The sequence below is a fragment of the Cydia amplana genome, chromosome 7 (assembly GCF_948474715.1).
Source record: "Cydia amplana chromosome 7, ilCydAmpl1.1, whole genome shotgun sequence".
Lineage (NCBI taxonomy): Eukaryota > Metazoa > Arthropoda > Insecta > Lepidoptera > Tortricidae > Cydia > Cydia amplana.
This window is the reverse complement of record NC_086075.1, coordinates 17,651,176-17,723,264: the sequence shown is the minus strand read 5'-3', so window position 1 is coordinate 17,723,264 and position 72,089 is coordinate 17,651,176. Positions and strand designations below refer to the sequence as shown.

The following is a 72,089-nucleotide window of genomic DNA, read 5'->3' as shown; positions in this document are numbered from 1 at the left end:
CTACCCCCATCATGTATCTATTCTATTTCTATAATTTATATATGTATAGGTATAGCTGGTCAAGCAAATCTTGTCAGTAAAAAAAGGCGCGATATCAATTTTTTTATGGGACGATATCCCTTCGCGCCTACATTTTTCAAATTTTCCGCCTTTTTCTGCTGACAAGATCTGCTTGACCAAGTATATATTATATGTAACTTAAAATTGTCATGGATTTCAAGTTAAAATTACAATGGTTTGCAAAATACCTCAATTCCCCGCGTTCGCTAAAGTTTGATAATACTTGGCCCCTTACTTATTAAGTACTTGATAATTTGCCGGTTACACATTGAAATAGATAAGGGCCGAATAATTGGAAAACTTACCGCTATGGCAGATGCGACTGTTGTTCTAGTGAGATAATACAGTTTCTTACTAAGTATGACAAAAACTGATTGTCGTAGGTTCCCAAAATATATATAGACGTTATTCATAATACAGATTTTGACAAAGTAGTATAATAATATCCGGCATAGAAAATACCTAAACTTAAAATTCAAAGGATAAAAAATATATTCGCAACAGATGAAGCATTCAACGGGCTGTCCCTACCCCATTTTTTATTTTTCCTAGTAGGTCGAACTTTCTTTCGTAGAAGTTTTCCGAGTAGAACTTTTTTTCGGCGTTTAAAGCCGATTATTATTTTTCTGGGAATAGTTTTGACCATTTGACACAGAAAATTCGCGTTGATAATGTTTATAATATTATTGATCGAAGTTGATAATATTAGTGAAGACATCGGAATCTTTAATAAACACTCATCTCACGCAAATATTGTTGTAGTGTCAAAGTAAACCTTCATTTGGGACGTCTAAATGTCAATGTCATTTGTCTAATTGCTACTAGCAGGTTCCTATCGCAAGTCCCCGAATTTAAAAAGAAAACAAATGGTTGCCATTAATGAAATTTACATAATGTCCAACTTGAATGGATGGTGGGCGTTAGCTCTGTGAAAATCTCTAATAAAATCGGACAAGTGTAAGAGTATTGTCCGATCCGATCCCATATCGGACTCCGGATGACGTTTAGAGAAAAACAGGTGCTAGAAAATGCTCTATGGCATCATGCCCTTATTGTGCGTAGTAGGGCTTTTTCTAAAATAAATATCGAAAACCCGATTCTTTCAAATCTGGACGTTCTTGGGCTCATTCTACTCAGAATCGACAGCACTCTCCATCCTACATTAAAAAAAGATGTCCCAAAATGTCCATTCCATTACGTCACGTTTTTAGTATGAGAAAATTTTTCTCTTGTATGTAACGTGACGTAGTGGAATGTACAATTTTCATACAAAATTTTGGGACATCTTTTTTTAATGGTAGGATGGAGAGTGCTGTCGATTCTGAGTAGAATGAGCCCAAGAACGTCCAGATTTGAAAGAATCGGGTTTTCGATATTTATTTTAGAAAAAGCCCAGTAAATAATTATTGTGCGCCATACAGTCAAAATACACAGAAAATGAAATACAGTTAAAAGCTTGGTAACAACAGGCGGTCTTATCGCTAAGAAGCGATCTCTTCCAGACAACCTTTCGGTAGCAAGAAACTAAGGACTCATAATCATCATCACGCCCTTGTATTTTTGGATTAAAAGCTTTCTTCCGAACAACAAACAATAAAATTAGTAAAAAATATGTATAAATTTTTATTTTTTGCTTCTTTGCAGACGTTTCCGATATCCAATATCGGATCGGACACTGTAAAAACGCTCTACGTAGGATTTGTGCACGGAGGGTTTCGTACAATCACACAATTTGCGACTTTATTGAAAGTTGAAGTAGTTGAAACCGAGCTAACTCGGTAGACTCTAAAGCAGTGGTTCCTAACTTTTTCAGTCCGGTCACCCCTGTGACTAACTAGGGAACCTGAGTTTACCCCCCCCCCCAAATGGTAATAAAAAATAAAACGTGTACGTTTGTTGTATTGTTATATTAGGTTAGCTTATTACCCCCGTAAAATACCAGTTTTACCCCCACGGGGGTAATTACCCCCAGGTTAGGAACCACTGCTCTAAGGTCTGTGCGGAAAGAGAAGAGTCGTATAATGCATTGGATCCCATACATTCTACGACTCTTCTCTTTCCGCACAGACTCCAAGCGCAAATTTTGAGTTGTTTTCTCCTGTTTACTGGTAGAATTAACTTATTAGGTCCGCCATTTATACATTGTTGTGTATATTCTGTGATTTCTGTGCAATCAAGTTAAAAATAATTAACTCTGCGACGAATCCGTGCGCAATTAATACCGACGTGAATGAAAATCATGGAATAAAAGTCCGCGGCGCTCGAATGACAAGAGCTATTGTGGAGCGGAGGACGTTGTTGTGATAAAACATTGAGGTAAAATCGCGCAGCCTAATTGTATACCTACCTATTACAATTTATGACAGTCACTTTCAAATTAGACACAGTAGGTACCTACAATCATTATACCACTTGACAATAGTGTATTTTCCTATTGAAACTGATTTGACTAATCATTTTCTTTTTTAGAACTGTTAAAACGATTTGCTAATAAGGAATTTATATGAAACATTACATCGTGACGTAACGGTCAACTCACCTACTTATTATATTTCTATCCGATTTATTAAATAAGACTTGTGCTTAAAAATGACTGCTATATATGTTAATTATCTGGTGATTTATTTCATGCATGGTGTGAATTAATTTATTTTAAATACAGGAAAATACCCTATTGACACTCACAATTTCCTGTGAATTTCTGGGCATTGGTAAGAACACAAGTGGCAGGGGCTGGCGTAAAATACGTGAGAAATCGTATTAAGCGAGTTTCGCTATAAGTACCTACCTGTTCCGTAAATTGTTAAAAGGTGACGTTTAAGATAGATTTAACGCCTTTTGATTCACAAGGACATCGCTTTTTGTTCCACGATCAATTAAGCTGATCGTTAAGTTAACATTACACGTTCACGAGATCAGTGAGACACGTTTTTGCGTATTTGATCTAAAGCGAATATGACAGGCTAAGGTCGGGCGGCATTAACAAGTGTTTTCCTCGTGCGTTCGTGGAAAACTACGCGTTTCCATGTTCCACTTCGTATACTACGTACTTGCGTGTTTCCAAACGCCCTATCTTATAAGACACGCCTGTAATTCGTATATCTACGTGAAGGTCTAGTCCAGTGACAATCGTTGGTAGAAAATGCGAATCGATAGTGAAATAATGTATGATCACGTGACTTTTCCTTGCATCTATCATCCCGATACATTAAGAATTAGAATTAGAATCGTTTATAGCGACCCATGGTACATATGGCTAGGTAGGGCATGGCAAGTAAAGTTTACATCTATTTTTATTCTTTTTGATCGGCGTTTGTCTATGTACGATTGTACCTAGTCATGGCTAGAATTAATGGTAGTTGTGTGCAATTACCATTAATTTTCCTGTCGTTAAGCCAATCCTCGATAAGTAACTTTATTGGTCCCGTTAACCAATGGATACTGTGTTCTTGACACCTGTTATGTTGAATTGTGTTTACGCTAAGTTAGCAACTTAGGATAACTTTGAACGCTAAGTTAAGCCAGCTTTGAACAAACATAAATAGCTCTTAGGTACGAAATACTTGCCTAAGGACGAGCGATTGTACCCGCAATTTGATATCTGCAATAAATTCCATTTATTTCCACTTATGGTTACCATTTAAAATATAAGATATTGTTCCTTGAGTTATAGTCTAAAATTGGCATTGTTATTAGACCAGTCAACGGGTCATTCAATCAAGACCAAACCACATCCAAAACCTACGGCTGTTGATTGAAACGCTCATGCATTTATGGTTTTAATGCGATAGAATAAGATTGATAAGAAAATTGACAAATAGCAAGAATGTTAGTTTTTTAAATGCTGTTCGCAATGTTCTCCGGTAAGTATGCGAGCTCGATCAAGCCGAGATCGAATGAAAACATCGCGGAGCCGCGCATGATAATGAACTCACGAGAGCGTTCCATTCGAAAGCCCAACCACGAAACAGTTTACTTTTAATTATTTCGTGAAATCTATGTACGTTACGTGGATCCTCGAGAGGGTAGTTGCGCAAATTCGCTAAGGCTCCGCTGGCCGCCGGTCCCAATTACGGTTCAGACCGCGCAACAAGTGCAACGGCGGTAAACAAAGCAAAGCAAAGCGGAATACTCAAGACGGAGGCAGCGATCGTGAAAACTGGGCCGAACATGTGTGCCGCGGCCGTGGCCGGCTTCCACTCACTTTTCAATTAATAAACAACCAAACTGCAGAACTGACACAGCACGGGGTCGTCGCTCTGGCAGCACTTAGCAGGTACACTTGTTTCGTTTCGAGCGACGAGCGGACCGCGCGGCTCTCGGCGCGAGACTGCCGCCTCTCCTCACCGCGGCGAACGGCAAATTCGCAACCACAGATACACAGATAGGCACGTAACGTAACTTAACTCCATATTTTATAGTTTCGTAACCGTGTTACTCGATTACTGTGCCCGTTCGAGTCTAATCGATGCGGTGGTGTCACGACTTAGGGAGCCTCGGAAAGCTTGACAGCTGCTGAGCCGGCCGTATCGCAGGTTATGAATATTCAGTTCTGGCGAAACGAAAAGTCGATACTTTGGCGCGGACCCTTGGTTTTGAAACGCGTTATCACTCCGCCTATCACTTGGCTGTTAGGTAAGGTATTTAAGTGAGTTGATGGACGGCTGGACTTGCTGTAATGTTGGAAACTGCATCGGTACAGTCGGTGGCCTATATCGCAGCATTCGCGGCTAATGTACGTGAAGCGTTGGAGTACTAAGTGATTTCTTAACACGAACTGCTAAAGCCTGGAAAGCGTAGGTATTTACCTACTCATCTGTCAATCTGTCTAATTTAAAAAACAGGATCTATTAATCTATTTTTCCTGAAAAACTAGATTTATCGACCTACTTAAACAGTGCGCCAAATATTGGCCCTATGTCGTCAATTAAGAATAGTGATAATTGTTGGTCAGTTAATGTTAACAAAAGTGTGAACGACTCACGCAGTGAGCGTTTCATGACTAATAATCCTCAAATTTTAGGGCTTACAATATGGTAGGTGCTACTTTACTCGTAATATAGTGCAATAAAAACTTTTTATGTACATGTAGGCGATCTCTTCCAGACAATGTGGGTAGCGAAGATGAGACTTCATCACCAGACATGATAATTAATTATGATAACGTTATTTTCAGTTTTTCAGCCCATTCAAACATTGAAAGGTTATTAAAATACAAATGTAGGTCCTACGTACATACAGGCAGACACAACAAAAGAAAGTAAATAAAACTGTCTGTTTTCATGGGTCACTTGGGTTTTCAGAAATTTCTAGTATTTTCTCTTCTTAAGTTCTATTCTTCTGCTATTAGACACAATTAAGAATTCTGCACCAATTTGCCAATAAGAAAAATTATATGTATGTGCTATGAATAAAACAAGTCGAATCGGCCCCCTCGGCCTTACAAAACAACCATAAAATATGTAAGTAACAGTCTCCTGCTTTAATATGTATTACCTAATCGTATTAAAACAATTTACATTGGGTAAAAACTTTCCACGTAAAGTTATAAGTTATTATTAATTTAGTAGGTATGTATAAAATGTTTTCTAATTTACTTCTGTATATAAAACTTCAACGCGCTCAATGCCTCATTAAACATTTAAAACACACAGTAAGTAAAACGTTTGAAAACCTTTAAAACGACTAATATTTTTTTTGTATTTGAACTACATTATTTATGGAAATCTTCTAAAATATAGTCCAGTCACCCGGCCAATAATAACGAACCAATTGACACCTCATCAACGGACTTCTCGTAGACTAGAATAACTATAGAAGCCTGACTCGAGCCCATCATAATGAATGAATGAATGAATGAATGAATGAATGAATGAATGAATGAATGAATGAATGAATGAATGAATGAATGAATGAATGAATGAATTTATTTCAGGACAAGTCCCATAATGCAATACTTACTTTATTTTTTCTTGTTTCTGGAATTCTGATAATTGACATATTTGTATCTCCTTACTTTAAAATATTTGTAATTTAGTTAAGTTTAGTTTAAGCAAACCTTTTTTGTATGCTTTGTTAAGCAGAATGTATTGGACATTTTTATATTGTAAGAACTTGTTTTGTGTACTACATTCTTGCAAATGAATAAATGATTTAATGATTTACCCCACGTGTGTTGACTGGAACAGAAGACACAAATAATGTCCACCTACCATACAGTATAGATAGAGTTATAAAAACTGGTCTCAGTATAGAAAATTGCATACAAAGAGACCCATTCGCATTGCTTTTTTGTATACCTACATACGAGTATACTGGTAATTCTAATTCTAACCGATACGTAACTTTTAATGACATTACAATTTACTTGGAATTTTCGTAGGTACGTATTATAGATATCTGAGGAAATACCTCGAAAATCGACATTTCGTTATCTTTCTCTATTACTCAAATATGCAAGAGCAATAGAGACAGATATCGAAGATTCTATTTTCGATGTTCAAGTCCTATGTACTTATGTATGGCATATGTACATGTCACTGGATTACATACAAAAAATATATAGGTAGGTACTGAAAGTCAACTTTTCCGCACGAAGCGTTTTCAGGGCAAACTCTTTATTTCCTCATTCAACGGAAGAAGTGTGACACGTGTAGAATTGTATCACGCACAACGCACAACCCTTTAAGTACCTATATCAGGAAACACATTGAAATGTATACCTTATATTAGTCGAACCATAAAGTCCATTTTCGCACTAGTTTTCTAATTGAACCCTTAATAAGGGTAAGATGTCGGTAATTGCGCAATATAGAACTTGAATCTGGCATTGTCCATGAACGTTTGTCAAATCTAACAAACCGTTCATAATCGTTTGTCCCTATTCGTCATTTGTTTGATAGACAGAGACAAATTTTAACAGAGATTTGTAACAGGTTGCCAAGTGTTATGACTAGGGTTTGCAATCCGGATCTGCAATGTATGAAATTATCCGGATCTGGATCCGGATCCGCGGGTCTTCCCATACATTTCGGATCCGTCGTGCAAACCCTAGTTATGACAAAGCTAAGGGCGGTAAACCTTATTAAGGTGGTCAACATAAGATTGTCAATGTCATGCTTGTTGAATGAGAACTGGGTGCGAAGATGTAACGCGATTGTTAGTCGTGTCAAAACAAGTTTAATACCTTAACTAAAATTTTCAATCACAATCGGCCTCTTAAATATGTTTCATGTTCGTATACGTATCATATATGTATATCCAATCTGAATGTGACTCCAAGGCCCCACGTGTAGGGATATTCGTTCCTTGAGAAACATAGTGTCACTATACAAAATGATTAGTCCTTGAAAATTCGACTAGAAAAATGGAACAACGTCACTATTCGAATGGTTCCTAATTTTGTATAGTAACACTATGTTTCTCAAGGAACGAATTATGTTGCAAACTTTGTCTAGAATAAGTGTGTGATTTTTCTATAAACAAGGCCGTTGTTGGGACTATTGGGACCTATTACCCATATGCACATTACCTACCCTTGGCCCTTGACCTTTTATCGTTCATGCCTCATTTCCCATTTCACAGCCCATGTTACAACCAGTAACAAAAGAGCTATTACGACTCATCGCAACGTCTATAAAAACGCCATTTTAAGCCGTGCTAGCAAAAGGGACTATAGGCAAGTTTCGGATTTTCCTCTAAACATATTGCTGGAAAACTGGACTTACAAGGTTAGAAAAAATACCCTATCACGTTGCTTTAAAATCATTTTTTGCATGACATTGGACGGTTCGTCTAAGTTCGTTTATGTACAAAGTTATCTGTTTTATATCAAAAGGGCTTATATCTCATAGCAACGTCTTTAAACAGCGCCATTTTAACTTAACCTGTCGAATCCCACGATATGACGTCACCATAAGCGTTCTGGCTCATATATGAGCCGTGGGAGCTGACAGAGTCATCAAAGGTAATAAGTTCCGCATTTTTCCTCTAAACATAATACCGTTTTCTGCAAAACTGGACTTCACATGCAGCTCATATATTAGAAAAAATACCTTTACAGTACATATGGTGCTACTTTCCCGCACTAGTGCGTAAATAAGCACTTTTCGTTGCTATGTCAAATATTTAAAGGGGCATATGTACTGTAAAACGTTGTACGATACGCGTGCGAATAGGTAATTCGCAACTCGTGTCGATTTAAAACACTCCCTTCGGTCGTGTTTTAATTTATCGCCACTCGTTTCGAATTTCCTCTTTTCCGCACTTGTATCGTAAATAACTATATCGCAATGCGTTACGGTTACTTTTTGAACCGTATAGCATTGTAAGGTGAGGATTCGGAACTGAGTACAAACAAGTGTTCAGCTAGAATGATGATTTATTACTGCACTAAATACATGAGTAAATGGTCCTTATATATATCCTATGAACTACGTACATAACTATATCTAGTATACACTACACCATCCATCGCATGTTTAAAAAAAATAAAAATAAACATTTATATTTTTTTTGTTTATAATATTACTAAGTAACTATACCTACGTACAATGTTAACAGGTTACTTACACTAATAATATTCAAAATTATAGAAAATAAAAAAACTCCAATAACAAAACTACGAATATAAAATATTTACAAAATACAAGGTTTGGTGCGATTTTTATGCACCACGTCTTCTTTTCCATTTTTAAGTATTTTTACATTACATCCTAAATCCTCTAAAACTAAATAAGGTCCTACATAAATGCTTTGCATCTTATTATCCGATACATTTCTTAACCATAAGTAACTATTGTTGCTATAGCTAACAGGCTTTGAATGGGAGTCATATTTCTCCTTCCTTTTAAGTTTGCTGTTTATTAAATTAGTACGAGCATCTGCCTGCGCCAGCTCTAATCTATACTTTAATTCTAAAGGATAACTACCGTGATTATATAAGGGATTAACGTTACCATCTCTTAAGTTACTAGGAAGCATGCATAACTTACCGAAAACTAATTCATGAGGCGTGTACTTCGTCTCCGTGTGCACGGTGTTGTTATACGTAAAGCACCAGTAAGGCAACCAGTCGCTCCAAGAATTCGGTTTATTTTCGCATTGTATCCTTAAATAAGCTCCCATAGTTTTATGCGAATTCTCTAGAGCGCCGATTGATTCATGGTGATACGCTGTAGAGGGCAAATGAGTAATTTTTAGTAAATCACATACCTCTTTCATAGTGCTACTGATGAACTCGGTTCCTCGATCGGTTGCTATTTCTAATGGAATTCCATACCGTAGTACAAAGTTCTCTATGAATGATCGAGCTACAGTAACTGTATCTTTGGATCGTAAAGGATACGCTTCTACGAACTTTGACAGTTCGCACTGTATGGTCAGCACGTAACAATAACCATGTTCATCTTTTGGTAAAGGTCCCACTGTGTCTAAATAAACTTTTTCTAAAGCGCTATTAGCAGTAGTTGTTATTTCCATTGGTTGTTTAGTCGGTACACAATATTTTTGTTTTTGGCATTGAGTACATTTTGACACAAAATCTCGTATGTCCTTTTCCATACTAGGCCAATAATAGTGCTTTTTAATGTTATTAGACATTCTCCTAATCCCCGCGTGGCCACTTGTGGGAAGTAGGTGAAAGTCATTAATTATTACGCGTCTATCATGTAAATTATTTATTCTTTGTACATTACTTAACACACATATTCGCGGTCCGGACCAAACGTCATAGCTATTTATTTCTTGTATTAAGCCCGCAATAAAATCTTTATTTAATTCGTTTCTTATTATGCATAACTCTTTTACATTTATTTTCTTGCAAATTGCATCCAAATCTCTCGCTAATTCGGCTCGCGACAGTAGCGATTGAGATGTTGAATTGAAATAAACACACGATTTGCTGGGCACGTAATTAAAATATTTAGACGTCTCTTTCACGAAATTCTCTCTCATAGCTTTTTTGTAATCACTACATGACATAACACATAACTCAGTAAAATTTTCCGGTTTTTTAATGATATCCACAATTCTTGGGTGATCAGGCCTCGAATTAGTGGGTATATTAACAACCGAAGAACTTGTACTGTCTGTACCTTGCATACTCTCGATCTTTCGTCTTTGCGCTCGTGTCATCACATTTATAACTTGCTCATTCATTTGTTTCAAATCCTCTGACGTAATATTTATGCGAGACAGAGCGTCTGCCACGGAATTCTTAGAACCTTTCAAGTACTCAACCGTAAAATTATACTCCTCTAATTGTAATCGGAACTTTAGTAATCTACTGGTAGGGTCTTTCATAGTAAACAAATACACTAGTGGTCGGTGGTCTGTTTGCACTTTAAACTTTCTGCCGTATAGATAGGGTCTAAAATAGCGAATGCTCCACACTAGCGCTAATAACTCTTTTTCAACTGTAGGGTAATTTAATTCTGCCTTATTAAGACTTCGACTAGCGTAAGCTACAGGTCGACCATCATCGTTGCATAAAACTGATCCTAAAGCTTTTCCTGACGCATCACATTGTAAAAGAAATTGGTTTTCCTCCGAAAAATTTGGATATTGAAGTACTGGTGGTTTAACTAAAGCAGACTTTAATATTTGAAAAGACTGTTCACACTCTTGGGTCCATATAAATGGTACATCTTTACAGCACAACTTATTGAGCGGATATGCTTTATCTGCGAAATTGACAATGAATTTACGATAGTAACTAGCAAATGCCACGAAACGTTTAACTTCGTCGGCGTTCTGAGGAGTCGGATAATTATATAGAACTTTCGTTTTTTCGGGATCTGGTAAAATGCCCTTTTCTGAAACTACATGACCCAGATATAATATTTCTTTTTGTAAAAATTGGCATTTGGCAGGATTGAGCTTTAAATTTACTTTTCTTAATCTGCTGAAAACGTCTAATAAGTTTTGATTGTGTATAGCTAAACTTCTTCCGAAAACAACTAAGTCATCCTGATATACCAGACACTGTTCATAATTTAGACCGGACATGGCCACGGTCATCATCCGTGAAAAAGCGTTAGGGGAGGTTTTACAGCCTTGGGGGAGTCTAGTCATTTGATATTGATTTTTACTAGTTTGAAAAGCTGTAAGGGGGCGGCTTGATTTATCTAAATTTATTTGATAAAATCCCTGATACAAGTCTAGATGCGAAAAATAGATAGATCCTGATAAGGAGTCTAAAACTTCAGTTATATTAGGGAGTGGGAATTTATCGTCTTTTATCTGATTATTTAACTTTCTATAGTCGATGACCACGCGCCATTTCTTCTGTTTCGAGGAATCTAATTTTTTGGGAACTAACAATAACGGACTCGACCACGCGCTTCTTGCCTCTTCAATTATTCCATCATCTAACATTCCTTTAATCTGCCTATCAATTTCAGCCTTTTGCGAGTAAGGTAATCTGTAAGGTTTTACATAAACTGGTGAACTACCCGGTTTTAATTCTATCGTCTGGTTATAAAGCTTTGTGGTGGTTAATTTATCACCCGGTAGGAAAAAGACATCCGGATATTTTGCGCATATATTCTCAATGGATTTCTGTTCCTCTTCGTTTAATTTACTCAAATCTAAAGCAGAAAACAACAACTTCACCCTTTCGGCATTCATAGTTGGCTTACTAAATTCACAAATAAAGAAATCGCTCAATCTGCTCTTATTAACTGTAAATCGGCTTAAATTTACGTCGCTATCCCTTGTATTTAATATTTTAATTGGTATTTTACCCTGAATTGGTTTAACTATAGCACTTGCAACATATATTCCCTCGCATAATTCCTGACTATTTACTACAAAATCCTCCGTAATACTAGTATCCATGTAATGAATGATTTCACTACGAGCGGGTATAGTTAAATAACTATTTGCCGGTTCTGATGAGCTTCTAAACCCTATCTTAGCTAACTGTCCGTGTCGCGATAGTAATCGTACAGTGTTTGTTTCAAAATCAATATTGGCTTTATGCTTCGCAAAGAAATCTTGTCCTAAAATACCGTCCGCGCTACATGATAAATTCTCAAAAACAAAAAATGAATGCTCGAACTCACAGCCATTGTAATTTAATTTTAACATAACATATCCGTTAGATGTTACTTGTCCGCCTATACCTGTGACACATAATCTCTTATTATGGAACGGAATGTCCCAATTTTGTATGATTTCATACTTTATCGCGCATAAAGATGCTCCCGTATCCAATAGCCAGTTGTAAGCGGTTTTCCCTATATTTAAGGTTACTCTATTTAAATCACTACACGTGTAAATAACATCAGTCTCGAAAAAAATGATTCAGCGATTCCGTATTTGGTGCACTCGGGTGTTGACCGGTCGAGCCATTCTCGGCGTGCCGTATCACGTGCAGGCTGCCACGAGCGGTGACCCCTCGGGCACGGGACCCGAAATACGAACCCCCTCGTGCCGGCCTGCCTCGTGACTTGTATCCACGGCCACCTCCTCGCGAGTTGCCTTGTTGGGGTTGAGGATATCGACCATAGGAGTACTGTCGCGGACCCCTTTGATTACGATGCCGATGACCTCTGTACGAGTTGTGAGCAAAGCCTCTGTGGTACCTGTTAAAAGAGTTTTGTGAGCGGTACATACCCATGACCTCCGATTGGCTGGACGTTGTCGGCCTCGATACATCTTCGTCCTGCGCAGCCTGGATCGCATCCTTCAAGCTGCTGAAGTTCCGCGCCGCAATGATGGTGCTGAGCCTTGGATCCTTCAAACCATCTATGAACTTTTTAATGCACATTTTTTCGTTCAGCGGCTTTAGCACATCATAACTCGCCGAATTACCTTCTGCCTGAGTTATAGTCAACTCAGAAAAAAGTTTCTCTATTTCGGATCCATACTGATCTATACTACGCCAACCCTGACTTATATTTTGAAGTCGGGAATGGATTGCTGTAAAGGACTTTTTAGGTAAAAGTGAGTTACGTAAATCCCTTATAAGTTGCTCTACGGTCGTATAAGTAGCTGACATACGTAATTTCGCACTTTCAGACAACCTTCCTTTTAACACAAATGTAATTAGCGACTTTTTACCTGTCTCGTTTAACATACCCGAATACATATCAACAGCATCTATTAATCTCTTTGTTGTTTCCTCAGTACCATCCATAAGTGGTATAAGACTACACGCTGACTTTAAATCGAACTCCATGGTGTCGAATTCACTGTATTCGCTATCGCTACTTGTAATTTCCTCTACCTCAGACTTTGAACATAACTCTAATATTTCGTTATGCAAACTAGTAATATTAGCATACAATTTGTTGGTCTCCTCAATAACTCCTGATTTTACGTCCTTTAGTAGGGAAAATTGTGCGATAAAATTATTACACCTATCTATAATATCATTAACTTTTGACAGTTGATTTTTTGTTATGTTACCTTCAAACCTTGATTTCCCTTTTTTAACTAAATATTTTCTTATTACGATTAACTCTTCGTAACATTTCAATAATTCATCTGCCATCACAAAATTATAACTACCACTTTAATATACCTACGTGTTTTAACTTACATTGGCGTCTCATTACTGTCCTTAATTTGCTTCATATGAAACTTTGTTCACTATATCACTTAGCAACAGTTGTTTCTCGGTCCGTTGAATTGTATCATAAAACAAAATCCGATACACACACTACACGATATACGTTATCCGTTAACACTTGACTCAAACACTTATAGGAGCCGTACGAGCAGCACGCTGCAGCTCAGCTAGAGCGACCTCCTGGCGCATCCATTTCTTGTGGGTTTTCTTACACCTTCTGTACAGGGCGTAGCCTCCTCCAATGACGAATAAGACGAGCATTATACCCAGGATAATATTAGTGGTACTTGCGTGGAATCGAAGTTCGTCGGTGCCCGCAGAAGCCTTATTGTCACCTCCGGCCGCAGTTTGTGCGATGATAACCTCTTCTTTTGATTTTGTAGCCCCCATGATGAAACTTTGAATCAGCAACAGCGTAACCACTTAACCGTGAGAAACAGCATTACATTATTTAATTGTTCTATTAATCGTCCACTTGAGCATGTTTACATTGTAACTAATTGAGCTCTCAATATCACTCGGTGACTGACCGCACGCGCGACACCGTATATGGCAGGATCGCCATGTAAGGTGAGGATTCGGAACTGAGTACAAACAAGTGTTCAGCTAGAATGATGATTTATTACTGCACTAAATACATGAGTAAATGGTCCTTATATATATCCTATGAACTACGTACATAACTATATCTAGTATACACTACAGCATGGTGCACTTAGTTAGTTTTTGTACAGTTAGGTACATAGGTTGTTTTATCTGTGGAATATAGGAAATACGTTCAGAGGTCGTTAACCTTGCCAGCGTTAACGTTAAGTAAATGAAACACATTACATGGCTTAAGGATTGTACAGAGCTGGAAAACTGCTGTTACACAGTATAACAAGCTAGACAGTATCTTAATCCTTACTTATAGTCAAGCTAATATCTGTGCTGTGTTGACATAGTGAGGTCGCGCTGTTTATCGTACAAGGTGACCCAACCACACCACACCAACGATTATATATTCCAACTATTTAAAATAGCTTTATTTATCAGATTAAATAAATAGGGCACCGTCAAGTTTGGTAACATATCAGGGACAGAGGGGGAACTTAAACATTTTTTTCTTTTCTAAATCACAGAATAAATAATAGTACTAAGTACAGAAGACTCACTCTCTAACAAAACGCGTCTGTTACGATCAGCACAGATACGAGGGGCGTTCAAAATATTCTCGGTATTGATATCTTACAACCTCTTCTAAAATTTCTTTCGTTACTGGCCGCTAAGGTTTATTCATTGACATTAAAAAAAAGTATAATTCGAACCGAGATGTTCTTTTGTTTTTCTGCAATTGCTGAACAAACATGAACATCATGTGGGAATTGACAATGTTAACTAAATTAGAACATCGATGCGTGATAAAATTCTTGACAAAACAGGGTAAAAATCCAAAAACCATAAAAGAGGAAATGGATTGTGTTTACCGTGAGTCTGCTCCTTCTTTATCTACCATTCAAAAGTGGTCAAGCGAGTTTAAACGTGGAAGGGAGAGTGTTGAAGACGACCCTAGACCTGGCCGGCCTGTAGTAGCTACTTCACAAGAAAATATTGATAAAGTGGAAAAACTTATATTGGAAGATGGTCGAGTGAAGGTAAAATCTATAGCACAAGTAACCAATCTCTCTATTGGTACCGTACATGATATTATCCATGACCATCTTAATATGTCAAAAGTAAGTGCAAGATGGGTTCCGCGAATGCTGACTCGGCTTCAAAAAGACATGCGTGTAGCTTGTTGTTCCGATTTTATTGACCTGTGCGGTGAAAATCCTGATGAGGTGCTGCAAAGAATAGTTACTGGAGATGAAACCTGGGTTCATCATTATGACCCAGAGAGTAAACAAGAGTCCATGCAGTGGCACATTAAGGGTTCAGCTCATCCCAAGAAGTTCAAGGTCATCCCTTCAGCTGGCAAGGTCATGGCCACGATATTTTGGGATTGTGAAGGAGTATTACTGATCGATTATAAAAAAAAAGGTGTAAATATCACAGGACAGTACTACGCTAACATTCTACGTCAATTAAAGGATGCCATCAAAGAAAAGAGGCGAGGAAAGTTAACCAAAGGTGTTATGCTTCTGCATGACAACGCCCCCGTCCATACTGCTCATATTGCCAAGGCAGCTATTGTTGAATGTGGGTTTGAAACTGTTACTCACCCACCGTATAGTCCGGACTTAGCCCCCAGCGACTTCTTTTTGTTCCCCAATCTTAAAAAGGATCTGCGTGGAAATAAATTTTCCGATGATGAAGCATTGAAGGCGGCAGTGGAGGAGCATTTTTACACCAAAGATAAAAAATATTTTTATGCAGGATTAAAAAAAATAATTGATCGATCTTTTAAGTGTATGAACATAGGGGGGGAGTATATTGAAAAATAAAAATATCAAACTTTTCGTACTTGTTTGTTTTCATTCTCATACCGAGAATATTTTGAACACCCCTCGTATGGCCGCTAGGTGGCGACAGCGCCACGCGCGGCTTATGGTTTTCCCCAAAATTGGGGCCGAACGGATGTACTTTTAGCTACCTGTAGCAAAGCGACGAAATCGCGGAGTCAGACACGCCTGTCTAAATGAAAAAGGAAAAGAACCGTGAAAGGGATAAGTTCGCCTTTTGTACAAATGATGTGTGTTTTTTCATGTTTTATGTTTCTTTATGTACAATAAAGTGTTTTACTACTACTACTACTAAATCCTTATTCAAATATTGTAAAAACTACATTGCTGTTAGCCACGTTCGTATAATTAAGGAATATTTAATAAATAAATAATAATAAATAAATAAATATTATAGGACATTATTACACAAATTGACTAAGCCCCACGGTAAGCTCAAGAAAGCTTGTGTTGTGGGTACTCAGACAACAATATATATAATATACAAATACTTAAATACATAGAAAACAACCATGACTCAGGAACAAATATCTGTGCTCATCACACAAATAAATGCCCTTACTGGGATTCGAACCCAGGACCGCGGCTTCACAGGCAGGGTCACTACCCACTAGGCCAGACCGGTCGTCAAATATATATTTCCTTTGTCTAATAGTACCCCTCCTGTCCCCTGTTATCCCATTTGAATATAGTTTTGCAAATTGAATTTGTACTGCACGAGTTAACTTGTACTGTAACTTACACGTGTCGAGTAACTTCAGTAGTGAAATTAAGTTTTCAGTCACTAAGTTATAGCGAGATATACGACACTTATTCAACTTGTTTTAGCTGTATGTAATAGCACAGAATAAGTAATAGTATTATCATAGTAATAGGCTACATGACAAATTTAATAAGCGCTTAAATTGTAGATACCCACAGTAAAGTTGCTCTTAAGGCGCGCCCAGGCAAACTATAGGTATTATGTATGTACACCGAAAGAGAAATAAAGAGACAAGCTTATGTTCAACAACAAGTGCAACAAAGATGAATGGTGTACGAAAATTTACCAACAAGTTTTTGTGCTCCTTAATGTGTACCTATGCGTAGGGTCATTGTGCTAGTTTTCATCCAGCTCTAGTTTTCGTTCAATTGAATAAATTTGAATATATTTAAACCTAATACATTGATGCACAAATTTGGACTTATTGCAATCCTTAATGTCTAAACAATATAGGTAGCAAATTAAAAATGAAATATATTTTTAGGTAATCTGTCAAGTGGACGAAAACTAGAGCAATGACCCTCTATAACCTATCTATAGTTATATAATAAGTTTTTGTCAAAAATTTCATTTTTGGTACAAACTATTGTCGCTGACTGTACTTTTCTTACGACAGACAACTAATACTCATCGAGACAATTCTAAAAAAGCGGCCAAGTGCGAGTCGGACTCGCCCATGAAGGGTTCCGTATTTAGGCGATTTATGACGTATAAAAAAAAAACTACTTACTAGATCTCGTTCAAACCAATTTTCGGTGGAAGTTTACATGGTAATGTACATCATATATATTTTTTAGTTTTATCATTCTCTTATTTTAGAAGTTACAGGGGGGGGGACACATTTTACCACTTTGGAAGTGTCTCTCGCGCAAACTATTCAGTTTAGAAAAAAATGATATTAGAAACCTCAATATCATTTTTGAAGACCTATCCATAGATACCCCACACGTATGGGTTTAATGAAAAAAAATTTTTTGAGTTTCAGTTCGAAGTATGGGGAACCCCAAAAATTTATTGTTTTTTTTCTATTTTTGTGTGAAAATCTTAATGCGGTTCACAGAATACATCTACTTACCAAGTTTCAACTGTATAGTTCTTAAAGTTTCGGAGAAAAGTGGCTGTGACATACGGACGGACAGACAGACGGACAGACGGACAGACGGACAGACAGACAGACAGACAGACATGACGAATCTATAAGGGTTCCGTTTTTTGCCATTTGGCTACGGAACCCTAAAAACCCCAACACAATTAGGTTGCGTTGTTTCATCACAGAGTTCCTATGGCCACCTCCTGTCTCTATCATTAGATCAGCTCGATGGTACCATAATATTGCATTGTCACCCGACTGACATTTGTGTATGCAAAATTTCAGCTCAATCGGAAACCGGAATCGGAAACCGGGAAGTGATTTGATATTTACGGCTTAGTTGTATTTTATAATTATTGACGTGTTTTTTTTTGCTGTATGTAAATTCCATATTGACGTGTAAAAGTGCCCTTGTGGCCTATTTGCTGAATAAATGTTGATATTTGATATTTGATATTTGGATCAAATTTAACTTGCAAGATTCCATTACATAGTTACATACAGGCCGACCTAATAAAAGCTTGTTAATATCATTGGGCTTCCCCAAATATCTCTACAATGATGGATCGAACGATGCCCTTTTCCAATTTTTTATACTAATTATCATATATAAAAATATATTTGCAAGCTAAAGACATAAAAATACGAACCATGGTCGTCACATTCATTTTCAGTTCTCGCTATTTCGATGCAGATTTCGCCATTCAATAGCAAATCCAGTGAATGAGATCTGAGCAACTCCCGGTCTCCCATTCATTCAAAGGCTTGATAGTTTGAAATAGCCAATTTATTTATATCTCAGCTGTAGCTTTAACGAGTCTGATTTCAAGTTTTAGAGGTGTAAAGTACACATTTAATTTTTAGCTAGTACGTATCGACAGATTTGATAATCAGACAACCACACAGTAGGAAGTATTACTTACCCATGACCGACATATAAACGGGTCATTCTCTCATTTCGTGCAAATCGGTGAGATTCTCTCGATTTGTAATTTTTCTTTTAAATGGTAAACTTTTGGGTTTCGTCAATTTGTGGATTCATTTATTAACATTTTTCTGCTAAAGGCACCTTTGTAACCTTATTACTTTTCATTTAATAAGGCTACTGGTAATGAACTACGCGCTGGTAATGAAATCGGCCGAGATGGTAATTTTATCTGTGGACGGTAATGAAACAAACTTATGAAATCGAACATAAAAAAACTGTATTTCAAGAAAATTAACACCAATTAAAATCGACAATATTAAAAACATGTGTCTTAAGCACTGTGGAGATGATCAAACCGACTTAACATACACTTGGGGTTGACAATCTCAACTTATAATGTTCAAGCTAGATGGTACATTTACCATTTACTTATCATCATTATAAGTCGAGATTGTCAACCCCAAGTGTTTGTTAAGTCGGTTTGAACATCTGCGCACCATATCACATAAAACGTAGTTTTCAAATTTTCAAAAATTAGCATAGACAAAATATATTTAAATCATTCGCGTTTTGTACCTATGTAATTTATTTTTATCGTTTTAACCCTATAGTGTGGGGTGTCGTTGGATAGGTCTTTAAAAATAAATAGGAGTTTGCAAACAACATTTTTTGATAAAGTGAATCATTTCGGAAATAATAATTTAGAAAGAACAAAAAACGGTTATTCCTTCTAACTTTTAAAAAATCGATCCAAAAATATGAAAAAAGAAAATCATAAAAATAGTGCTTAATAAACTCATTCAAACAAAATTAAAGCAAACTTGATAAGTTAAGCCGTTTATGAGTTATCGCTAAAAGTCTTCCCTTCTTATTTTATTTAAAAGCCTGGCAACCCTTATTTGTGATCGGATTTTCGCAAGCAACCCTATAACCACATAATAGTGACCGGGAAAAGATAGGCAACCTAGTTGATTTATATTGTACAAGTTGTATACTTTCCATTGGAACTTATTTTGTTTGTCAGACATAGTGATGGGAAATTGCAGAGAATATTTCCGATCGAGAGAATATTCTCGGAAAGATTACGGTAATATTACCAAAAATGGCAATTTACTTAATAACTTTGTTTTTATATATGGGAATCGAATTTTTCGTAATAACGAAAGATGTACATATTCCAAAGTACTTTATCCTCGCGCCAAGAGCCATTACTTTAAACATGATTAAAACGTAAATTTCCATAAGTTACCGTAAATTACCGTAAGTTCTCTTAAATGGCATAGAAATTTCCTAGGGAATTTATGTTAAGTGTCTGAAACCTTTACAGTTACTGATGAAAATAAAAGATTTACGCATTATTATTACCCACATTACATGTTATTACACTGCACCACATTATGCATTATGCATTTTCGGCCAGGCGGCGTGTATTCCCGATTGAGTTTATTCAATGCTATTACCCAAAGAGGATGTTCTAGCATTGAGAGCGGCAAACCAGACACATATATCGCACGTGAAATAGCAGTGTCTATTTCTTCTTTTTCTGCGTGTTCATTTTCAATATGTAAGGCCACTGACTCAGGCTCTGCTTCAATTCGGTTTGCTGCTTTAAACAATGTTTTTACGTTGTCTGGGGCTTTTTTGCATGTTAATATGTGATTTTTCATCCTTGTAGCATTCACTGAACGGTATTTTAAATCACAAAATTTGCACTCGTGGACATCTTTTCCTAGTTCTTCTTTTTTCGGAAATATTGATGAATAACTGACTTTGGTTTCATGGTGAACCATTCGGTTACAAACTGACTCAAATCACACTATCGCGATTACTAATTTACTATTTGCTAAGATGTTTTTGCCATGGTGGTTAAAAAAGAACTGAAGTAACATTAAGTTTAACCCTTTTGTTTTATCCTTATCTATCCCTAGCGTGGGATTTTTGACTAGGTACCTGCGCATACCTGACGCCCGAGCGCTTGACCCGTGCCATGCATGACTCAAAATATTTAGGTACATAATACTATTATTACTTTTATGAAACTAGACTAGAACAAACACCTTTTTAATTCTCTTATAATTCTATATTATGTAGTAAATACCCAGTTTTATTTTAATTTGCATGGTGAATTGGTCGGTAATTTACGAGAATTTATGGTAATTTATTCGGAATCTTTTATTTAGTTCAGTAATGATATTTTCTTGTTGCGTTATAACTTTAGAAGTCATTTATATAATAATATGTACTTTGACCATCAAAAAACATAAATTTCCATATCTTTCCCATCACGAGAATATTACGGAAATATTCTCGGTAAATTACGTTACCGAAAGTTTCCCATAACGGAAACTTTCCGGTCGCCCATCACTAGTCAGACAGATCGGTAAAATTTGAAAAAAAAATTTTTTTTTCAAAAAATAATTAAAAATAGTCATATTTCTTTAAGCAACCCTATTTATTTATGTTCAGGAACATATTTTCTTTCATAATATGTAAGTTTCATCCGTCAGACATATCGGTGAAGGTCGACCATCTTAGACTACAAAGGCTCCCCTATTATCATATACAGTTTTAAATGTTTATAACAGCGTAGTATTTATAATTACTAAGCCTCTTTTCATTAAATGCACTGCCTCGAATATATTATCATTACCTTCTTAAGTCATTCATTACCTTCCCCAGTAAAATTGGAAGGAAAAGAAGTGAATGAAACCGATATGAATGAAGTTTTGGAAGTTTTTGTCGCCTACATCAGTTGGCATCAGACCTTAATTTTGCAGAATAAACCATCTGAAAGGCGACACTAAAACACTTCATTACGTATAATTATAATAATGTACACTTGCTACTTACTGTATAAATCACGCGATGGCGATGAAGACTATCGAGAACCACACTCCTTCCCGACCCGAGAGATCGTATATATTTTCGCTAACAGTGGCACACGGGCATCCGCTACGAGATCATGCGGCCAACTGACTGACGAACAATGTGTTGCATCGGCGGTAGGCGCTATATACCCTCGCTATGTAGCAAAATATAGCTAATCTATTTCTCGCGTCGGTAATGAAGAAATTACTTGAACCATACACTTATAAGGCTGTATAGTTTTTATTATTTATTTCTAGCTTCTAATATTATACGATTTAAAACATAACTAAATAAGTCATTTATTGCACAAACAACGAATTTTCTATTTGTAGTATCTTAAGGTTAAAATGTAGGTCAAAGTTATATCTTCACGCGTTACATATAGAGATGAATGAAAAAATTGGGTGTTAATTGTACATATAAAGAAAATACTAACTTTTTTAGAATTGTTCATTGGAGATACATATACTTTAGGCCCTATGTTACAACCTTGCATTAACAGATATTCGAAAACGCCACCACATTTTTGGTAAATTTCCGAAAACACCGATTTGCACGAAATGCGAGAACGACCCAAACCTTTTTTTGATAACCTAGAAATAAACTTTTTCAGTATTATTTTGAAGAGAGTACAGTCGCCATCAGATATATCGGAGCGGCCAAGGTGCTCAAAACTATCTGAACATGCACTCTCGCACCTTTACAATAGAGGCGTGTGCAGATATTTGTGAGCACCTTGGCTGCTCCGATATAACTGATGGCGACTGTACATACTATAGGATTACGTTACATCATATACTGCCGTATTCGAACTTCAAGATATTCACATTAAAATGTAGGTATATATGTACTAAAATAGATGTACCTACCATTATCAATTAATCAATTGTTCTTTTCTTTTGTATCTTTTTACTGAGGTGTGCCAATAAAGAGTACCTATTCTATCTATCTACCTATCTATTATTTAAAACCGCTATTACACGTTATCTTTTCATGCAATGTTAAAGCCATGTCTAAAACTGCCTCAAGCCATCTCATGTCTAAGATGAGTTGTGATAATAGTTTTCCACGCCATTAGATCGAACGGTATTCACTAACCGTTCCATCTATTTAACAAATAATGTATACAACTATTTACCTTATTCTGAGAACGTAAAAAATATAATTGTATACTTGTGGTGGTAGAAAAGTATAGTTGGACCACGCTAATTTTTCATGCCAAGTGGTACGTCAAACGTCAAGTATGGAGCTTATCGGGATATGAATTAGGGTCACTGCGCTAGTTTTCGTTCAGCTCTAGTTTTCGCCCACTTGACGAAATTTGAATATGAACCTACATTGCTGCACAAAATTGGAGTTATTGCAATCCTTAATACCTAAACAATTTATCTACCTACCTACATAAAAATTATATATTCATGCAAATTAAAAATGAAATATATTGTTTGCTAATCCGTCAAGTGGACGAAAACTAGAGCATGGACGGATCAACCTCAGCTCCGTCAATACATTTAGTATGGTTTGATGGAGTTTAGACTCTTTAGACGCAGGCAGTCGTTCACCTAGAAATGAGTGATTTTTGCTACGCTGCCTCAATAATCAGTTTTATCGTAACTAATTTAACCATCTTCCAAGGATCGTAGCGTCATGAAAATTGGCAGCTGTATGTAGTTCTGATGACAATACAATAATATGGTACTATCGAACTGATCTGATGATGGAGACAGGAGGTGGCCATAGGAACTCCGTGATGAAACAACGCAACCTTGTGTTAGGGGTTTTTAGAATTGTCTCGATGAGTAGGTATTAGTTGTCTGTCGTAAGAAAAGTACAGTCAGCGATAAAAGCTTGTACCAAAAATTATTTTTTTGCCAAAAACTTATTTATGATAATAATGCGGAATATAATTTCGATGGAGAAATTATGTCGTGTAGCGCAACAGGCTTCGGCCATATGCAAAATGGCTACCCGTTGCGATAAATACATCCCATTATGTATATTGATTTGATACCTACTGGTAAAGAAGGGTAAGAAAATATTTGGAAACTTAAATCTACGACATAAAGAGGAGTAGGTACCTAATACTTTACATAAGTAGGAATAAATATTTCTTAGACTTACTCGTATATCGACCGGGGTCTAAACCGTGATTACCTCTGCCTATTGTATTGTTTTCAAGCTCCCGATATCACAACGGTTCATTATGTTCACATAATAATATCCCGGTCGATATAAGTCTAGTGAAAGTAACCGTGAATCATTCAAAACTATTAAAATGTTTATTCAATAATGTACGTATTTACCTATTTTTAACTTAATTGCACAATTGCACATTACAAAAATTGCACATTACAAAAAGTAAGAAGTAAATGTAGCTTACCTACTTGTCTTAAGTTTTTGGCACGCTGTTAACAAAAAATAAGTTTAAAATGAATTTTTATTACTACCATCCTGCATATTCTTGCAAATTATTTCCCCATAAGAAAATCGTTTTATCGTTTCTTATAATTTGTAATTATGAAAGTTGCGCAAATCGCAAAAGGAGTCATCTTTAACTTGTCTTCAATAAAGAGCTGCAGGCCAATTCGAACGTACACTGGCATCAGAATGATATCTGAATTATGACGTTTAGTTATCGTGCGTGCGCTCGCACCAATAAATGTACAGACAAGTACGAGAGAAATGCAAGATATCTGAATGAGATCATTTAGATGTCATACTGATATCAGTGTCCGTTAGAATTGCACCGCTACATCCATTAAATTCCATCACGATTCAAACACAGCAAAAATGCCATAACGTATTTTATTGACGAGTTAACTCGGAGAAACGACCGATGTAACATCAATTGACGATGTTTTGTCGTAACTTGTAACCTAAAAGTAACATTCGGACTTTCGGAGTCTGACTGCCCCAGTATAAGGTATTTGACTACTAGGTACTTAGTCAAATCCATTTCTTTTTTCGAAACACTAGCATGTGACGTCACAATCAAATTACCTACTCTTTATAGTTTTATACGGGTTTTAAAATAAATATATGTAGTGACTAAAAAAATATTGCTGTCTACGTTTCTCTATTAATCATCTGGTGCTTTATTTCATACATGGTGTAAAATAATTTATTTTAAAAACAGTCAAATGATACCCTATTAAGTACAGTGCGACGTTTACTTACTGCTGAATCCATTGATGTCGCAAATGTCAAAAATCCGGGCAGCCCATAGAAGGTAGCATCCTATAGAAGTGGTCTACGCGTGCCTCCGTGAGGGACAAAACATACGCAATGCGACGCTATGATTGGTCGAATTTATTTGTTGCCCACCATAATCTATACTAATTTATGGTGGGGAATAAAAAAAATGTGAGACTGTGACAAGGACAAACAATAATAACGCTTTCGCTGCTACTCCTACTGAAAGATACATACGACTATCCCGTTCTGTCAGTTATCCCCACCACTCATGCCCAATCCAGTTTAATAGGTACTAGATTCATGGGGCAGCCACATCGATATTGACGTTTCCCGCAACAATGCAGTCAACAGCAATGTCGTGCCACAATACTGCAGCAGTATATATACCTAATGCTGGTGTAGTCTGTAATGAATGTCCCAATGCTGGGCACAGGCCTATCAACATCATGCGTGACGTCAACGCCTTTGAATTTTTTCGCAGATGCATCACCAAAAAGCTAGTGGTTAATATAGTGGTACAGTCGCCATCATATTTGTGGGAATTGAGTTTAACTCTATCTTATCTATAGATTGAAGTAGGTGCTTACATCCCGGGGAAGTTATAAAATGAGCACCTAAATCGGACGTCCGATCTACTCGGCTACCACCGCTTGTGTAAGTAGGTAATACTAATAAATAAATAAAATAATACAGATTTCCTTAAAAAAAAAGTTAGGTTGTAAGGTTGTAACCTTACTGCCCCTACTGGTTTCTAATTACCCTTTACCTGCCTATATTGAATGACCCAAATAAGGAAATATTATTGTGTGTAACAAATTATGGCTTCGGCTTGAGAAAATAGTTTCTGATTTCACCTCACTTGAACCACGCATCGTATTTGCATATTTATATGTAAGTAAGTAATAGGTCTTGTATTCCGTATTGATGAATATTATATTACTAAAATCCCTATGTGAAACTGAAACCGTTAATGGAGATTAGAACCATGTTCAGATATTAAAATAGGATATAAAACGAGTAGGTACAATACAAATAGAGGTTAGGTACACACTCTTTTTTTTTACATCACCTATTCGGAAAAGAGCTTTTTCACCTCAGCAGCTCGAACAAGGGTACTTTGCTACTTAAAAACAGTGAGCAAAATCGCATTTTGCTCACTGAGAGAGACAAAATGAGCAAAATGCGTTTTGCTCACTGTTTTTAAGTAGCAAAGTATCCTTGTTCGAGCTGCTGAGGTGAAAACTTAATTGTTGGTATATCTTAAGAAAACATGAGTGAATAGGTAAGTGATGAAGAAGGAATACATTTTTCGGGTTCTCTAATATGTTCTCACTGCTGAGGTGAAAAGTTTTGTGAACTGTCACGAGATCAAAGTTATTTACATCTCGTGCGCTTTTGAGTCCCTTACTACGCTCAAGATTCTAAATTAGATTCACTCGCTACGCTCGTATAGAATCTTTCGCTTGCATGGGACTCAAAATAAGCACTCGAAGAAATATCAAACTTTGATCTCTTGTTGTACAAATAACTATTTCTTCCCTCCTATCAATATTAGCACGAGGGGTTAAACAACAACTTTGCCCCCTTGTAATTCTTGTAAAACAAATACTTAGGCACCTAACTATTTTTACAGTATGTAGGTACCTACATACCTATCTAGTGCTACTTTACTCCCTTCGGTCGTGTTTTAATTTATCGCTCCCGACCCGTGGTCCAACCGCTATGTCCAACTGGTTGCACCACGAGTAAGTAAAACTATCCGTAGTTCGACTGTCATGGCCACTCGTGTCGAATTTCCTATTTTTCGCACTTGTATCGTAACGTAATGTACCTACCTACTAAATATCTGAATACGCCCCCGTACATCGGTTTCGCAAGGCATTACGCATTCGCGCATTTAACGGCAACGGACATTTCGCTAATAATTTTGATTATTTATGCCTTTCTGAAATTACAATCTCACTTTACATCTTAGTTATTATAATGTCTGGACATTATGTTCAAATGTTATGCAGGCGTTTATAATTATTGAGATTTTATGTTTGTTTGCGTTACTAGTAATATAAAGCCATTTCCGTCAGTAGAAAAAAGCGCCAAATTTATAAACTGTATAGGCACCATAGATGTAAGTAAAATGAGGTAGATATGGTACCAGGCGCACGATCGTGAGCCATTAAATATAGGTTACGGAACCTATATAATTATTATTGTGTTAGTCGTATGGGTGACGCTAAAGGCCCCAGTACACAATGGGCCATCGCCGGCCACTCCAAGGGACGCATTTATGCGTTAGAGGGAGCAAGTGATATTGCTATCTCATTCTACCGCACGGCTGCGTCCCTTGGAGTGGCCGGCGATGGCCCATTGTGTACTGGGGCCTTAACGTGTCAAGTCAAGTGGATCAAATTTTAGATTTGTCAACTATGAACGTCACACGTCTACATACATAAAAGGTCATTGATAGGCACGAAGGATTATTGTCCCTTGATCGTCCCATAGAAAATTTGAATTTCGCTCCTGTTTCTACTGACAAAGTTGTTTGACAGACTATAGATCTCTAAGTAGGGAACATAACATATATACGTAGCTGGTCAACCAAATCTTGTCAGTAAAAAAAGGCGCGAAATTCAAATTTTCTATGAGGCGATATCCCTTCGCGCCTACATTTTTCAATGTCAAGATTGACCAAGTATAGATGGTAGGATCCTATAGTATGTGCTACGCATAGATAAAGTCCGTCAACCAAATCTTGTCAGTAGTAAAAGGCGGCAAATTTGAAAAATCGCGGGTTAGCATCTATGTTTTATCTGTGGAATGTGGATCGTGAATGACAGCCGTCAGTGCTTCCAGTCAAAGCCGGTACAAGCAGAAAATTGGTGGCAGTGAACAAGATGACTCAAGCATTTTTATGACGACTTTAGTGCCACTAAAGCTTATCTCTGGCGACAAGACAATTTGGACAAATCCAAAACCATGTTCTGCTTCATATTGTCGTCCAAAGCAATTTACATTTACTAAAGAGAACAAAAACTTTGTTCTAGCTCAAAAGAAAAAAATGGACGATGAAATCAAAGACCTAGTGCCCACAGAACATAGGAACAACAAAGTGACACATAAGCTGAAGATGACGATGGTAGATGGCAAAATCTGCACATATCTTTCACAGGCTAAGTCAAGTGCAACATGCGTTTTATGTTTAGCTAAGCCTAATGAAATGAACAATATAGACAAAGTTTCGAAAAAAACAGTGCCTGATACTACCTTATATGAATTTGGACTATCATCTTTACATGCCCGGATCAATACCATGGAATGCCTTCTTCATATAGCATATCGATTGGACTTTAAAGAATGTTATGCAACTGAAAAGAGGGGCCTTAAACAGAAGATGGAACTACGGAAGAAGATTATTCAAGATCGCTTCAAAGACGAACTAAATCTTTTAGTCGATGTAGTAAAACAAGGTTCTGGAACAACGAATGATGGAAACACAGCACGAAAATTTTTCGAAGATCCCGAAAAAACAGCTAATATCACTGGACTGGACAAACAACTGATTCGGAGATTTGCTGTAATTCTGCAAGCTGTCACATCAGGTGAAGTAATTGACACTGAAAAGTTAAAGCCTATTGTAAAGATACAGCGGACGACTATATTAAATTTTACAGTTGGTATAAGATGCCCCCAACAGTGCATAAATTGCTGATCCATGGCACAGATATCATTGCACAAAATGATATTGTACCGATTGGTCATCTCTCTGAAGAAGCATCCGAGGCACGCAACAAAGACTTCAGAATGTTCAGAGAGCATCACTCACAAAAAAAAACGAGACAAGATTCGAACAGGGATGTTTTTAATATGTTACTTTTGTTTTCCGATCCTGTCCTTTCTTCAATGAGGCCAACAATAAGTGGAAAAAAGAAACAGGCTTTCTTCCCTGAAACTTTAGAATTATTCATTTGTCTGGAACCTCAAGAAGAAGAAGTGACAGATACCTCAAATGTGTACCCTGATTCTGAAATGGACACGGATTCGGAAGTAAGCGACCAGGAAAACTAAACTTTCAGGATTCCAATATTAGCATTAGAATACTTTTAATTAGGATAGCATTACATATACTTATTTCTGTTTTTATGTAAACCAATTATTGATAATGTTACTGATATTTATTTAATTAAGTAAATTCGTAGTATCTACTAATGATTGTAACCGGACCTTATTAACGATCATTAATTTTAGACTCATCAGTTGTCAATATGTCAAATTTGTTAAATATTGTTTCATTAAGTACAAAGATAATGTAATAAAGAGGATACAAAGGTAATAATGTAAAGGATGTAATGGTTTTATTTTCAATTTTCTACTTGTAACTCTTGTATGTTTATTATTTATTTGATTAAAACAATGAGAAAAAGTTATTTCAGCATGAAAAAATAAGTTGTTTATTTTTTGTTAAATAAGTGCATACGGTAGAAAAGTTCGCGTTATGTCAAAATATCATTAATAATTGGTACTTAAATCATCTGCAAGGATATTACGGTATACCTTTAATTTTTGAAAAAAAAATCCGTTTTACTCGTACGCTCCATACATTTGCTTAGAACAAAAATTCACTACGCGTAAGTTATTGGTTCGATCAAACTCAAATTCATTTTTTGTAGTCAAAATAACGAGTATAACCGTATTAAAATAAAAAAATAAGATAATAAAAATAAAAAAATATATCGATTTTTAAAAAAAAAGTGCACCCCGTAGGAAAATTCTAATTATGTGGAAAAATCAAGAATAATTGGTTTTAAAATCATCTGTCAGGATATTACGGTTAACTTTTTATTTTCGGAGAAAACTCGTTTATTCTGATACGCGCCATACAAAGATTTTGAAAAAAAATGATAATTAATTATTTTTCCAACCAAATTAGCTAAGATTAATTTTGGGACATAATAAAACCTAACAAAAGCTATTCCAATAAAAAAAAGTTCAAATTTAAGACTTCGGTTTCTATTTCTATGGAGGCCGATTTTCAGCCCACCGTGCACCGCTTACACTCGCGTTCGGCTTGTCATTCGGTTATAAACCTTATGCCGCGCCGTTAGTGTTTAAATTATATTAGCTCGACGAGCTTGCGAGCCACGAGACGAGCCGCCGCTTACACTCGCGTCTCGTGGCGCGGCTCGCGGCTCGTCTCGTGGCTCGCGCGAGAGTCTAATCTGCCTATGAGTGGTTGCCACGTGGTTGCTCAACTAAATGTCAAAAAAAATACATGACACGTTTAACCAAGTGAAAAACGCCAATGTCAACGCAATGTTTGTTTTTTTATTTCGATATCCAAATTTTTTAAACTTATTTCTTTTTCATGATTTATCGGAATTTTAAGAAAATCACTATCCCCAATAAAATCACGGTACTAACATAAATATTAAAAATTGCATAACTCAAGTGTAAGATAAGGCCCAAATGCCCCACGGAGCGTAGTGATAAGAAGAAATAAACAATATCGTTCGTCACATCTTTATGTTTATCAGTGGCGTTTAACAATCAAAGCTTAATTAGAATTGCTGATAACATGGGTTGCTTGAATAATTCCGAGTCAGTTGTGGCTAAGACGTCGACTTTTTACAGCCATGGCGAGTTTAGTGACAAGAAACTTCGTTTTACTGACAAAATTTGCCAAAACTGTGTCCAATGGATCAAAAAGGCTATCCTCACATTTTATTTACTATCCTGACAATGAAAAACCGGTCGAAGGTAAGTTATGTGTTATAATGAAGAATATAGTTTTAGGTTATTCACTTGTTTACTTTAAAATTTAACTTGTACAAGTTGGTATTTTGTACATTATTAAAATACCATATGTTAATTAGTTTAAAGATTCATTATGAAAGTTATTAAGAAATGTACGTAGTCAATAGTGTGTTCTTTTAAAAAAATCCAGTAATATTCAAAGCGAAAGAAATTCAAAGGTGTATGTGAAGTCCCCAATCCGCATTGGGCTAGCGTGGGGACTATAGCCCAAACCCTCTCGCGCATGAGAGGAGGCCTGTGTCCAGCAGTGGGACATATATAGGCTCAAATTATTTATTATTTTAATATTCAAAGTCCCATACTCAAAAGGCAGTCACACACTTAACTAAATTAACTATAACAATTACTTTGGTGCTAAGATATTTAAAATTGGACCTGCATTCAAAAAGGGCCCTGTTCCAATATACATACTTGTACAAATTTAAATTCAGTTCTGTACTTTTATAGAAATAATGAGGTTTGTACTTTAGCAAAATATTCTACCATTATCAACATTTTACTTTGTGAATGTGAAAATGTTCATTATTTTCTTTTTCGCTGTAGGTGAGACAGCAAAAATGAACATGATGCAAGCCATCAACAATGCCATGGACATCACACTGAAGCAGGACTCCTCGGCTGTGTTGTTTGGGGAGGATGTGGGCTTTGGTGGAGTCTTCCGTTGTGCACTGGGCCTACAGGTAATTTTATGAAATGTTCTTTTGTATATGCACTATGTGGATATGTCTATCTAAATTTATAGAACAGTTCCATTACTTAGATACTGACAGACTATGCACAGCCTGAAGGCTCTGAAGCAGTCAAGGCAGAACCTTCACATTTAAAACACATTCTGAAAATAGTCTAGTATACCCGGAAAGGCTGAAAATGTTAGTGAAAGTTTTTAACAACTTCTACTACAAGGTTACGGGTGGAAATTAGACAAATCCGGTAAAGGCCTGGGAATGCCCGGTTCTGACCAAACAAAACAAAAACCGTACTGGTAGCATACTCTATGGCTGTGTACAAAAGTATGTCAAAATTTAATGTTATAGTAACTGTTACTGAAGTCACATAGTCTGCCTCCCTCATCTTACAAAATATGTGAAAAATTATATGTGTGCTGATCATTCTGTCTGCTGGTATTCAATCTTTCATATGCTCCGGTAAAAAAAAAACATTTACAAAGCAATCATAATAAACACATCTTTAAGTTGAACATAATATATATATCTGCTTCTAAGTATACCAAAAGTTAGGTTAATGATTATAGAAATGTATCAAGAGCATTTTATAACTGCTAATTTATTTAAAAGGAGAAATATGGCAAGGACCGGGTGTTCAACACACCACTATGCGAGCAGGGTATTGCCGGGTTTGCTATTGGACTCGCCACAGCCGGGGCCACCGCTATAGCAGAGATACAGTTCGCTGATTACATCTTCCCCGCCTTTGATCAGGTAAACAATCCAATATACTGACTCTTATAAAATCTAGCTGAATATTGAAGAGATTACGAGTTAATCTGGGATCTATTTAAAAATTTACTTTAAAATTTATTTTTATTCAATACCAATATGTTAATTTGCCAAAAAGAATCCTGGTGCTCTTTATCCTTTTAGGCTCACAGCATCTTTTTTATTACTGTTCCTATTAATTATAATATCCTAGTTTCGGAACTCCCTGTAAATGTGCACAGATAATTATAAAAGACGGCGAATTCAAGTTATATCCACGTACGGTCCAGATGAATGGATTCCTCTACCAAAGTCTTTTGGGTTACGTCAAATCCTTACGCACGGGAAATCCTTGGAGTTACAGGCTCACCATTAGACTGGTTGTATGCTCATTTGCCATCAACGCCTAAATTTTTTTCACACCACCTATTTGGAAAAGAATTTCTTCTTTTCTTCCTTGCTAGGAGGGAACAAAGTGGCACTTTTCTTCCCTGCTAGGAGGGATCAAAGTAACACTTTTCTTTTAAATAATCTGTTTAAGCGTCAGGTTGTGTCAACACTAAGATTTTTTTTATTTTCCTCATAGTTTTGATCCCTTTTGATCGCATTTGATCCCTTGTAACACAAACTACTATTTAGTTTCGCCTCCTTTTCCACTAACGCAAAACGTCGACAGGGACAAGCCTCATGTTTTTTCTATACATCTCAGCTAGTAAACGAGGCAGCTAAGTGCCGCTACCGCTCGGGCGGGCAGTTCCCGTGCGGGGGGCTGACGGTGCGCGCGCCGTGCGCCGCGGTGGGGCACGGCGGGCTCTACCACTCGCAGAGCCCGGAGGCCTACTTCGCGCACGCCGCCGGACTTAGGGTCAGTAATAACATAGAGAAAAAAATACATAGAGTGCTCACTCCATACATCAGTTCAGACTATTAATTTCAGTGTCTACATCTAGCATCGAGTAGAGGAACTATCAGTACTGCTGCTTGACAATAGATGTAGCGCCGACCGGAAAGTCTTATATCAACAGCATAAGACTTTCCGGTCGGTGGCGACATCTATTGTCAAGTAGCAGTACTGATAGTTCCGCTACTCGATGCTAGATGCTAATAGTCTTTTTGGTACTAAAACTGATGTATGGAGTGAGCACTCTATGTATTTTTTTCTCTATGGTAGCAGGGATGTTGCGAACATCCGCATCCGCAACCGCGGAACTTCCGCATTATTTTCAACATCGGCATCCGCATCCGCATAGAATCGATGCGGATTTAATGCGGATGCGGATGCGGAACAGGTCGGTACAGGAACGTCTTAGCATTGGCGTAAGTGCTAGACTGCTAGGTAATTTAGTCGTTAACCAAAAAAACCTATTAGAAATGAGCAGTCAAGCGTGAGTGGGACTTAATGTACGGAACCCTTGGAACGAGAGTCCGACTCGCACTTGGCCGGTTTTTTGAAATAAAAATTACTAAACTGTAATATTTGACGTTTTTTATAGTACTATCTTGACATCCGCATCCGCATCCGCGGATGTGAGCCTTTAAAAATCCGCATCCGCGGATGTCAAAAAATCGGCATCCGCAACATCCCTGGTCAGTAATAATTACTAATAAATGTCGATCAACAGGGGTCGGACAAAAAGTGCGGATGACGTCAAACCACTTATAGGATGATTTCAAATAGTATTTTTGATTTTCATAAACAATTATCACTTATCATTTATCAACCTCTTTATTAAACGATATCGCCACTTGAAATGAGTAAGTACGTTTTTGACAATGTGTCAGACATTGTCAATCAGATGAACAATAAATTGACTTCGTTATTGTTTAGCTATTGTATCTTCACGATTATATTTAGCTAAAACTAATGTATAAGAAAACGCTCTAAAATGTCATCTTTACTCGAATATTGTGGCAAGTTTCGTGAAATTTATTTTATTCACTACATCACCCTACCACCTGTATTATTAATTCCATGGATTTATTTACGATTATTTTGTTACTTCATTAATACTACTTTGTTACTACATGTCACACGGAAGTTTAAATACAAACTCAAACATCATCCTGTACGGATATGATGGTCGTTCTTGTCTACGTGACAGCGTGATAAAATGGTGTCCGTCACTTTCTTTCCCACGGTGTTAAACAGTGACAGTTATTTTATCACGTGGATAAAGATGGATAAAGCTATCCATAATAGGCTGGCTGTGTGCAAGATTACGTCATTTTTACGTCATCCGCACTTTTTGTCCGACCCCTGTCGATCAACTATTTCTTGTTGTTACTGTGTCCCATCAGCCAGGGGAGACAATATTAGCACAGTTTGTTAGAAGAACTGTTGTACTGTACAACAGTACAACTTGTACCACGTTTTATTGACATGCTTAGTAGACGGTTAATTAATGGAAAGGTTTTATAACTAAAGTATACTAGCGTCTGACAGAAACAGGATTTTTTCCCCAAAGCGAAGGTTCGGTTTTGCTCTAGTTTCGAAATTCAGTTTCGGACTTCTAATGGCCGTTTTTGGTAATGCCCGCCCGACCGAATTTTCAGTTTCGAAAATCGAAAGGGTCGGGGTCGGGCGCGGTCGAAAGTTTCGGCAGTTTTTTGACCGAAACCGATTCTTCGGCCGAAAGATGATTTTTGATGCCGAAATCTATTTTATACCTAGGTACTCACGGGAAACTCGTAGATAAAACGATTCTTAGTAATTGTCTATTAAATTCAAACATAGCACTAAACCACAATAAAATACTATTGTATAACACCATTATAAACTCACTTCACACAAGTTTTTCAAGGACACTGACAGTTGACAAAAAAAGTCAAATGTCAAAAACTTTTCTCCTAATTCTTCGTTCTCTTAAAAGTGAATAAGGTAACGCATTATAAGAGTTTTTACTATGTTCTGAAAATAGCGAGTCGTAGGTACAGTCGACGTCAAAAATATGTTGACACTTTCGCACCTTCCTCCTTTGTAATAAGGCGAAATATGTAAACATGTCTTTGAAGTCGATTGTACACCAATCGACCTTCTTTACCAAAAATTTTTCTACCATTTCATGTTTTCTGGGTTCGAATCCCGGTATAATAAGGGCATTTATTTGTGATGAGCACATATACTTGTTCCTGGGTCATGGGTGTTTTCTATGTATATAATTATGTATTTATCTATATAAGTATGTATATCGTCGCCTAGCACTCATAGTACAAGCTTTGCTTAGTTTGAGGCTAGGTCCTAGACTAGGAATCCTCTAGACTGAGTTTAGAGCAATTATTTCATGAAACCGATGCTGCCAAAAATACGGGGGTGCGGGGGGACGAGGTGAGCGAATCCCGTGCCGTGATTGGTCCGTTCAAAGACACGGACCAATCACGGCACGGGATTGACTCGAAGATGGAGTAAAACTACCGTATATTTGTGGCAGAGGGGGTAGCGTTACTATGCTCAGTCTAGAGGATGTCTTGTCTGTGGGCTAGGTTGATCTGTGTAAGATGTCCCCTGATATTTATTTATTTGAAAGAGGGACGGGTATATAGTCTATCTCGCCGCGAGATACTGTCGCGCCAATCATGTGCTAGCCCGGCTGATCCAGTTCAACAGTATTTTCTAATATGAATCGTATACAGGGTGGCCCATTTAGATCGGTCAGTATGGGAAAATCTGAAACTAAAAAACATACGACGATCTCTTCTTAGGAACCATGTCATCGATTTTAGTAACAAGAAAAACTGCATTCATACATTAAAAAAAATGTATGTAAATTGTATTGAAAAAAATGGTGGTAATTTCTAAAACTTACTAAAATAAATTAAAAGATATGAAAACAATGCATTTTATTCATTTCAGACATCATGTTTCATAGTAACATTCACTGCTTAAGATCCACACAATCGATATCTCAATAGAAATAGTTTTAGTTTTATTTTTCAAAATGTTCGGGGTTTGATTCCCGAGCTGAGTACACATTTTTTTTTAATTGTATGAATGCAGTTTTTCTTGTTACTAAAATCGACGACATGGTTCCTAAGAAGAGATCGTCGTATGTATTTTAGTTTCAGATTTTTCCATACTGACCGATCTAAATGACGCAGTGATCGGGGATTTCTATGCCACTCCGCGGGATATCAAGTCGAAATGGTAATATGGATACGCCACTTGGCCCGCGATAGGAACAAAACTGTTCGAAAAGTAAACGCTATTTCGGTGTTGGTAATTCGTTTATAAAATAAAGGACTGTAAAAAACACGGGTCTCGACTCGGTCGTTGAAAGGCAATGCAAAACTGATAAGGTAATGCGAGCTTAGTGGTTTTATTGATATATTCAATTGATCTGTTATCAAATTTTCAATTATTAATATTAATAATATATGCAATGCATGATTAATTGATTAACAGTAACATGCCAAAACACTCTCCTATATCGCACACGAATCCCGGATTCCCGCGGCAGATCCATACTAGCATAATGATTGAGGTCATTCACCCCAAGTGGCATAGAAATCCCCGATCACTGTAAATGAGCCATCCTGTATAACGAAGTGACACGTATTTCCAGGTGGTAGTCCCGCGTGGCCCTATCGCGGCCAAGGGTCTCCTGTTGTCCTGCCTGCGGTCCCGGGACCCCTGCGTGTTCCTGGAGCCCAAGATCCTGTACCGCTCCGCTACTGAAGACGTGCCGGTGGACGACTATACTTTACCGCTAGGACAGGCTCAGCTGCTTAGAGAAGGTAAACAGACTTATACAGGGTGCTTCCTGTAACAGGAGCAATAAATTAAACTGTAGGCTGTACTCCTCAAACTGACCAACATTTGTTCAGCAACTTTTGGAAATAACCCAGGTTTTGATTTTTATTACACTTTAAAATTTATTCTAAGACGCAATGTATTGCAAATTTTGTTATGTTTAAAGCGTGACAAGCAACGTCAAACATACTGATGTCAGCGTACATTGAAGGCAATATTTATTTTGTATGAAAAAGAGGAAGTCTAAAGGATTCATAATTTTTAAAAGTTACTGAACAAATGTTGGTCAGTTTGAGGAATACAACCTATAGTTTAATTTATTGCTCCTGTTACAGGAAGCACCCTGTAGATATAGTTTGTTAAAGGACTGTCTCATTTCAAACATAGAGAAAATCATACTATTATTATTAGTACTGGCATAGAGAAAAAAAATACATAGAGTGCTCACTCCATACATCAGTTTTAGTACCAAAAAGACTATTAGCATCTAGCATCGAGTAGCGGAACTATCAGTACTGCTACATCTATTGTCAAGTAGCAGTACTGATAGTTCCGCTACTCGATGCTAGATGTAGACACTGAAATTAATAGTCTGAACTGATGTATGGAGTGAGCACTCTTATCTTACTTATTTCTCTATGGTACTGGCACCCAAATAAAAAGGATGAGTATAGTTTTTTTTGTTATTATTTACTGACAAATTGGTTTATGCAAATATAAAGCCGCAAGGACCATCTCTAAAGAAGCGCACAGATTACCAGTCCGCCGGACGATATCTGTCTGTCAGTTAAACGCAAAAGGTGACAGTTCCGAACAACTACAGGCTGATATCGCCCGGCGGACTGGTAATCAGTGGGCCGCTTAAATCTTTCTAACGGCTCGGCCACGACATTGCGCGACCGGCGACAGTGGCGCCGGTAACCATAGGTTGGAGCGAGACAGCGATCGGACCTTTCGTTCCCACCTATGGTTGCCGCCGCCGCCGCCGCCGCTGGTCGCGCAATGCCGTTGTATGTATCAAGGATAATAGGCCTGATTTAGATGCTTAAGACGAGTACTACGTCCAAATAAATGTTTATATAGATCACTTTCATACCGCATTTGGCTCGCTAACGATTTCTTCGTAAGTCATGGAAGCCTAGTACTTTTACAAACATTATATGTACAGTCAGCAGCAATAGTTGTTAAGCGGGCGAGGTGATTAAAATGATCTTGACGCGACTTTATTATCAAGCGCGTCAAGGTAATTTTGAACACGTCGCCAGCTTAGCAACTTCTGCTGCTGACTATACTTTTATCTGTATATGGCACAGCCTAGTATACCTACCTACTATATTCATTCATTTTAGGGATAACAAACAACTATACAATATAATGTTACATTTAGTATTACAAATTAACTTAATGCATAGCCAACAACATCTTATACATTACACCATAGAGAAAAAAAATACATAGATTGCTCACTCAATACATCAGTTTTGATACCAAAAAGACTATTAATTTCAGTGTCTACGTTTAGCATCGAGTAGCGGAACTATCAGTACTGCTACTTGACAATAGATGTAGCAGCGACTGGAAAGTCTTATGTTGTTGAGCATAAGACTTTTATTTTATTTTATTTATAAGGCACACTTTACAGACGACATTCAATACATGATTACAATAAAAGTGGTAGGCTTTGTATAGAAATGCCACCCAAAATAAGTGAGCACAGCAAGAACAATAAATAATAACGAGCAAAAACTATCCTAAAATTATAACAAAAACACTACTACTTAACTACTACTGTTATTCTTTTTGAGAAATAAAAATATCTTTAAACCGACTTAATTATTAAATTACATAAATGATCTTAACATGTTAAATTGCTTACTATTGTTGTTGTGTAGTATGGTGGCCAAGAACCTTAACGACTTGCCTCTTGACTTTACGGAGATTATGGAGTGAGCACTCTTGTCTTACTATATTTCTCCATGGTTTAACGTATGTGTGTTTGTTTCAGGCTCAGAAGTGACCCTGATAGGCTGGGGCACGCAGCTGCACGTGTTGCTGGAGGTGGCGGACTTAGCGCGCGACCAGCTCGGCGTGAGCTGTGACGTCATCGACCTGCAGTCTATCCTACCCTGGGACCAGGAGACTGTCTGCAACGTCAGTATAGGACCGCATTGTATTGTATGTTTGTGTCAGGCTCAGAAGTGACCCTGATAGGCTGGGGCACGTGTCGCTGGAGGTGGCGGACTTAGCGCGCGACCAGCTCGGCGTGAGCTGTGACGTCATCGACCTGCAGTCTATCCTACCCTGGGACCAGGAGACTGTCTGCAACGTCAGTATAGGACCGCATTGTATTGTATGTTTGTGTCAGGCTCAGAAGTGACCCTGATAGGCTGGGGCACGTGTCGCTGGAGGTGGCGGACTTAGCGCGCGACCAGCTCGGCGTGAGCTGTGACGTCATCGACCTGCAGTCTATCCTACCCTGGGACCAGGAGACTGTCTGCAACGTCAGTATAGGACCGCATTGTATTGTATGTTTGTGTCAGGCTCAGAAGTGACCCTGATAGGCTGGGGCACGTGTCGCTGGAGGTGGCGGACTTAGCGCGCGACCAGCTCGGCGTGAGCTGTGACGTCATCGACCTGCAGTCTATCCTACCCTGGGACCAGGAGACTGTCTGCAACGTCAGTATAGGACCGCATTGTATTGTATGTTTGTGTCAGGCTCAGAAGTGACCCTGATAGGCTGGGGCACGTGTCGCTGGAGGTGGCGGACTTAGCGCGCGACCAGCTCGGCGTGAGCTGTGACGTCATCGACCTGCAGTCTATCCTACCCTGGGACCAGGAGACTGTCTGCAACGTCAGTATAGGACCGCATTGTATTGTATGTTTGTGTCAGGCTCAGAAGTGACCCTGATAGGCTGGGGCACGTGTCGCTGGAGGTGGCGGACTTAGCGCGCGACCAGCTCGGCGTGAGCTGTGACGTCATCGACCTGCAGTCTATCCTACCCTGGGACCAGGAGACTGTCTGCAACGTCAGTATAGGACCGCATTGTATTGTATGTTTGTGTCAGGCTCAGAAGTGACCCTGATAGGCTGGGGCACGTGTCGCTGGAGGTGGCGGACTTAGCGCGCGACCAGCTCGGCGTGAGCTGTGACGTCATCGACCTGCAGTCTATCCTACCCTGGGACCAGGAGACTGTCTGCAACGTCAGTATAGGACCGCATTGTATTGTATGTTTGTGTCAGGCTCAGAAGTGACCCTGATAGGCTGGGGCACGTGTCGCTGGAGGTGGCGGACTTAGCGCGCGACCAGCTCGGCGTGAGCTGTGACGTCATCGACCTGCAGTCTATCCTACCCTGGGACCAGGAGACTGTCTGCAACGTCAGTATAGGACCGCATTGTATTGTATGTTTGTGTCAGGCTCAGAAGTGACCCTGATAGGCTGGGGCACGTGTCGCTGGAGGTGGCGGACTTAGCGCGCGACCAGCTCGGCGTGAGCTGTGACGTCATCGACCTGCAGTCTATCCTACCCTGGGACCAGGAGACTGTCTGCAACGTCAGTATAGGACCGCATTGTATTGTATGTTTGTGTCAGGCTCAGAAGTGACCCTGATAGGCTGGGGCACGTGTCGCTGGAGGTGGCGGACTTAGCGCGCGACCAGCTCGGCGTGAGCTGTGACGTCATCGACCTGCAGTCTATCCTACCCTGGGACCAGGAGACTGTCTGCAACGTCAGTATAGGACCGCATTGTATTGTATGTTTGTGTCAGGCTCAGAAGTGACCCTGATAGGCTGGGGCACGTGTCGCTGGAGGTGGCGGACTTAGCGCGCGACCAGCTCGGCGTGAGCTGTGACGTCATCGACCTGCAGTCTATCCTACCCTGGGACCAGGAGACTGTCTGCAACGTCAGTATAGGACCGCATTGTATTGTATGTTTGTGTCAGGCTCAGAAGTGACCCTGATAGGCTGGGGCACGTGTCGCTGGAGGTGGCGGACTTAGCGCGCGACCAGCTCGGCGTGAGCTGTGACGTCATCGACCTGCAGTCCATCCTACCCTGGGACCAGGAGACTGTCTGCAACGTCAGTATAGAACCGCATTGTATTTCACCTGCACATTGTATTATTTTAACTACACTACCTACAAGATTGAGCATATTAAACAAACGTGACTTATTTTGGGAGTGGCGCCCCCTACGCAGAATTTCGCGTAATATTCCCTATTAGCGGCCATCACATAAAAGCACAGACTTGTAATAGGGATGTTGACACATGTTGAATTTTATAACAAAATCTAGTAAAATAGATAGCAAACGAGCAATTTATCACAATAATGTGGATATTAAAATAAAATATTGAAAAATTACAAAAATACAAGACCTGAAGGTTTCAAAATTTAAGTTTTTTTTAACTTCCAAAAACGATAAAAGTAAGGGTACCATTCGATTCCTTACATTTCACCAAAAAAAAAATTGTATAGCAACTATATACATAAACGCAATATTTCACCGACAAAAACACAATTTTCTTGTTTTGTCCATACTACAACGTGGGCGATGACGTCACGGCCTCTGGCCGTTTTGTATAGGGCGTTTCGCGAGTGAAGTGCGACTGTCGGACTTTGACTACAATTTCTGACTTTTGTGTTACTTTAATGCAATGGGTCCCATATAGACATTTGATCCTAAAAACAAACCCGATCGATTGATACCATAAAAAAAAATAGTCATGTAGCCTATTGTCGCGCTCATGCATTGTACATATATTTTATTTGCAGTCTGTAAAGAAGACTGGACGTTGCCTGATATCTCATGAGGCGCCTCTGACTTCCGGATTCGGTGCCGAATTGGCTGCTACCATACAGGTAACCTAGCTTAACCGGTTAAATCGCTAACCCAGAGTCAAATCGTACTGGTAACCAGGGTAACTCCAAATTTAACCGTTTAACCCCGGATTAGTGGGATGGTGCAAGTGGCGCTAAGTGTTCATGGAATTTAAGTTGTGAAGGCCTTGTTTAGTATTTTTCTAACGTGGGTACGGTGACAGATGCCATTTTCATACAATTTATAACCTCAAAATCTTGCATAATTGTACTGAGATGACATCTGTCACCGTACCCATGATGTTTGAAAAATACTAGAAACGTAGAGCTGGCCTCAAAAAATAATTACGAGACAGTCTAGTTAGTTTTCTATACTATTCTTATAATTAATACTGGATCTAGGCGTCTGGCAGCTGTTAGTCGGTGAAGGTCATAGAACGAAACTGCTTCACTTTAAGTAAAAAAGTTTTAAAGTTTGGTCTGGGCTTGTAGTATTTAGGGTAAACCAGTGCCAGTGACGTCTAACGTTATCCATAGTCGTTGCCTGTGACTTTTGTTTCCTTAACAATGCGAAATGTTGTTTATTTTAATTATAACAGTCCTTTATAAATGAGATTGCTATGGCACTTTATTATCGTGCATTGTTGTTTATTTTTCCAACTGGAAAGTTTTGCTAACTCCATCGATGTACAGCTGCCAGGCGCCCGAATTTAGTAATAAAATAAGGACAGTGTAGAACGTAGCTAACTATAACTAGACATGTTTCATTGCTCGAGAAATATCACACCTACTTGTAGATTTTTAACGACGATGATACATTGAACGTTTCGTCACAGAATAAATAATAGTACTATAAGTACAGAAGACTCACTCTCTAACAAAACGCGTCTGTTACGATCAGCACAGATATGGCCGCTAGGTGGCGACAGCGCCACGCGCGGCTTATGGCTAGCGGGGCCGAACGGATGTACTTTTAGCTACCTGTAGCAAAGCATAGAGAAAAAAATACATAGAGTGCTCACTCCATACATCAGTTTTAGTACCAAAAAGACTATTAGCATCTAGCATCGAGTAGCGGAACTATCAGTACTGCTACTTGACAATAGATGTCGCCACCGACCGGAAAGTCTTATGCTGTTGAGATAAGACTTTCCGGTCGGTGCTACATCTATTGTCAAGTAGCAGTACTGATAGTTCCGCTACTCGATGCTAGATGTAGACACTGAAAATTAATAGTCTGAACTGATGTATGGAGTGAGCACTCTATGTATTTTTTTCTCTATGACCAAAGCGACGAAATCGCAGAGTGAGACACGCCTGGTCTCGTTTCAGAACGAATGCTTCCTGCACCTGGAGGCGCCAGTGTCGCGCGTGGCGGGCTGGGACGCGCCGTTCCCGCACGTGTTCGAGCCGCTCTACCTGCCCGGCAGGTGGCGCTGCTTCAGTGCACTCAAACAGCTGTTGGACTACTGATACTGACAGACCTAATAATAACTGTTTAAACGACAACGGTTTCACTTAGATTTTTAGGGTTCCGTACCCAAAGGGTAAAAAAGGGTACTAAGACTCCGCTGTCCGTCTGTCACCAGGCTGTATCTCACGAACCGTGATAGCTAGACAGTTGAAATTTTCACAGATGTATTTCTGTTGCCGCTATAACAACAAATACTAAAAACAGAATAAAATAAAGATTTAAGTGGGGCTCCCATACAACGAACGTGATTTTTGACCGAAGTTAAGCAACGTCGGGCGGGGTCAGTACTTGGATGGGTGACCGTTTTTTTTGCTTGTTTTGCTCTATTTTTTGTTGATGGTGCGGAACCATCCGTGCGCGAATCAGACTCGCACTTGGCCGGTTTTTAGTCGCTATTGGCGACATGTTTCGGTCCATTCGGGGGTCCTTCCTCAGGCGCTCGTGCTCGCGGCACTGCCCTTCAGACAGGGCGGGGGCGGGGTACGCGGGGCGGGGGATAGCGACTAAAAATCCGAGTGAAACCGTTGTCGTCTCAACACCCTAGAATTGTGTAATTTTTTTGTTTTTTTTAATGCCCTGGATGCCAGCCCTTTAAGCCAAATCTCGTAGAAAAGGGGCAAGCTATGATGGCGCCATCTATGCAAACTTTTGACAGTTGCCAACACCATGTCACATGAATCATTCCCATCTGTCCCTGCCTCGTGTAGGGCGGCGGTCCCGTGGTGCGGGGACAAATGGGAATACAGCAAAATTGTATGTTGAACTTCCTTACATTCCACTGTCTTGCCTTGGGAGGGTTGTTGAATATATAAGTAGTTTTATTTTTATAAGGATCATATCTATGTACAAATGTGAATTTATTGTTAATGTTTTTTTAATACATCTATGTGTTTTTAACGTTTACGTGGTTTTTTAAATACCTACAACCTACATGGGTAGATAACAACTAGCAGTAGTCACGCAACAAGTCCTTTGCAAGCTGCTTAACCTTTTGGACGCCAATGACCGATATATCCGCACCGTAGGTACAACGCTAAAGACCTTAATCGGTCACAGACCACAGAGCAACATCGACCTACGCGCATATACATAAAGTTCAACTTCAGTTTTGACACTTCAATGATGTGGCGTCCGAGTGACAGCTTTTGTGTTTGACACGGCGTGGAAAAGTTAAACTTTTACTACCAGTCTAAACTCAATTAGGTTGATTGAGTTCCACCTTTGACCTGCGTCTTCAGGAGCCTACCCAAAATGACAGTCATAGATCAACAAATGCCAACAGAAAAAAATATAACCAAGATATGGCCCAATGGTGCTCTGAGTGACATCTCTTGATTTTTTCTGGAACTAATCGGGACTTTTATGGGTTTGCTACTCTATAAATTATATTGATTATGCCTAGATGCTACAAATTCAAATGTTTATTTTCCATAGATTGCGTTGATTGATTGTTGCGTTTTCTATCAATAGTTGTCATCTTGGCTAGGACCCCAGACAAGCTTGATGGGACCATATCATTGCATTATCACCGAAGTAATAATGTAAATAAGCAGAGTAAATATTGTCCCATATTATATTGGGACTGGTAAAATTTCATAACTGACAAAGACAGTTAAAGCTTATACAGAGTGCTTCCTGTAACAGGAGCAATAAATTAAACTGTAGGCTGTACTCCTCAAACTGACCAACATTTGTTCAGCAACTTTTGAAAATAACTCGAGTTTTGGTTTTTATTACACTTTAAAGTTTATTCTAAGACGCAATGTATTGCAAATTTTGTTATGTTTGAAGCGTGACAAGCAACGTCAAACACACTAATGTCAGCATACATTGAAGGCAATATTTATTTTGTATGAAAAAGAGAAAGTCTAAAGGATTCATAATTTTTAAAAGTTGCTTAACAAATGTTGGTCAGTTTGAGGAGTACAGCCTACAGTTTAATTTATTGCTCCTGTTACAGGAAGCACCCTGTATAAAGACAGTCAAACAAATGCTCACAAAAGCTTTTAGTATTAAAAGAAAACAAGTATTCATACTTAAATTATTTATTAAAAAATAAAAATCAATCCATAAAATAACGCTAGAAATTAAAACAGCAGTTAGTATCCAAATAAAAATGTCAAACTTATTATTAATGTAACACATATACGCTGTGCTGGGAGTGACTTAACTGAAAATAATGAAAATTTAATCTGAATACTAAACTTATAACTTATTCTACTTACAATTATTTTTGTAACAATTTTATTCCAAAACAGTAAATTCAGTAACAAAACAAGTCAACGACTTGCGCCCATCGTGTCGAAAGAGACTTGTGATGTTTATTTACAGACATAAGCTAGAGTGAGCGATATATAATTATTATTACTTACCTACTCATTGGCGTACTTATATAGAAAATCTGTCCTAACCCTTCAGGTGACAGGACCTACCTTATACACGGTCCAGTAAATAGGGACGCGTCTTGCGCGCCAGGCACTAACGTAAAATTTAGCTAACTTCCTATTGACTATATATAAATGGATGGTAATACCCAAAACGTGTGTAATAATATTAGGTGAATTTCCGTGTGTAATATTAGGGACCGACTGTACAATACATAAAAAAACCCTAACCAATATAACTACGCCAATGTTTAAACTTATATGAAAAGAAACATGAAGCCACAGGAAAGCTACATAAGGCATAGTAAATACCAGCACCTATTAAATATTCAGATCAGGACCAAACGGTTTCTAGCCAGCTCGGCTCAACAAACTTAAATGCCCGAAATGACTGATATGTAATCTATTTTAATTGACAGCTTTCGAAATACATAACATCGCGTAATATAATCGAAAGTGATAATGCTATTAAAATATATTATTATGTGGATCCATGTAATGAAGTTTTTGATTCTTTTATCGATCCAATGTCAGGTAATTAAAAAATAATAAAATTATCAATAAAAGAACCAAAATGAATTAGCATTCAAATTAACCAATAGGCGGGTATACACAGAACGAACAGGTCGGATTTCCTCTCGAGGCGGGTCGTTCGGTGTGGACCCGACTAATAACAATGTCCAGTGAACTACATAGAGCTTATATTATGCGATTGCTTATTATAAATAAAATGAAAGAGTAAGAATCGATTCCCGCGTCCAAAACTAGACTTCATCAGCAAATAAATTACAAAGGCAGTGCATCCGAGAATCAATCCTTGCAACAGATAGCTTAAAGATACAATTTGTAAGTTTACATTCACTAAACATGAGTACAACTAACTTTAATAGATTAGTTTGAGGCCGATTCTTCGGTCTTCAGAGTTTGAATATTGAAGGTGAAGTGGGAAAAATCAGCCGTGGTATAAATCAAGTTGTTATAAATAATCAGGCCGTATGAGAATACGCTTAGCGGCAAAGTACTCTATGTCGAAGCCGTAAAGTTGTTAGTGTAAAATGGTCCGTTATGGCTTGTAGTTACTCATCCCAGGTGCGGCGTGGACGGGACATTTTAAGGTAGGGCCCAATAGAGGGAGAGTTAGGGAAGCGTTGCATGTAGCGCTCCAGGCGAAGGTACTTGACGGTGATCAGACGGCCTTCGTACCACCAGCCGTGCAGCGAGCGGTAAACCACTCCCGCGTCGCTCGCGCTCGCACATTTCACATAAACGCAACATGAAGCCCGGTCAACATCAATATGCAAAACATTACAGCGCTCGCCACACTTCTCCAGAATAGCATCCTGCACCACCATCCTCAAGTTATCATTTGTGTCATTTTTGTCAAACATGTGGCGGATCTTTAGGCAAGGTGTCGGTGATACGGTCAAGTTGTTGACAGAGCCTTCCTGGGTCTCGAACGCCTGTCCCTGCCAGGCCGCGCTGCGTTTTGGGCTGTGAGCGGAACACCAGCGCCAAACCCTGCAGTCTTCCCCATCGACGGATTGAACCTCCATTCGCACGCGGCTCTCATTCCTCTGAATAAATTTCACAGCAGCATCCCAGACTGACGCCATTTTTTCTCTATTTTGGGGTGGGATGAGAGTATCTCTCACATGGTCCACGGATATGTACGGTTCTCCACTGTCTTCAGTCTCCTGAGATATCACATCTATGATTTGCTCCACCATTGAGTAGATCTCGTCACTTTTCCTTTTGCGATATGCAACATAGTATTTGTAACCCCTTTGGGATCCCAGAGCCAGTAATGTGAGTAGTCCAATTACTACAAGAGATGATCCAGTGGAGTACAGGGTGTTGATGAAAAGACAAGAGAGTGGTGTGGATGGGTCTGTTATGGTTAGAGCTACACTTCCCTTGCTGCGCTGTTGCACCACTGTATCAGTGGATGTTATCGGAGTGAACTCTGCGTCTTTTGAATACAAATTTTTAAGCTGAACTACACTGAGACCCCAGCGCGGGTTGTTCACAAGCAATACCTCTAGATTATTTAGATCCATGCGGCACTGACCGATGTCAGAGGTGTCGGCTCTTGTAGCAGCTATATCTAAGACTTCTCTTTCTGTTAAGTAAGGAAGAACACCGGGCTTCCCACATTGAAAATCGGCGACTCTCTTAGTTAATTCTGGATGTATGACTTTCAACAAGTCTTTAGCGTAACTGATTTGTTCCCGAGGTACACAGTTTATGCCTGGCCGGTTTCCTGGGATATTCAATTGACAAACGGGCAGGACACTGCTCTGATCATCGACCACTGATGTGATATCATTTCTCTTAACTATATACATGAAAAATAAGCAAAAAAAAAAAACAACTACTAGGACCACCAGAGCGAGTGACACGAGGTTGTTTTTCAAGAATTTTTTGTCATTGGCAGACTTGTAGTCTACCACATCAGGTCTTGGCACTCCTGATATGTAGGATCTGCGAGGCAAAAGAGTGCTGCTTCCATTGTTGACATCTCGGTCAGCATATGCGGGTTTCAAAGGTTCCGCTTTTAAGGCAGACAGGCGTTTTGTGAAATTACTTAAATATGGAGATTCTGCCTCATCTATTGTAGAAGTAGAGGGCTGGTACGTACTTGTAGTGTAATTGGAAGTGTAGTTGCTTACGGACGGGCGGTCACCTAATGTGGACGTCAGACCTAGCCGAGACCGGATTGAATTTAAATGGTCTGATGAGAGTGAGGACGAGTAGCTTGAGCTTGGTAGAGTTGTCCGAGAAAACAGTGTTGATTTGGGCGGGCTGGTAGAGGCGTCGTTAGTGGGCAGGGTACTAGAGATATGATCACTAGAGCGCGAGTGGCTTCGGAAGGGCGAGGCGGTCTTGCGGTCCGCGTCCACGTCGCTGTCGGAGCCGGTCTCGTAGTCGTCGTCCTTGGCCGCGTACGTGCGCGTCACACGCCGCGTCGTCACAGTCTCTACCTCTTCATGAGTACGTACGGGCGATTTCTCCTCATCAGACTCGGAACCTTTGTCGGAATCTTGCTTGACCGGCGAATCCTTTTTAGGCGTCGCGCGCCGCGTCTTGCTGCTGGCGGGCGGCAGCATGGCACCGCCGGTAGTAGCGCGGCGGCCGGCACGTTTCTCGCGAGCTTTGTTGGTGTCCAAATCAGACTCTTCTCCGCTCGAATAACGCGCGAGTGAGCGCCTGCTCTCGGCTTTGTTGTCACCGCCCGCGCGAGGCTTGGACTTGTTATCGAGCACTAGTTTCAACTTCTTGACCAGCAACTTCCTTGTTGACGCCGTTATTGGCATAACAGGGAACCCATGCTCCGCGAGTTTTGTCCGGAGCTCCGCATCTGACATTGAATCCACTTGATCGGCCATTGTGAAATCTGCAAGTAAAATGCAGGTTATGTACACATTCACTGATAAACGCACATGTAAATATCGTTAGACAAATGTTTTTCACCTTATTTGTGGTATATGTGAATAAAAATTACGTCAATTTATGTAAAAAATTCACCGGCGCGTCATGTCGCACGCACTCGAAAGAACGTCGTTAAATCCAGTGTTGCCAGTTTTGACAAGATATTTTTGTTTTTGATTGGCATGACCATGAATCTAGTATTAAACTGGATTGGGCATAAGTGGTGGGGATAACTAATAGAACGGGATAGTCTTATGTATCTTTCAGTAGAAAGCGCTATTATTGTTTGTCCTTGTCACAGTCTCACATTTTTTTTTATTTTCCCCCCGTAAATTAGTATGGATTATGGTGGGCAACAAATAAATTCGATCAATCATAGCGTCGCATTGCGTATGTTTTGTCCCTCACGAAGGCACGCGTAGACCACTTCTATAGGATGCTACCTTCTATATGGGCATGACACAGATTATAAAACGAAGATAAGAAATCATACGAGTTTTCGTTTCGTTTTCGACTACACAAAGAAATACTGGGATATTACTCATAAAAACTGAATAATACATGAATAATAAGAGGAAATGGCATATATATATATATATTTTTTTTTTTTCATTTTAGTGTTTTATATTTCTACTGTTGTGTTAAAAAAAATCACAATATTATGTTATGTTGGCCACCTTGATTTCTTACAGCATTTTATTTGATAAATTTATGGTAAGTTTTTATAGCAAATTTAGACTCTCGCGTGAGCCACGAGACGAGCCGCGAGCCGCGCCACGAGACGCGAGTCCACCGCTTACACTCGCGTTCGGCTTGTCATTCGGTTATAAACCTTATGCCATGCCGTTAGTGTTTAAATTATGTTAGCTCGACGAGCTTGCGAGCCACGAGACGAGCCGCGAGCCGACCGCTTACACTCTCGTCTCGTGGCTCGGCTCGCGGCTCGTCTCGTGGCTCGCGCGAGAGTCTAAATCGACTACGAGAGTTTAAATCGGCTATTATGTTGATTCATTGTTGATTTGATTTCAGCCTGTCAAGCCACTTCCGCAGTAGAAAAAAGTGGCAAATTTAAAAAATGTATGCGCTAAGGATTATCGTCCCATAGCAAAATTTGAATTTCGCGCCTTTTTTTACTGACAGTTGTTTGACCGGCTATATTTACTTAGAACTTGAATTACTAATATGTAAATTTATTAGTGAATAACATTATTTGTATTTGAAACAATGTGTTTTTTTTTTAACTGAAACACACCCAACTTGTCTGTAGAAAAGGCGCGAAATTCAAATTTTCTATGGCAGTTCAACCGTTTGCGCATACATTTTTTAAATTTGCCGCTTTTTCTATTGACAAAGTCGCTGTGCCTGAGTATAATATTCTTGTTACCTATAGGTATCTTGGCTGTATTTTATTATTACCGCTGCGGTCTGAACGCCTCTTGTGTGCGTTATACCTGGTTATAGTTAAGAGCTACTTTCATTGTAAAAAACGTAGAACTCTGAACGCGGAACGCAGAACTCCACAGTCCACACCGCTCTCTATGTGCGCGCGCGGGTCTAAGAGCCTAGGAATTGATTGCAATTCAATTTGCAACAGGAAAGTAAAAACAACAATAATTATATATATTTATTCAGTTAGCAAAATTACTTTTAAAGAGAGTGTATACAAAAAATAAGGTCTACACAATGTCGTCGTGTAGATGAAATATTTTCCAAAACCTTCACACATCAGTATATTTTCGTCACAGCACATTTAGTCAAAAAAGTAAACCAGTAGGTATAAGGAAATAAATATAGACGGTCAACCAAATCTTGTCAGTAGAAAAAGGCGCGAAATTCAAATTTTCTATGAGACGATATCCCTTCGCGCCTACATTTTTCAAATATACCGCCTTTTTCTACTGACAAGATCTGGTTGACCATGTATATACACAAGAGATATTTCAATAAATTAAAATCGCCATTACAGTAAACTTACATGTTAAATTGAATTTGATATCTTAAATTGCATATAAAAGACAAGATACACTGGCGGGATATGGTGAGGTATACCTAATAATAGTTCTTTGCATAGAAATCTTACAGTTATTATTATCATTTGAATATATTTTTTATATATTTTTAATTTATTTGAGCTCGATCGAAACATCAAGAAAATGCAATTATTTATAATTATAATACAATTTAATGAGTTCACTAAACCCAGACTAAACTAGTTGACTTGTAAAAAATAAAATATAGCTGGTCAACCAAATCTTGTCAGTAAAAAAAGGCGCGAAATTCAAATTTTCAATGGGACGATATCCCTTCGCGCCTACATTTTTAAAATTTGCCGCCTTTTTCTACTGTCAAGATCTGGTTGACCAAGTATACTTGGAGTAAAGTGGTCCGCCAGTGTGTAGCGCCCTTTATCAACATTTGGAATATACTTGAACGCTAACGCTATGCGCGCACGAGCAACTTTGTCGCCGCGACTGTGTTTTGTCTCTGTCGCACTCAAGTGTCGAAGTCAAGTGCGACAGAGACAATACACAAAGTCGCGGCGACAAAGTTGCTCGTGCGCGCATACCGTAACACAATAGATTATTATTACTTATATAATAGATAAATTCCCATAAAATTGTACTGATATTTCTTACTAGTATAAATCATGAAAATAAAAATAAGGAAATTATTTGGCTTATTAACATTGTGTAAACATTCAAGTAGGCATAAACGTAATAAAAAATTGCGTCATTAGTTTCTTAATTAATATTCCTACATTTGCGTAAGAAAAGTTTTATTACCATAGTTACAACTTACAAGGTCCATTTTACCTCGACCTATTCTGCCCTCCTAAGGTAAAAGGCCGTATTTTCATAGTGTTCTTTGAAAATACGGCCTTTTACCTTAGGAGGGCAGCATTTACGCTTAATTATACCTACATAACACCAATTTTATTGGTCTAACTAACAATTACACATGGCTAAGGTAGTATTCAAAATTAGAAAGAGTATAGAAAAAATATTTGACGATTCAGGATTTTTTCGTACAAATATTTATGAGAAGACCCATGAAAAGAAAAGTAACTTTAACTCATTACAGGAATTAGATGTCCATTCCGCGAACATAAAATTACTCTTTCTAATTTTGAATATCAGTAGGCATAGCTAACTTTGTAGCATTGAGGTCATATTAAAGTGATATTAGTCACTGTTTTTATTAAATAAATTATTCATTATATGGCAACACTCACGTAGGAACCATGGTATCAAGGCCGTGTTACACCTAACCTTGCTAATATTTTTAAATTAAATTTGAGAGGTTCTGACACTGCCCTTAATACAGAAATACCACAACAATGTCACAAAATTAGCTATGTGTACGCTCTATAGGTACGCTCAATTCAATAATACAAGTAGCTACACGGACAGTGTTCAAAACTATCTGTACACACTCTTATTTCGTGTTTCGGCTAGGGTGTATTCAGAAAATTCCGACTACTTCAAAATGTCGGCTAATTCCGAAAATCACCCATAATTCCATCATTTTAGAGTCCAATTTTGGAATTATCCGACATTCTTAACATTTCAGAATTACTTAGGTAAAGTTGACGAAATTTAAACTTATAAAGTGAGCGGATTTTGTTAAAATTTATTCGAGATCGGCTCACTTTTTATTTCGTCAACCTTACCTGAATACACCTTGCTTCATTCAGTGGCCTACTTCTGTTGCTGACTGTACCAATAATAAAAATCATAATATAAAATATACCTAAATGATTAAAAGTATTAAAACCTACCCTAGGAGTCGACTGCAGAAGTCACTGCATGGATTAAATTGTTTATCTGTATTTTTAATAACAAAAGTTCCGCAGAAATATTAATATATTAAAACGGGCCGCTTACGTATTTCATGTCAACATATCTGGGAGACCGAGCTTTGCTCGGAAAACATATAAAAACTCGAAAATGCGCGTTTTCCCAGAGATAAAAGCTAGCTAGATCGATTTTTCGCCCCCAAAAACTCCCATATAGCAAATTTAATCGAAATCGTTAGAGCCGACCCGAGATCCCCGAAATATATATAAGTAGATATAAATAAATAAATATACAAGAATTGCTCGTTTAAAGGTATTAGATATTTTTGAGTGGCCGGCTTTAATATATTTAATGTTCACCTGTCACTTTATTCTCATAATATGTACAATCATTGGTATTCTATTCTTGATATCACATTTTAAAAGCATCTCTCTATCACATTACATAGTTCCGTTCGTTTGGAGTCTCAATAATGCTCATTTACTGTGAATAAAACCCTGGCATTTAATATTTTCGATTCATTATTTATTTAATGTTGGCTTCTTGGTATACTGTCTATTAACCTTTTCGACGCCGTGTCAAACACAAAAGCTGTCACGCTGACGCCACATCACCGAAGTGTCAAAACTGAAATTGAACTTTATGCATATGCACGTAGGTCTATGTTGCTCTGTGATATGATTAATCGGTCTTTGGCGCTGAACCTACGATGCGGATATATCGGTCATTGGCGTCCAAAAGGTTAAATACCACTAGAAGCTAATGTGTTAGTGACTTTTGTGGCCGACAACAATAAGTTAGTTACAAAACCACGCCATACCAGTGGCTTCATTGCATAAAATTTAGGGCATTTTATATCCTCATACAACTTAGTAGGAAAGGTACCCAACAGTCCGGCTCCGATTTGATTTATATTATACATGTTCTAGAGTAGTCTTAAATAACAGACACGTATTTTTTTACCTGCCCAAAACACGAGTCAATTATTTTTTTCATGTTCTCTAACATATAATCAAACCGGTAATTAACTAGCAATTTGCTTGAACTCTCTACAGAAGTTAAAGGGTTTTGTCACTTTTCAGTACTTTGGAGGCCAATTTATCCCAGTAGGTTGAGTTTGGGCAGCTAAAAAAATACGTGTTTGCTATTTTAGACTACTCTATAACATAGGTATATAAATAAAATCAAATCGGAGCCGGACAGTTGGGTACCTTCCCTTGTTAGTAGACCAACAATCTTTATGGTCACTGAAATCAGAGGTTAAAATCATGAATTGTCTATAATAATATAATGATTGTTAAAGTGGAGTCCAGACGAGACAATTTTTCGTCAATCTGATGAAATTGTCCGATCGAATCAGGCCGTGCGGACGCAAACGCCAATTTGATTCCCCAATCAAATCAGCAGGTGGGGACACAAAAATGCCAATTTTCGAAGTTAGTATCTATGGAATGCAAATTGGTGATTAAATTTGTGTACATGTGGACGCTAAATGAAATTGGAGCCAATTATTTTCCTGATTAAATCGGTCGATTTGCCCAGCTCATCTGGACTCTACTTTACCATTACGTCAAATTGACAAATTTCTAAAAAGACCAGCCACTATCAACACTGATTGCATTACCTACAACTAAAAATAAAACGAAGAGCAACATAAAATTAACAACCACCTGCTGAATAATAAATATAATACATAATAGTACACACAAGAACATAAAAACGGGACACTATGGCATTTCCCACGTCAAGTGACCCGTTTTTCATTGCTCTTGCAACTCATAAAAACTATATGACAATATTGACATATGTTACATTAAACAATAATTTTCAAGAGTCAAAATTTTACGCCTCCTTTAATAGGGAGTATTACTGCAATGTTCTGTCGCCAGAGTGCAGCACTAGCGCCTTTCGTAAACCATAGAGCACTGGGGCCCGTTTCTCAAAACCTTGTAACTTGTAATGTAATACAAGTGGAAGTCCCTTTCTAACAAAAGCTGTCAAAAAGTGACGTCCGCCTGTATTACAAGTTACAAGCTTTTGAGAAACGGGCCCCAGCGCTGACTTTCGGGTTAGCATTATGCTGAGGCGGGACCATTTCGTGGTAAAATATATACTTTATCAAGACTTTATGCTTTATATATACTTTACAGTAAATATGGTCCTATTTTCCCGCACTAGTGCGTAAAATAGCACTTTTCGTGCGATGTCAAAAGTTTAAAGGGCCATATGTACTGTAAAACGTTGTACGATAGGTACACGTACGAATAGGGAATTCGCAAATCGTGTCGTTGCCACTCGTTTCGAATTTCCTCTTTTCCGCACTTGTATCGTAATAGTTATTTACGATACAAGTGCGAATTTCGATGATAAAAATTACTTATTCGCACTTGTATCGTACAACGTTTTACAGTACATATGGCACTTTAAGCTTTCGACATACGCACGGAAAGTGCTATTTCCCGCACTAGTTCGCGAAAGTAGCACCATATGTACTGAAAAAAGCGCTGGTGGCCTAGCGGTAAGAGCGTGCGACTTGCAATCCGGAGGTCGCGGGTTCGAACCCCGGCTCGTACCAATGAGTTTTTCGGAACTTATGTACGAAATATCATTTGATATTTACCAGTCGCTTTTCGGTGAAGGAAAACATCGTGAGGAAACCGGACTAATCCCAATACGGGCCTAGTTTACCCTCTGGGTTGGAAGGTCAGATGGCAGTCGCTTTCGTAAAAACTAGTGCCCACGCCAATTACTGGGATTAATTGCCAAGCGGACCCCAGGCTCCCATGAGCCGTGGCAAAAATGCCGGGACAACGCGAGGAAGATGATGATGTACTGTAAATAACTATTTTGTAATACGTTTGTATGAAATGTAGTTTTAGCTTGCCATGAACAAATGAATTTATTCTTATTCTTATTTCGTCGCTTTGCCTGTAACCTTGGCCTAGTCCTAGTGCCTGGGATGCCTCCACCCGCCGAAGCCGATCTCCAGTTGTTTGGCGACCGCTATGCACAAGCGGTCTTGATTCGGACCGGCGATTACCTGAAACATTTAAGAGACCGTAAAGCAAGGAAAGTATGTTACGGAAGATATGGCCGCCACTTGGGTTTTTAGCTTTTTTCTCAATTACTCTCAAAATATATTTCTGCTTAAAATTGATAAGTCATCATCTTCCTCGCATTTTCCCGGCATTTAGCCACGGCTCATGGGACCCTGGGGTCCGCATGGCAACTAATCCCGGGCAACTAATTGGCGTGGGCACTAGTTTTTACGAAAGCAACTGCCATCTGACCTTCCAACCCAGAGGGTAAACTAGGCCCTTATTGAGATTAGTCCGGTTTCCGCGGTCGTGGTTTCGGTTCGGTGATAAAAGTACGGATGGATAAATTAACACATACATTGCCACCCAGTCAAACAAGACATCCGCGCTAGGCCACAATTTCGTCATATGTGAGGTTATCTATGAAAAGGGACCTTATTGTCGATCGCGCTTACGCCATTATTAACTATGCTCCGATATTGTATTTATATGTATGCCGCGCGACACTGTGCGGCGTAAGCGCCATCGACAATAAGGTCCCTTTTCATAGATAATGCCCCATATGAACTGTACCACGATTCCGACAATCGGGTCGTCCGGCCTGGGAACGAAAATAATAATTATCATAAAATACCCGATAGTCGGGTTTTCGGCACTGAATGTGTTAATGTATGGATTGATTGGATGGAAGCAGTGGCGTGCACAGAGATTTGAGACTGGGTAGGCAAAAAAAAACCGGCCAAGTGCGAGTCGGACTCGCGCACGAAGCGTCCCGTACCATTACGCAAAAACGGCAAATAAAATCACGTTTGTTGTATGTGAACACCACTTAAATATTTATTATATTCTGTTTTTAGTATTTGTTGTTATAGCGGCAACATAAATACATCATCTGTGAAAATTTCAACTGCCTAGCTATCACGGTTCATGAGATAGAGCCTGGTGACAGACAGACGGACGGACGGACAGCGGAGTCTTAGTAATAGGGTCCCGTTTTTACCCTTTGGGTACGGAACCCTTAAAATAAGAGCTACTAACAGTCTTACTAGCTTACCAACAAAAATCCGTCGGTTAATAATGACGTACGTAATTATGTAATTAACCACGGCAAATATACGAAAAGTGATTGATTGTACTTTACCACTTGTTTGTGTTAACTGCAATTCCGATGTTCACCGGCCCTTTTCAATCACTTTTTTTTGCTAAAAGAAAGCTTTGAATATGCATAATTTTTAATATTCGGCACACACACACACACACACACACACACACACACACACACACACACACACACACACACACACACACACACACACACACACACACACACACCGTACAACGTTCACAATTCAAAATATCCATATTTTCACTAATCACAATTATTCTAATTGCCGGTAACTGTTATCGTTATCTCACCAAAACAAACAAACAATGGCGGCCGAATAAAAAATGTAAATAAATAAACTTACCTAAATAAACTAAACGAATAAAAAAGTAGTCTCGTCTTTGTACTAAGTTACCATAACAAATGCTACTTTTTAAAATAGTCACGTAATCATGCATCGCATCGGAAGTATTCGGAAACCTTCGGCCGTCATCGTTAAGGATTCGAACGATAGGCGCTGCCTATCAGCGTCTAAATGTGTGCGTTACTTGTATCATTGTGTGCTCGTATTTATAGGAAGGCCCACTACACTGTTACCGCGTAACTACGACTCACGGACATGCACACATAGAAAGGTTTAGACCGAAATGTTTTCTGTCTTTGCCGTGCAAGGCGGCAGGCGCACAGCGGCGCTAGTGCCGCGTGGCCCGCGTGGTGTAAACTTCGTCGCGTAGAATTATAGAGGACGACAACGGACACCGGTAGATGGAGCGCTTATTAAATTTTAGAATGTTTTATTGATTACAGATACGATCAAGTATAAATTAAATTAAGTCGTTTAAAAGGATAGATATCGGAATTATAGTAGGGTAGGCAGTGCCTTTTTGCCTTTATGAAGTGCACGCCACTGGATGGAAGTATGGATGGAAGGATGGGGCGATGGATTGTTGGATGGATGGATGAATGGACGTAGCGGTATGTTACCTGTATAGCGAGTGGCAGGTCACCACACAGCCCCACGGGCACGGCGGTGGCGGGCAGCCCCAGCACGTTGAACAGCATGCTGTACAGCACGCCCGAGGCTCGCGAGAACACCTCGTGGTGGCGATGAGCCGGGCCGGTGAACACTGGGTACAGGAATATTCCGTCCGTGCCCAGGGTATGTTACCTGTATAGCGAGTGGCAGGTCACCACACAGCCCCACGGGCACGGCGGTGGCGGGCAGCCCCAGCACGTTGAACAGCATGCTGTACAGCACGCCCGAGGCTCGCGAGAACACCTCGTGGTGGCGATGAGCCGGGCCGGTGAACACTGGGTACAGGAATATTCCGTCCGTGCCCAGGGTATGTTACCTGTATAGCGAGTGGCAGGTCACCACACAGCCCCACGGGCACGGCGGTGGCGGGCAGCCCCAGCACGTTGAACAGCATGCTGTACAGCACGCCCGAGGCTCGCGAGAACACCTCGTGGTGGCGATGAGCCGGGCCGGTGAACACTGGGTACAGGAATATTCCGTCCGTGCCCAGGGTATGTTACCTGTATAGCGAGTGGCAGGTCACCACACAGCCCCACGGGCACGGCGGTGGCGGGCAGCCCCAGCACGTTGAACAGCATGCTGTACAGCACGCCCGAGGCTCGCGAGAACACCTCGTGGTGGCGATGAGCCGGGCCGGTGAACACTGGGTACAGGAATATTCCGTCCGTGCCCAGGGTATGTTACCTGTATAGCGAGTGGCAGGTCACCACACAGCCCCACGGGCACGGCGGTGGCGGGCAGCCCCAGCACGTTGAACAGCATGCTGTACAGCACGCCCGAGGCTCGCGAGAACACCTCGTGGTGGCGATGAGCCGGGCCGGTGAACACTGGGTACAGGAATATTCCGTCCGTGCCCAGGGTATGTTACCTGTATAGCGAGTGGCAGGTCACCACACAGCCCCACGGGCACGGCGGTGGCGGGCAGCCCCAGCACGTTGAACAGCATGCTGTACAGCACGCCCGAGGCTCGCGAGAACACCTCGTGGTGGCGATGAGCCGGGCCGGTGAACACTGGGTACAGGAATATTCCGTCCGTGCCCAGGGTATGTTACCTGTATAGCGAGTGGCAGGTCACCACACAGCCCCACGGGCACGGCGGTGGCGGGCAGCCCCAGCACGTTGAACAGCATGCTGTACAGCACGCCCGAGGCTCGCGAGAACACCTCGTGGTGGCGATGAGCCGGGCCGGTGAACACTGGGTACAGGAATATTCCGTCCGTGCCCAGGGTATGTTACCTGTATAGCGAGTGGCAGGTCACCACACAGCCCCACGGGCACGGCGGTGGCGGGCAGCCCCAGCACGTTGAACAGCATGCTGTACAGCACGCCCGAGGCTCGCGAGAACACCTCGTGGTGGCGATGAGCCGGGCCGGTGAACACTGGGTACAGGAATATTCCGTCCGTGCCCAGGGTATGTTACCTGTATAGCGAGTGGCAGGTCACCACACAGCCCCACGGGCACGGCGGTGGCGGGCAGCCCCAGCACGTTGAACAGCATGCTGTACAGCACGCCCGAGGCTCGCGAGAACACCTCGTGGTGGCGATGAGCCGGGCCGGTGAACACTGGGTACAGGAATATTCCGTCCGTGCCCAGGGTATGTTACCTGTATAGCGAGTGGCAGGTCACCACACAGCCCCACGGGCACGGCGGTGGCGGGCAGCCCCAGCACGTTGAACAGCATGCTGTACAGCACGCCCGAGGCTCGCGAGAACACCTCGTGGTGGCGATGAGCCGGGCCGGTGAACACTGGGTACAGGAATATTCCGTCCGTGCCCAGGGTATGTTACCTGTATAGCGAGTGGCAGGTCACCACACAGCCCCACGGGCACGGCGGTGGCGGGCAGCCCCAGCACGTTGAACAGCATGCTGTACAGCACGCCCGAGGCTCGCGAGAACACCTCGTGGTGGCGATGAGCCGGGCCGGTGAACACTGGGTACAGGAATATTCCGTCCGTGCCCAGGGTATGTTACCTGTATAGCGAGTGGCAGGTCACCACACAGCCCCACGGGCACGGCGGTGGCGGGCAGCCCCAGCACGTTGAACAGCATGCTGTACAGCACGCCCGAGGCTCGCGAGAACACCTCGTGGTGGCGATGAGCCGGGCCGGTGAACACTGGGTACAGGAATATTCCGTCCGTGCCCAGGGTATGTTACCTGTATAGCGAGTGGCAGGTCACCACACAGCCCCACGGGCACGGCGGTGGCGGGCAGCCCCAGCACGTTGAACAGCATGCTGTACAGCACGCCCGAGGCTCGCGAGAACACCTCGTGGTGGCGATGAGCCGGGCCGGTGAACACTGGGTACAGGAATATTCCGTCCGTGCCCAGGGTATGTTACCTGTATAGCGAGTGGCAGGTCACCACACAGCCCCACGGGCACGGCGGTGGCGGGCAGCCCCAGCACGTTGAACAGCATGCTGTACAGCACGCCCGAGGCTCGCGAGAACACCTCGTGGTGGCGATGAGCCGGGCCGGTGAACACTGGGTACAGGAATATTCCGTCCGTGCCCAGGGTATGTTACCTGTATAGCGAGTGGCAGGTCACCACACAGCCCCACGGGCACGGCGGTGGCGGGCAGCCCCAGCACGTTGAACAGCATGCTGTACAGCACGCCCGAGGCTCGCGAGAACACCTCGTGGTGGCGATGAGCCGGGCCGGTGAACACTGGGTACAGGAATATTCCGTCCGTGCCCAGGGTATGTTACCTGTATAGCGAGTGGCAGGTCACCACACAGCCCCACGGGCACGGCGGTGGCGGGCAGCCCCAGCACGTTGAACAGCATGCTGTACAGCACGCCCGAGGCTCGCGAGAACACCTCGTGGTGGCGATGAGCCGGGCCGGTGAACACTGGGTACAGGAATATTCCGTCCGTGCCCAGGGTATGTTACCTGTATAGCGAGTGGCAGGTCACCACACAGCCCCACGGGCACGGCGGTGGCGGGCAGCCCCAGCACGTTGAACAGCATGCTGTACAGCACGCCCGAGGCTCGCGAGAACACCTCGTGGTGGCGATGAGCCGGGCCGGTGAACACTGGGTACAGGAATATTCCGTCCGTGCCCAGGGTATGTTACCTGTATAGCGAGTGGCAGGTCACCACACAGCCCCACGGGCACGGCGGTGGCGGGCAGCCCCAGCACGTTGAACAGCATGCTGTACAGCACGCCCGAGGCTCGCGAGAACACCTCGTGGTGGCGATGAGCCGGGCCGGTGAACACTGGGTACAGGAATATTCCGTCCGTGCCCAGGGTATGTTACCTGTATAGCGAGTGGCAGGTCACCACACAGCCCCACGGGCACGGCGGTGGCGGGCAGCCCCAGCACGTTGAACAGCATGCTGTACAGCACGCCCGAGGCTCGCGAGAACACCTCGTGGTGGCGATGAGCCGGGCCGGTGAACACTGGGTACAGGAATATTCCGTCCGTGCCCAGGGTATGTTACCTGTATAGCGAGTGGCAGGTCACCACACAGCCCCACGGGCACGGCGGTGGCGGGCAGCCCCAGCACGTTGAACAGCATGCTGTACAGCACGCCCGAGGCTCGCGAGAACACCTCGTGGTGGCGATGAGCCGGGCCGGTGAACACTGGGTACAGGAATATTCCGTCCGTGCCCAGGGTATGTTACCTGTATAGCGAGTGGCAGGTCACCACACAGCCCCACGGGCACGGCGGTGGCGGGCAGCCCCAGCACGTTGAACAGCATGCTGTACAGCACGCCCGAGGCTCGCGAGAACACCTCGTGGTGGCGATGAGCCGGGCCGGTGAACACTGGGTACAGGAATATTCCGTCCGTGCCCAGGGTATGTTACCTGTATAGCGAGTGGCAGGTCACCACACAGCCCCACGGGCACGGCGGTGGCGGGCAGCCCCAGCACGTTGAACAGCATGCTGTACAGCACGCCCGAGGCTCGCGAGAACACCTCGTGGTGGCGATGAGCCGGGCCGGTGAACACTGGGTACAGGAATATTCCGTCCGTGCCCAGGGTATGTTACCTGTATAGCGAGTGGCAGGTCACCACACAGCCCCACGGGCACGGCGGTGGCGGGCAGCCCCAGCACGTTGAACAGCATGCTGTACAGCACGCCCGAGGCTCGCGAGAACACCTCGTGGTGGCGATGAGCCGGGCCGGTGAACACTGGGTACAGGAATATTCCGTCCGTGCCCAGGGTATGTTACCTGTATAGCGAGTGGCAGGTCACCACACAGCCCCACGGGCACGGCGGTGGCGGGCAGCCCCAGCACGTTGAACAGCATGCTGTACAGCACGCCCGAGGCTCGCGAGAACACCTCGTGGTGGCGATGAGCCGGGCCGGTGAACACTGGGTACAGGAATATTCCGTCCGTGCCCAGGGTATGTTACCTGTATAGCGAGTGGCAGGTCACCACACAGCCCCACGGGCACGGCGGTGGCGGGCAGCCCCAGCACGTTGAACAGCATGCTGTACAGCACGCCCGAGGCTCGCGAGAACACCTCGTGGTGGCGATGAGCCGGGCCGGTGAACACTGGGTACAGGAATATTCCGTCCGTGCCCAGGGTATGTTACCTGTATAGCGAGTGGCAGGTCACCACACAGCCCCACGGGCACGGCGGTGGCGGGCAGCCCCAGCACGTTGAACAGCATGCTGTACAGCACGCCCGAGGCTCGCGAGAACACCTCGTGGTGGCGATGAGCCGGGCCGGTGAACACTGGGTACAGGAATATTCCGTCCGTGCCCAGGGTATGTTACCTGTATAGCGAGTGGCAGGTCACCACACAGCCCCACGGGCACGGCGGTGGCGGGCAGCCCCAGCACGTTGAACAGCATGCTGTACAGCACGCCCGAGGCTCGCGAGAACACCTCGTGGTGGCGATGAGCCGGGCCGGTGAACACTGGGTACAGGAATATTCCGTCCGTGCCCAGGGTATGTTACCTGTATAGCGAGTGGCAGGTCACCACACAGCCCCACGGGCACGGCGGTGGCGGGCAGCCCCAGCACGTTGAACAGCATGCTGTACAGCACGCCCGAGGCTCGCGAGAACACCTCGTGGTGGCGATGAGCCGGGCCGGTGAACACTGGGTACAGGAATATTCCGTCCGTGCCCAGGGTATGTTACCTGTATAGCGAGTGGCAGGTCACCACACAGCCCCACGGGCACGGCGGTGGCGGGCAGCCCCAGCACGTTGAACAGCATGCTGTACAGCACGCCCGAGGCTCGCGAGAACACCTCGTGGTGGCGATGAGCCGGGCCGGTGAACACTGGGTACAGGAATATTCCGTCCGTGCCCAGGGTATGTTACCTGTATAGCGAGTGGCAGGTCACCACACAGCCCCACGGGCACGGCGGTGGCGGGCAGCCCCAGCACGTTGAACAGCATGCTGTACAGCACGCCCGAGGCTCGCGAGAACACCTCGTGGTGGCGATGAGCCGGGCCGGTGAACACTGGGTACAGGAATATTCCGTCCGTGCCCAGGGTATGTTACCTGTATAGCGAGTGGCAGGTCACCACACAGCCCCACGGGCACGGCGGTGGCGGGCAGCCCCAGCACGTTGAACAGCATGCTGTACAGCACGCCCGAGGCTCGCGAGAACACCTCGTGGTGGCGATGAGCCGGGCCGGTGAACACTGGGTACAGGAATATTCCGTCCGTGCCCAGGGTATGTTACCTGTATAGCGAGTGGCAGGTCACCACACAGCCCCACGGGCACGGCGGTGGCGGGCAGCCCCAGCACGTTGAACAGCATGCTGTACAGCACGCCCGAGGCTCGCGAGAACACCTCGTGGTGGCGATGAGCCGGGCCGGTGAACACTGGGTACAGGAATATTCCGTCCGTGCCCAGGGTATGTTACCTGTATAGCGAGTGGCAGGTCACCACACAGCCCCACGGGCACGGCGGTGGCGGGCAGCCCCAGCACGTTGAACAGCATGCTGTACAGCACGCCCGAGGCTCGCGAGAACACCTCGTGGTGGCGATGAGCCGGGCCGGTGAACACTGGGTACAGGAATATTCCGTCCGTGCCCAGGGTATGTTACCTGTATAGCGAGTGGCAGGTCACCACACAGCCCCACGGGCACGGCGGTGGCGGGCAGCCCCAGCACGTTGAACAGCATGCTGTACAGCACGCCCGAGGCTCGCGAGAACACCTCGTGGTGGCGATGAGCCGGGCCGGTGAACACTGGGTACAGGAATATTCCGTCCGTGCCCAGGGTATGTTACCTGTATAGCGAGTGGCAGGTCACCACACAGCCCCACGGGCACGGCGGTGGCGGGCAGCCCCAGCACGTTGAACAGCATGCTGTACAGCACGCCCGAGGCTCGCGAGAACACCTCGTGGTGGCGATGAGCCGGGCCGGTGAACACTGGGTACAGGAATATTCCGTCCGTGCCCAGGGTATGTTACCTGTATAGCGAGTGGCAGGTCACCACACAGCCCCACGGGCACGGCGGTGGCGGGCAGCCCCAGCACGTTGAACAGCATGCTGTACAGCACGCCCGAGGCTCGCGAGAACACCTCGTGGTGGCGATGAGCCGGGCCGGTGAACACTGGGTACAGGAATATTCCGTCCGTGCCCAGGGTATGTTACCTGTATAGCGAGTGGCAGGTCACCACACAGCCCCACGGGCACGGCGGTGGCGGGCAGCCCCAGCACGTTGAACAGCATGCTGTACAGCACGCCCGAGGCTCGCGAGAACACCTCGTGGTGGCGATGAGCCGGGCCGGTGAACACTGGGTACAGGAATATTCCGTCCGTGCCCAGGGTATGTTACCTGTATAGCGAGTGGCAGGTCACCACACAGCCCCACGGGCACGGCGGTGGCGGGCAGCCCCAGCACGTTGAACAGCATGCTGTACAGCACGCCCGAGGCTCGCGAGAACACCTCGTGGTGGCGATGAGCCGGGCCGGTGAACACTGGGTACAGGAATATTCCGTCCGTGCCCAGGGTATGTTACCTGTATAGCGAGTGGCAGGTCACCACACAGCCCCACGGGCACGGCGGTGGCGGGCAGCCCCAGCACGTTGAACAGCATGCTGTACAGCACGCCCGAGGCTCGCGAGAACACCTCGTGGTGGCGATGAGCCGGGCCGGTGAACACTGGGTACAGGAATATTCCGTCCGTGCCCAGGGTATGTTACCTGTATAGCGAGTGGCAGGTCACCACACAGCCCCACGGGCACGGCGGTGGCGGGCAGCCCCAGCACGTTGAACAGCATGCTGTACAGCACGCCCGAGGCTCGCGAGAACACCTCGTGGTGGCGATGAGCCGGGCCGGTGAACACTGGGTACAGGAATATTCCGTCCGTGCCCAGGGTATGTTACCTGTATAGCGAGTGGCAGGTCACCACACAGCCCCACGGGCACGGCGGTGGCGGGCAGCCCCAGCACGTTGAACAGCATGCTGTACAGCACGCCCGAGGCTCGCGAGAACACCTCGTGGTGGCGATGAGCCGGGCCGGTGAACACTGGGTACAGGAATATTCCGTCCGTGCCCAGGGTATGTTACCTGTATAGCGAGTGGCAGGTCACCACACAGCCCCACGGGCACGGCGGTGGCGGGCAGCCCCAGCACGTTGAACAGCATGCTGTACAGCACGCCCGAGGCTCGCGAGAACACCTCGTGGTGGCGATGAGCCGGGCCGGTGAACACTGGGTACAGGAATATTCCGTCCGTGCCCAGGGTATGTTACCTGTATAGCGAGTGGCAGGTCACCACACAGCCCCACGGGCACGGCGGTGGCGGGCAGCCCCAGCACGTTGAACAGCATGCTGTACAGCACGCCCGAGGCTCGCGAGAACACCTCGTGGTGGCGATGAGCCGGGCCGGTGAACACTGGGTACAGGAATATTCCGTCCGTGCCCAGGGTATGTTACCTGTATAGCGAGTGGCAGGTCACCACACAGCCCCACGGGCACGGCGGTGGCGGGCAGCCCCAGCACGTTGAACAGCATGCTGTACAGCACGCCCGAGGCTCGCGAGAACACCTCGTGGTGGCGATGAGCCGGGCCGGTGAACACTGGGTACAGGAATATTCCGTCCGTGCCCAGGGTATGTTACCTGTATAGCGAGTGGCAGGTCACCACACAGCCCCACGGGCACGGCGGTGGCGGGCAGCCCCAGCACGTTGAACAGCATGCTGTACAGCACGCCCGAGGCTCGCGAGAACACCTCGTGGTGGCGATGAGCCGGGCCGGTGAACACTGGGTACAGGAATATTCCGTCCGTGCCCAGGGTATGTTACCTGTATAGCGAGTGGCAGGTCACCACACAGCCCCACGGGCACGGCGGTGGCGGGCAGCCCCAGCACGTTGAACAGCATGCTGTACAGCACGCCCGAGGCTCGCGAGAACACCTCGTGGTGGCGATGAGCCGGGCCGGTGAACACTGGGTACAGGAATATTCCGTCCGTGCCCAGGGTATGTTACCTGTATAGCGAGTGGCAGGTCACCACACAGCCCCACGGGCACGGCGGTGGCGGGCAGCCCCAGCACGTTGAACAGCATGCTGTACAGCACGCCCGAGGCTCGCGAGAACACCTCGTGGTGGCGATGAGCCGGGCCGGTGAACACTGGGTACAGGAATATTCCGTCCGTGCCCAGGGTATGTTACCTGTATAGCGAGTGGCAGGTCACCACACAGCCCCACGGGCACGGCGGTGGCGGGCAGCCCCAGCACGTTGAACAGCATGCTGTACAGCACGCCCGAGGCTCGCGAGAACACCTCGTGGTGGCGATGAGCCGGGCCGGTGAACACTGGGTACAGGAATATTCCGTCCGTGCCCAGGGTATGTTACCTGTATAGCGAGTGGCAGGTCACCACACAGCCCCACGGGCACGGCGGTGGCGGGCAGCCCCAGCACGTTGAACAGCATGCTGTACAGCACGCCCGAGGCTCGCGAGAACACCTCGTGGTGGCGATGAGCCGGGCCGGTGAACACTGGGTACAGGAATATTCCGTCCGTGCCCAGGGTATGTTACCTGTATAGCGAGTGGCAGGTCACCACACAGCCCCACGGGCACGGCGGTGGCGGGCAGCCCCAGCACGTTGAACAGCATGCTGTACAGCACGCCCGAGGCTCGCGAGAACACCTCGTGGTGGCGATGAGCCGGGCCGGTGAACACTGGGTACAGGAATATTCCGTCCGTGCCCAGGGTATGTTACCTGTATAGCGAGTGGCAGGTCACCACACAGCCCCACGGGCACGGCGGTGGCGGGCAGCCCCAGCACGTTGAACAGCATGCTGTACAGCACGCCCGAGGCTCGCGAGAACACCTCGTGGTGGCGATGAGCCGGGCCGGTGAACACTGGGTACAGGAATATTCCGTCCGTGCCCAGGGTATGTTACCTGTATAGCGAGTGGCAGGTCACCACACAGCCCCACGGGCACGGCGGTGGCGGGCAGCCCCAGCACGTTGAACAGCATGCTGTACAGCACGCCCGAGGCTCGCGAGAACACCTCGTGGTGGCGATGAGCCGGGCCGGTGAACACTGGGTACAGGAATATTCCGTCCGTGCCCAGGGTATGTTACCTGTATAGCGAGTGGCAGGTCACCACACAGCCCCACGGGCACGGCGGTGGCGGGCAGCCCCAGCACGTTGAACAGCATGCTGTACAGCACGCCCGAGGCTCGCGAGAACACCTCGTGGTGGCGATGAGCCGGGCCGGTGAACACTGGGTACAGGAATATTCCGTCCGTGCCCAGGGTCCGCTGAAAGTTCAACAAAAGTTAAAAAAAAAAAATAGTGTAATTGTCAGGGGAATAATTTTAAGTTATTTATTATAAGATTAGTTTTATTTATTTTTAGATTTAGTTTTTAAGTTTTATAGGTTAGTTATTAAAATTATGTTTTATTTGGGTCAATCAACTATTTCTTATTTATTCAGAGACCATACTTTTATATCCGCAACGCAGGCTTCGTCAGGTAAACACAAACTTACAATCAGCTACAGGCATCGTCACAAAAAACTACAGCGATAAAATCCGCAACAGGCTTCGTCAACTCACTCTAAAAATACACATTAATAACAACAAAAAAAAAAAAAAGAAAAAAAAAAAAAAAAAAAACCTACAAATAAAATACACCCTCCAACTCACCGCCAGCAGGCAGTGTACCCAGCAGGCTGGCCGCATTTCCCCGTTGAATAGCTATACTAATTCTCTGGGCAAAATACTGGCCTGCCCTCTGGTCACCCGAGGCATCGACCAAACGCGACGCCAAATCCTTAAATAAGCGCCGGGCGCTGGGCCCCCACGACCCTAACGTTTCGACCCCAAAAGGCTCAAATATGTAGCCACTGCCGAGAGTGCTGTACTTGCGCCGTTTGTTATCCTCGGCCGTCGTGGCCGCATGACCAGCACCAGAGCTAGTGCCCGGTAAGTGGGACACGGCAAAAGTGTCTACACACGTTGCATCCCAAACCAGAGGCCTCCCCATACTCCAGGGCACCAGCGTCATACCGTCGGGTCTCTTGCCGTCATCCCTCGTTAAACCAACAGGCTCCAGAATAGCAGGTACCTTTACGCTGACAAGAGCCCTTCGGATGACATCGTTCAAGCTGGCGTGACGAGGAATCCGACCAGCACTCCTGCTACAAGAGAGGCCATGATGACCCAAGCTGTCAACCATGGAGCCACATTGGCAGCGATGCGGGACATTAGTCACTGCCCCTACTCGCAAACTAGCAGCCAGACGAAAAGTGACGTTATCAAGGAGTGTACCTATCGACGGAGAAGGTAAGGCTAGTAACCACTGACCAGACTCCCATTCCGCAGCAGCAAGAAGACGAGCACGCTCCGCCAAGCCAGTTGACGTATCAACAAGATTATTCCGTACTAGTTGACAGAGCGGCTCGTCCCACTGCCTCTGCGAGCAAAGGTTGGTAGGCAGGTCGGTGTTCGGACAAGACAATGACCATACATTTTTAGCCTCAGTGCAGTGCGCCGGCTCTAGATTCCCAAATGATGAAGCCAAAATACACCCTATCAATCCCTGCGCGCTATGCACCGAAGCCAAAAACGCAGGCAACGCCACACTGGAGATATTTCGGATTCCCAAGCCACCGAACCTAATAGGCAGAGTAGCCTGGCTCCAGCACCTCGAATCAAAAGAAATGTTAAAAATCGACGCCAGGGAATTCTTTACCACCTCGTCCAGCTTCAAAAGAAGATTAGGAAACTTCCAGAAGTGACTACAACGAAGAACGTATGTAAACTTAGGAACAAAAAGGCAATGTCGCATGATGGTGTAAGCCGTGTGAACATTAATCTCCAATAGGCGTTCCGAAACTGACTTGAAATTCTGAATTTTGTTCTCAACATAATCATCAAAAGATTGGTCCAAAACAGGAGACCCAAGGAGGTTAAGCGAACTCTCATCCACAATCTTTATTCCAGGAGCAACCTCTCTGAACTTGTCGACTATACTTTCCCTTTCCAGGTTAGTGCTGGAAATGAAAAGTTCACACTTCGAAAAATTCAGAGAAAGGCCATCAACTATTTCTTGTTGTTATTCTGTCCCATCAGCGAGGAGACAATAGTAGCATAGATTGTTAGAAGAACTGCTGTACCATGTTCTACTAACATGCTCAGTAGATGCCCCATTATGGAAAGGTCTTATAACTACCATAAAATGCAAGTTTGGTTCATTTAAATACGAGAAACCTAGAATTTTAAGAGTGACTCAGGAGACCGTAACCATAGCAACGCGTGACAAGTAAAAGTTGATTAACCCATTTATAGGTATGTATAATTTGTATATCATCATCACAATTTACCGTCATGTGTTCTCGAAGCTTTTCTGCTCTCTCGCAGTAATGGCTCTGCCGATGCTCCGGTATGGACAGGTTAGTTTTGTCTGTGAGAGTGAGACCGACTATGTTACAGTAACTACAAAATAGAAAGAGACAAACATACCGTCATGTGTTCTGTACGCTAACTAAGCTTCTCTGCCCTCTCGCAGTAATGGCTCCGCGGATGCTCAGGTATAAATAAGTTGGTTTTATCTGTGAGAGTGAGACCGACTATGTAACAGTAACTACAGAATAGAATGAGACAGACATACCGTCATGTGTTCTCTAAGCTTCTCTGCCCTCTCGCAGTAATGGCTCCGCGGATGCTCAGGTATAAATAAGTTGGTCTTATCTGTGAGAGTGAGACCGACTATGTAACAGTAACTACAGAATAGAAAGAGACAGACATACCGTCATGTGTTCTCTAAGCTTGTCTGCCCTCTGGCAGTAATGGCTCCGCCGATGCTCCGGTATGAACAGGTTAGTTTTGTCTGTGAGAGTGAGACCGACTATGTAACAGTAACTACAGAATAGAAAGAGACAGACATACCGTCATGTGTTCTCTAAGCTTGTCTGCCCTCTCGCAGTAATGGCTCCGCGGATGCTCAGGTATGAACAGGTTAGTTTTGTCTGTGAGAGTGAGACCGACTATGTAACAGTAACTACAGAATAGAAAGAGACAGACATACCGTCATGTGTTCTCTAAGCTTGTCTGCCCTCTCGCAGTAATGGCTCCGCCGATGCTCCGGTATGAACAGGTTAGTTTTGTCTGTGAGAGTGAGACCGACTATGTAACAGTAACTACAGAATAGAAAGAGACAGACATACCGTCATGTGTTCTCTAAGTTTCTCTGCCCTCTCGCAGTAATGGCTCCGCCGATGCTCCGGTATGAACAGGTTAGTTTTGTCTATGAGAGTGAAACCGAGTGCTTGGAGCGAGCGAGACGCACCACCCACTATGTGCTTCAGTAGTTCTACTAGGAGGCTGCGTTGACGCTGAAAAGGATAAAACTTTCATTTTGCATTTATATCGGACAATCATACTTGAGCAGTGCTAATTAGAGATGCCCCAAATAGTGGTTTTGGCCGAATACCGAATATTCGGCCCCTCTCTCGGTCGAATACCGAATATTCGGCATGAGATGCGAACATTTTGAGTCACAATTATTATGAAAACTGATCGCTAACAAAGCTCAACGTTAGATGACGTTAGCTAAGATATATTTTTGTTGAACAGCATTAATGAATAGAGTCAAACAAAACAGACTCATGATAAAAATAAATAGTTTTTTAATCAACAAATGTTCAAAAAGGGTCTTCGTATTTAACAACTTTCCAAGAACACATTCTAAATATACCTACATAGTTTTTGGGTTTTTTTTTGTGCAATTTTTCTTTTTAAGTAGGTGCAACAGATATTCGGCATTCGGCCGAATAGTAGGCAACATTCGGCGCAACAGATATTCGGCATTCGGCCGAATAGTAGGCAACATTCGGCCGAATACCGAATATTCGGCAAAGTGGCCGAATAGGCCGAATACCGAATAGTTGCCGAATATTCGTGGCATCTCTAGTGCTAATGGTAGTAGATCAGTAATAAAGTCGTGGATTGAAATTCTGGCGTAATAAAAAGCACTTTTTAAAACATTGAGTGCCACGAACCTGTTCTCTGTTCGTAGTCGCTTTACTATACAAAGCGGGAAAACGCTTGGATCGGCTACGAGCGTAGCGCTACGAATTCCAACAATGATAATCGAAACCTTAGACTTTTTATATAGCAATATTAGCAATAGATATACAGATGATACAGATACAATCACAATTTAGTACATAATAAATATCATATGATATGTAATGTTATCAGTTAGTTTTCGGCGAAGGAAAACACCGTGAGAAATCTTGCATACACGAACGGTTCTTTTAGGTTATGGCACACTTGTAAGGTTGTATTCGAAAACCCCAATTTGGGTTACAGTGGGAAATGTCAACACTTTTGTAGAAAGAGGAGAGCTGTGCCCAGCAGTGCGACGTACACACAGACAAGACATCCTCTAGACTGAGCAAAGTAACGCTACCCCCTCTGCCACAAATATACGGTAGTTTTACTCCATCTTCGAGTCAAGGTGTCTTTAAACGGACCAATCACGGCACGGGACTCGCTCACCTCGTCCCCCGCACGGCCCGCACCCCAGTATTTTGGCAGCATCGGTTTCATGAAATAATTGCTCTAAACTCCGTCTAGAGGATTCCTAGTCTATGGACGTACACCAAGGTATAAAATTGCATGGCATGCAATCGTGCAGCTCGCTGTATATATTCCCG

General features: G+C 42.4%; 5 protein-coding genes across 5 annotated transcripts in view; 1 reads left to right on the top strand and 4 right to left on the bottom strand.

The window, feature by feature from the left end:
* LOC134649566 (terminal nucleotidyltransferase 5C) overlaps nucleotides 1-4,412 on the bottom strand; it is a 313,102-nt gene extending 308,690 nt beyond the window's left edge. Inside the window, exon 1 of the mRNA XM_063504362.1 lies at nucleotides 4,265-4,412. The gene's annotated coding sequence lies outside the window, so the exon portion shown is untranslated. The remainder of the gene's footprint in view (nucleotides 1-4,264) is intronic.
* An 8,017-nt stretch (nucleotides 4,413-12,429) lies between these two features.
* Nucleotides 12,430-13,444, bottom strand: LOC134649787 (uncharacterized). Its single transcript, XM_063504614.1, has 2 exons — nucleotides 12,679-13,444; nucleotides 12,430-12,647 (listed from the first exon to the last, which is right to left on the bottom strand). Exons 1-2 carry the CDS (start codon nucleotides 13,241-13,243, stop codon nucleotides 12,430-12,432), a joined length of 783 nt encoding a protein of 260 aa, XP_063360684.1. The 5' UTR covers nucleotides 13,244-13,444.
* Nucleotides 13,445-30,301: 16,857 nt separating this feature from the next.
* On the top strand, nucleotides 30,302-43,200 carry LOC134649891 (2-oxoisovalerate dehydrogenase subunit beta, mitochondrial). Its single transcript, XM_063504724.1, has 8 exons — nucleotides 30,302-30,672; nucleotides 31,273-31,409; nucleotides 32,025-32,168; nucleotides 32,875-33,030; nucleotides 36,725-36,896; nucleotides 38,918-39,063; nucleotides 41,683-41,769; nucleotides 43,060-43,200. Exons 1-8 carry the CDS (start codon nucleotides 30,549-30,551, stop codon nucleotides 43,198-43,200), a joined length of 1,107 nt encoding a protein of 368 aa, XP_063360794.1. The 5' UTR covers nucleotides 30,302-30,548.
* A 3,080-nt stretch (nucleotides 43,201-46,280) lies between these two features.
* LOC134649511 (inner nuclear membrane protein Man1-like) lies at nucleotides 46,281-49,185 on the bottom strand. The gene is made up of 2 exons (XM_063504271.1): nucleotides 49,057-49,185; nucleotides 46,281-48,979 (listed from the first exon to the last, which is right to left on the bottom strand). Exon 2 carries the CDS (start codon nucleotides 48,969-48,971, stop codon nucleotides 46,662-46,664), a length of 2,310 nt encoding a protein of 769 aa, XP_063360341.1. The 5' UTR covers nucleotides 48,972-48,979; nucleotides 49,057-49,185; the 3' UTR covers nucleotides 46,281-46,661.
* Nucleotides 49,186-68,041: 18,856 nt separating this feature from the next.
* Nucleotides 68,042-68,992, bottom strand: LOC134649626 (uncharacterized). Its single transcript, XM_063504459.1, has 2 exons — nucleotides 68,698-68,992; nucleotides 68,042-68,657 (listed from the first exon to the last, which is right to left on the bottom strand). The coding sequence occupies exons 1-2, from the start codon at nucleotides 68,742-68,744 to the stop codon at nucleotides 68,045-68,047; spliced, it is 660 nt and encodes a 219-aa protein (XP_063360529.1). The 5' UTR covers nucleotides 68,745-68,992; the 3' UTR covers nucleotides 68,042-68,044.
* Nucleotides 68,993-72,089: the final 3,097 nt, after the last annotated feature.

Bases quoted from the DNA above. Each gene is read 5' to 3' on its own strand.
- LOC134649787 (XM_063504614.1), bottom strand. From the start codon at position 13,243: ATGGAGTTCGATTTAAAGTCAGCGTGTAGTCTTATACCACTTATGGAT. The intron at 12,648-12,678 runs GTATGTACCGCT...CTCTTTTAACAG, and splicing joins CAGCCAATCGGAGGTCATGG to GTACCACAGAGGCTTTGCTC.
- LOC134649891 (XM_063504724.1), top strand. From the start codon at position 30,549: ATGGCGAGTTTAGTGACAAGAAACTTCGTTTTACTGACAAAATTTGCC. The intron at 32,169-32,874 runs GTAAACAATCCA...TATACATCTCAG, and splicing joins TCTTCCCCGCCTTTGATCAG to CTAGTAAACGAGGCAGCTAA. The intron at 33,031-36,724 runs GTCAGTAATAAC...ACGTATTTCCAG, and splicing joins CGCACGCCGCCGGACTTAGG to GTGGTAGTCCCGCGTGGCCC.
- LOC134649511 (XM_063504271.1), bottom strand. From the start codon at position 48,971: ATGGCCGATCAAGTGGATTCAATGTCAGATGCGGAGCTCCGGACAAAA.
- LOC134649626 (XM_063504459.1), bottom strand. From the start codon at position 68,744: ATGGGAGTCTGGTCAGTGGTTACTAGCCTTACCTTCTCCGTCGATAG. The intron at 68,658-68,697 runs GTACACTCCTTG...TCTGGCTGCTAG, and splicing joins CTTACCTTCTCCGTCGATAG to TTTGCGAGTAGGGGCAGTGA.